At 37.0% G+C, this 72,089-nt stretch overlaps 2 protein-coding genes and 1 pseudogene across 6 annotated transcripts; 2 read left to right on the forward strand and 1 right to left on the reverse strand.

Moving 5' to 3' along the window:
- Positions 4,480–31,115, forward strand: LOC107614061 (dihydroorotate dehydrogenase (quinone), mitochondrial-like). Of its 5 annotated transcripts, XM_021109478.1 has the most exons (11): positions 4,480–4,887; positions 5,239–5,319; positions 5,410–5,517; positions 5,700–5,837; positions 6,137–6,174; positions 6,321–6,420; positions 6,489–6,635; positions 8,022–8,164; positions 8,237–8,632; positions 8,738–8,831; positions 14,616–14,680. In XM_021109478.1, exons 1-7 carry the CDS (start codon positions 4,786–4,788, stop codon positions 6,579–6,581), a joined length of 660 nt encoding a protein of 219 aa, XP_020965137.1. In that variant the 5' UTR covers positions 4,480–4,785; the 3' UTR covers positions 6,582–6,635; positions 8,022–8,164; positions 8,237–8,632; positions 8,738–8,831; positions 14,616–14,680. The 5 variants fall into 5 exon arrangements, with proteins under 5 accessions (XP_020965137.1, XP_016171773.1, XP_020965138.1 ...); XM_016316287.2 differs by lacking the exon at positions 14,616–14,680 and having other exon boundaries at positions 8,738–9,092; XM_021109479.1 differs by lacking the exon at positions 14,616–14,680 and having other exon boundaries at positions 8,022–8,103; positions 8,738–9,092.
- LOC107611069 (uncharacterized mitochondrial protein AtMg01250-like) lies at positions 37,524–37,844 on the reverse strand. The gene has a single exon (XM_016313032.1). The coding sequence runs from the start codon at positions 37,842–37,844 to the stop codon at positions 37,524–37,526; it is 321 nt and encodes a 106-aa protein (XP_016168518.1).
- Positions 42,931–46,165, forward strand: LOC107611068 (annotated as a pseudogene).

Genomic DNA, 72,089 nt, shown 5'->3' on the forward strand with positions numbered 1-72,089 from the left:
GGTTGGAAACATCATTATAAGCCCATGACGGTTGCAAGCTCAAAATTCAAGAGCAATGGTTGGTGTGAAACCAAATTGCATGGGTCTAGGAAGTTGTTTGGAAGCTTCTTTGAGAATTCTAAAGTCATGCCACCCGGATGGACTAATAATGATCAACTTCAAATATTTCTTTTTTTTCTTTTCTTTTTTGTACATATTGGTTAAAATAGTTTAATTTCATGTTTTGATTGATTTGTTGAGTTTTTTTGGTAGTTTAGTATGTTAAATAAGATTTTATGGTGTTTTGGTAGTTGTTTGGAGGTTTAGAAAAAAAAAACAGAGCATCATCCGCGCGTACGTGCACTGCGCGCGTACGCGTGCATCAAGCATTTTTGCCTACCCACGCGCACGCGCCATGTACGCGTACGCGTGGATTGAGAAATTCCACCCCCAAGCCAAAAACCCGAGAGTTGTGCGAACGCTGCGCGCGCATTGTGCCTTTGGCACAAAACCACTCGTGCGTACGCGTACATGACGTGTACACGTCAATCTCAAAAAAAAAAATTTAATCCACGCGTAAGCACGCATGGCGCTTACGCGTGGATTTGCGCCCTTCTTTTTTTTTCTCCTTTCTCCCTTCTCCTTTCTTCTTCTTTCTTCTTTTCTTCTTCTTTCTTTCTACCTTTCTTCTTCCTCTCTTGAAAAAAAAATTTTTTTAAAATTATAAAATAAATAAATAAATAAATAAAATACTAAAAAAAATTTTTTTTCTTTTCTTCCATTTTCTTTTATTGCGTTTGCTTACTTTCGTTCATTGCATTTTAATTTTGATTTTATAGCTTGTTGTAATTTTCCTTTTTTTAGTTTCTTATTTTATTAATGGTTTTGAATTTTTCTATTTAATCATTGAGAATTTCTTGCATTATTTTGGTGTCTCTTGACTTGTTTGATATTGTTAGGTGATGGAACTTTTAAATCAATGCTTAATCTTGTATGACTCTTGTGTCTTTGTGCATTGATATGACCTAATATTATTTTTCATGACCCACTCTTTCTTATTTGAACTTGATGCTCAATATGGTCTTCGTGCTTTGACTTTACTCTTGCATCAAGCTTAATAATATGCCTTAGCCCATATTGTTTTCTCACTCACATGCTTGGCTACCATGTAGTAGAGAACCATACTCTTATTTGGCATTAGCCCCCACTTATATTCTCTTTGCTTTGCTATCTTTATTTAGGCTTAATTTTCTTTCTCTTTCTTTCCTTTTAGGTTGGCCACCAAGAAGGAAGAAAAGGAAGAGCTTTTAAAAGGGGCAACAAACAAGTCATCCGCACAACCCTTTGAAGAAACTCATCAATTGTAACTACCCGTCCACCTTGCTCTTCTTTGCGTGCACCGAAGACGGTGCAAATTTTTAAGTGTGGGGAGGTCATCCGACCGATCTACATGGGTAACAATTTCCTCTTTCAACACCAATGTTAGCTAGTTGTTGCATTGCATGATAGGTTGCATGTTAGTTAGAATTTGTACATATTTTTACCAATTCTTTCCTATTAGGACTACTTGATTAGGGTGATGATTTCTTTTCCAAGAAATTATTTTTAGGGCAACCTACTAATTTGAAAACTTTTTGTTGAACTTGCTTGAAAGAATTTATTTTGGAACATGGTTTTTGAGCTAAGAACACAAGCTTGTGAGATTTGAGCCTAATGGTGTGGTTACATCTTATGACCACTTATTTTCCTTCTTGTGTGTAATTGTTCTCTTTCTATGATTGTAATCTTTGATTTGTTTGATTCTTTATGTCCATTATTTTGTGTAGACATGCATTTATATGATTGAGGCCATTATTTCATTTAGCTCACTTACCCAAATAGTCTTACCTTTTATCTTCCATTGTTAACTAATTTTGAGCCTATGCTTAACCCAATTGTTCTTTATTTTAGCACATTACAAGCCTAAAGCGAAAAACAATAAAAATTCCTTGTTTGGATCTTTGATTAGCTTAGGCTAGTGAGAGTGCTTATTATTCAAGTTTGGGGAGATTTGGGAACATTGGTTGGGATAAAATGGTGTTTTGTATTTCTATATTTGGGAATTGAATGCATACTCATGTATTGATTAAAGGTATAAACCTTATGCATTGATGTTCTTGTATATTGTTTGAAAGAAAAAAAAGAGAAGAAAGCAAAAGAAAAAGAAAAAGAAAAGAAAAAAAATAGAAAAAAAAAAAGAAAAAGAAAAAGCAACTAAAAGGGGACAAAATGCCCCAAAGTGAAGCTCAATAAAATCAATGCATATGTGTTGTGAAATGTAAGGAAAATGCATGAGTATGTGAAAAGTGAGAAAAATGGGTAGTTAGATTAGAACTTAATTGTATAGGTTATATAGGTTAGGTGGAAAAGTCTAGGTTAATCAAAGATTTAATTCTAGTCCACTTAATCATATATGACCCTACCTTGACCCTAGCCCCATTACAACCTAAAAAAAAGACCTCATGATACTTGTATGCATGCATGAAATAAATGTTGATTGTTAGATGAAAAATAAATCTTGAAAAGCATGATTAGGGGAGAATTGAGAGAATCGACCCTAAACACTTGAGCGAATGGAGCGCAAACACTTCCGGTGAGGGTTCGATGCTCAATTCCTTGATTCCCGGCTTTCATGAGCGTTCTTCTTGTAAGTCTACTTGAACTTCATTTTGATATTTAAATTGGTAGGATTCATGAGTCGTCATGGGACCTCAGCCCTACTTGTGCATGTATGTCTTGGAGATTGATTTATTCTTAACCAAGTAGGTAGAATCATTTTGCATTTAGTTGCATATAGGTAGGGTGCATTTAGTTAGATCTCATTGAATAAATGTTGATATCCTTTGCTTTCTCTTGGTTTAAGCATGAGGACATGCTTGGTTTAAGTGTGGGGAGGTTGATAAACCCCATATTTAGGGTTTATCTTGTGTTGAATTTAGAGGGTTTTGTCAACCTTTCTCCCATTTATCCAATGAAATAGCATGGTTTTGGAAATTCTCCTTTAATTGTGCTTAAGAGTGAAAACATGCTTTTTAGGTCCTTAATTGTTTGATCTTGATTTACCTTTTATTCCATTAGATTCCTTGATATATTTGTTAAGTGATTTCAGATTTAGGAGGCAAAGATCGGATCAAGAGAATGAAGGAAAAGCATGTAAAAATGGAGAACTCATGAAGAAATGAAGGAATCACAAAAGCTGTCAAGCCGACCTCTTCACACTTAATCGATCATAACTTGAGCTACAGAGGTCCAAATGACGCGGTTTCAGTTGCGTTGGAAAGCTAACATCCAGGGCTTTGAAATGATATAATATTTTCTATAGTTGCTACACGTATGATAATGCGTATGCGCACTATATGTGCACGCATCGTTGCTGCCATATGATCCACTTAAAGCAATACATGGCCAGCGAATTCTAAAGCCTTGTGGGCCCAATCCAACTCATTTCTGATGCTATTTAAGCCAAGGATTGAAGGGGAATTGATATACTTTACATAATTTCACACATTAGTTTAGTTTAGTTTAATTTTTGGAGGAAAAGTTAGTTTTAGAGAGAGAAGCTCTCATTTCTCTCTAGGATTAGAATTAGGATTAAGTTTAGATCTAGATCTACTTCTTCTCTCTTAATTTTCCTCTTTCATCCTTAATTGTTCTCTTATAATTATAGCATTAGGAATTCTTAGATCTAGGTTAATTTCATGCTTTGATTTGCTTTTCCTTTACAATTTCTTCTTCTTCTACATCTCCTCTCTCTAGTCTAGCATTTAATTCTTGTAATTCTCTACTTTTATGTTCATGCACTTTTGTTTCTTCTATTTCTCTTTAATGCAATTTATGATTCATGTTCTTTTATTATTCAATTGAATTGTTTTTGTTTAATTCCTTGCAATAGAGTAGTGTAGATTTACTTTCCTTACAATTTTACTATGCTTTCCTTTTATGTCTTCCAAGTGTTTGATAAAATGCTTGGTTGGATTTTAGAGTAGAATTTTATGCTCTTGGCTTGGGAAGGTAACTTAGGAACTCTTGAGTTACTAATGTCCAAGTAATTGATGATTGGGAGCCATTAACTCTAGATCTCACTAATTGATTTGGTGGAGAACTAGGACTTATGGACTTGGATTGACATAGCTCATTTGACTTTCCTTTACTAGTTAGAGGATGACTTAATGGGGTTGATCCTTGCCAATTCTCATGCTGTGGTTAGTGATTAGGATAGAGATCCTTGACCACTAACCCTTGCCAAGGCCTTTTTTTATTTGAATTTTCTTGCCATTTACTTTTCATGTTTCTCATCAAAAACCCCAAAATATAACTCATAACCAATAACAAGACACTTTATTGCAATTCCTAGGGAGAACGACCCGAGGTTCAATACTTCGGTTTATAAATATAGGGGTTTGTTTTAGTGACAAACAAATTTTTGTATGAAAGGATTATTGATTGGTTTAGAAACTATACATGCAACGAGAATTCATTTGTGAATTCTAAACCGTCAAAAGTCCTTCTCATCAAGCAGCTACAAGAGCAAGTGATGATTCTAGAAACTGAAAGAAAAAGGAAAAGTGCGGAGTCTGTTGTGTATGTTGAGAAATCTGAGGTGTGCGGAGAGGAAGATGTGTCAGAAACTTAGTCAAATTCAGGGATGGAAACTCGTACGGAGTCTCAAAAGCACTGAGTAGGTTGGTGCTACCTGAAGTGGAGGCAAGAGTGTCTGAGAAGAACATCCTCATTCAGATCCACTGTGAAAAACACAAAGGAGTGTTGATGTACATCCTCAAGTTCATTGACAAACTCCATCTCTCTGTTCTTAACACCACTTCCTTGCCTTTTGGAACCTCCATTGTCGACATAACCATCACTGCCAAGGTACATTAACTAAATTAAACTCATCACATTTACATTATTGAATAATTTATTATGGTTATTGCATCGCAACAAAAAATTATGGTATAATGAGTGGATATGATTTGACCCAAAACCTGGTGCTACATGTCCCACCAAAGTTCATATGTTAGTTTTTTGTGTCTTCTATGTGTTTGTGTTTATGTTTATGAGAGAGAAAAGAAGCAAGTTTTAGGATGGAAAAAAGAAAGGTGCTATGGAGAGTTCCCTAGAGAGTTGCTTGTACATATGAATATGCATCCAAATGGTATATTGCAAACTGTTGAGACGAAAGCCTTGTAACGTCTACTGTTTAATGATTTAATCCTTTCCTAGGTGATTAATATTTCGTCACCCAATACTCCTGGCTTGCGCATGCTTCAAGGAAGAAAGCAATTGAAGGATCTTGTGAAGAAGGTAGAAACTAAAATGTGATGGTTTCTTGTTCTGTTTCTTATCTTGCATAATTGTGAGATTGATTCTGGCCAATTTTCTTTTCTTGTGAAGGTACAAGCTGCTCGTGATGAAATGCAATGGGGTGACGAGGGTCCACCTCCGTTGCTGGTAAAAATTACTCCAGATTTGTCAAAAGACGACCTTGAAGACATTGCTGCAGTAAGTCTGAATATTAGTTTATTCTCCTATCTTCATCATATGCTGTATTAATAGCTAATACTTTGGTTACAGGTTGCTGTGGCCCTTAATATTAGTCTATACACTTTGGTACTCTCAATTGTCAAACTTGAGAACGATGCAATCTTAAGTTGTGCTTAGTTTCATTTGTTTATTGTGTCAAGATTTTATCAAATACAACCATTTCCAGACCAGATACTGTTAGTAGCAATCCATTAGCTTCAGAAGCTGGTGGGTTGAGTGGGAAGCCTCTTCTTGATCTCTCTACCAATATCTTAAAGCAGATGTATATCTTGACACGGGTATGTTTTTTGTTTTTTCGTTGTGATTTGTAAACAGAACTATTGTAATAGTTGGTTTAGAGCACCAAGTCCTATATCTTCAGTTCATTCTAGCATCCCTAAGGATGGTTCCTCTAATATAAAAATCTCACATCACTTGTTATGCATTGATTTTGACTAATTTATTAAGTTGGTGGAGCTAATTATATAGGATTCAGGAGCATCTAATCAGTTGTTGTGATCTGTCATTTTTACATGACAAGATCCATTCTCTTGGCATCAGTTGTCATTAATAATTGTCCATTTTTAATGTAAATCAGGGCAAGATTCCTTTGATTGGCTGTGGGGGCATTAGCAGGTAAAACTGCACGTTTCTCCTCTACTGCATGTGTATAGTTTGGTTTCTAGCTAGCTACCTACCTACCTATTATAAGTATTCTTTTTATGATTTAAAATTAGAAATAAATTATACAATAATTTCTCATAAGTTTTGGTATCAATTAGTGGTGAGGATGCATACAAGAAAATAAGATCTGGAGCAACTCTTGTTCAACTATATACTGCTTTTGCTTATGGGGGACCTGCACTTATTCCACAAATGAAGGTATTAAAAGTTGCACATGTTCAAGATTGGGGTATATGTCTACTAAATTTTTGTCTTTATATTCACAGGTGGCTGCTCTTGTTCCTAAAGGGGAGCTTGATGGTGAAATGGGGGATGCACACATGGCAATGCAGGCTAGGTTGATGAGCCAGGCCCTTTGAAAATTAAGCCACTCCTTGTCAGTTTCTCAATGTATATTGATTTTTATAAACCAGGTATGAGTTAAAAATCAGTAATTGCACTGTTGTCAGTCTTGTGTGAATATTTTTAATATTTTAACCTTTAGCAACTTAGCCAATACAGAACTTAGCCAATATAGTAATAAAGGAAAACGCTTAAAAAGAACATGGATTTGGATGAATCGTTTCCTTCAGAATCTTTTTAACTGTAAGTATATCAATTTTTAAAAAAGGAAGGGCAATGCTTCCAAGATTAATGGGGCCATAGTACTATATGAATTTTGCTACCATTTGGCTTAGATAAGTTTTTTATCACCAGGGAGAGTATTGAACTTATGTGGCATTTCTGAAAATCTTATATATCTTCTAGTCAAGTGTTCATCATGTATCTTTTGTACTGTGTTCTTTCTCTCTAAATACTTTTTACTGCTGCATCTAACTTTCAAATTTCAATACATATCATTATATCAATTGCAAATTATGTATTAATTCTTTCTCATTAAAATCTTCTTTTAAACTCAAAAAAAGAAAAAGTAATAATTAAGCTATTATATTTTTAAACCCCACTTATTGCCAGCTTATTATATTTCTAGTAATAAGGCATAAACGTGACATAAGAGTGTTTATTCAATATTAGTCACTACCGAAATACGATTCTTTATTATTGATAGTGTTGACATTAATAAAACCATTAATTTAATAATTCAATGTGTTTAAAAAAATTCTAATTCTTTCTATGTGGCTATTTATCATTCTCTAGTAGTGAAGACTCTTTCTTCGTGCAACAATCGATTTCAATAAGCCTAGCTACTTGGAGAAATTAAATTAAATTCATAATAATTCATAATAGAATAATGTACACATAATTAATAATGCATCTATTCTATAACTATAATACTAAACTAATAGAATATCAAATGATATCATTTCTTATTAGTGATTGATTCAGTCTTATTACATGCCATCCAATCACTTTTCATAATCTTGGTATAACCTCATAACTAAACAAATCAATTAGAATGAAGATCAATGCTTTCTTGTCAAGGTTTCGAAATAAAAAAAACAAGTAATACTAAAGAATTAAACCTATAACAAGTAATTTCAATTCAGTCAATATTATAACAAGTAGTTGGACATAGATTTCAGACATTTCTTAGTTGAATTTTGAATTTTTTTTTAATTTTGAATTTTTTTTATATTAAAGATTAGCTACAATATTAATTGTGTAATGTTGGCTTCAATGTTATGCAATAATAAAGATAAATTATATTTGCATGAAGACATTGGCTTGCCCTTGCCAAAGGTTGCTAGTTCTAGCCACAAACGTAACATGAGATTGTGCTTTTGACTCATTTTTTTCTCTTTTGGGTATGTCACAATGTTGTGGTGTTCTAATACTTGTTATGTTATCTGCTTTTGCAGTGAATCAACAACAACTGCGAGCACTCTTGTGGCTTAGAGCGAGTTGTTCAATTCGATGATAGTGTCAAGTTCTATTCTCAGTGTACTTTTTGATAAGCAGACCTCTCTCTCTCTCTCGGAGTCTTATCCCAAGCCCCACAAAGGTATAAAACACTTATAAACTTGTTTACTAATTTTTACAAATTAAACTAATAGGTTGAATCTGCTATTAACAGATGGATAGAGCCTCTGTGGTGGGTGATGTCATTGAATATATAAGGGAGCTGCTTAGAACGGTTAATGAGCTCAAATTACTGGTGGAGAAGAAAAGATATTAAAGGGAGAGATGCAAAAGGCAGAAAGCGAAAGATGATGCTGCAGAGAGTTGTAACATAAAGTCTTTCAGCAATCCAGATGGATGCATAAGGACCTCATGGCTTCAAAGGAAATCAAAAGATAGCGAGGTTGATGTGCGGATTGTTGATAATGATGTTACAATCAAACTCTTCTAGAGGAAGAAGATTAACTGTCTGCTTTCAGTCGCCAAATTTCTGGATGAACTTCAGTTGGAACTTCACCATGTTGCAGGTGGACATGTTGGCAAATATTACAGTTTCTTGTTCAATAACAAGGTTGGTATTTCTTTTTGACATGAAACTAACAAGGGCAATCATAAATCTTTTGAATCACATTGTTATGCTTCTGTATTTTAACTATGGCCTATTTCACTGAGGCAGATAATAGAAGGTTCTTCAGTCTATGCCAGTGCTATAGCCAACAGTGTGATCGATGTTATGGACACTCAGTATTCAGCAGCAGTTCCACATACAGGTACCTATTAGGTTAAGGGGATAATAGTTTCAAGTTTAGGCACTGCAACAAAGTTCAAGTAACTAGTTACATGTGCGAAAATAAGAAAAGATAACTGTCTGTATTGCAAATTATGATCCGTCGAGGTTATTGAGTAACCTAAGCAGTCTCTATGCTAATACTTTTCAAAGTAATAATTAGTGGATATAATTTGCTTAATTATTTGTATAGGAATTATTACTTTTAATTTTTAATACTAAAAATTATATATTATGTTTGATATTTTATTTGAGTTATGTAATATTTTGTTTATGGGTTATAATTTTTTGTTATTATGAAACAAAAAATTGTTTGCTTAACATGGTAAAAATAATAGTTAAAAATGCATTTTTAAACGATAAAAATATCTTTTTTATTCAGTAAAAATAGCAGGTCATAAATGCCATTTTAAACAACATGAAATGCTATTTTAACTTGGTAAAAATGTTGGTTTCAAACGTCGCTTTAACCAATTAAAAAATGCCATTTTATCCAAAAATAATGGCGGTTTGAACCGTCATTTTAACCAACAAAAAAATGTCATTTTTTCCTGAAATAATGACGAGTTGAACCACCATTTTAACCAACATAAAAATGTCATTTTAACCGGAAATAACGGCGGTTTGAACTGCCATTTTAACCAATGAAAATACCGCCGTTTTATTCGAAAATAATGGCGGTTTAAACCGCTGTTTTAACCAACATAAAGTGCCGTTTTAACCGAAAATAACGGCGGTCTAAACCGCCGTTTTAACCAACTAAAAAACTGTCGTTTTATCCAGAAATAACGGTAGTTCAAACCGCCGTTTTAACATGTTAAAAACCGCTATTTTAATCATGGAAATTGTGGCGGTTTTTTAAAAACCGCCATAATAACCAAATGGCGCTTTGAATTCTGGCGGTTTTTGTTATCCGCCATTCAAGGTAATAGCGGCGGTTCAAACTGCCATAATAACCTTAAAAAACTGCCGTAATAACTAAAAGTTTTTGTAGTGATATGGCCATACACTTATATTTACCTTTGTAACCCACTTTTGAGCCTTTTAATCCCCCTTATATTCTAATTTTAAGCACATTATTCTCCCTAAGCAAAAAACCACTAATGTCCATATATTCTATCTTTGATTAGCTTGGGTTGAGGAGTGTGTGTTACTCAAGTGTGGGAGAAATTTGTGGAAAAATATTGGTAGAAAGTTTACTTTGGGTATTCATGGTAAAATTTTGAAAAAATAGGTAAACACTCATGCATTCATTACTTAAAACATGTGCATTTCTTTTTGGTGATAAAAGAAAAAGAGAAATTTTGGTGTACATCCTTTATTTATAAAAAAAAGAAGAAGAAAGAAATAGAAAAAGAAAAGAAAAGAAAGAAATGATAATAAGAATGTAAATAAAGAATGCATATGTAGGTGAATTAGAAAGAAGATACATGAGTGAATGTGAGAAAAGAAATGAATGGGAAGTTATGTTGTTTTCTTATGTGCAAATAGGTTAATATAGGATTAAGTGGGATACTTGAGCTAATCAAAGATACAATCTACTAGTACACTTAACCATATTAATCCTACCCTTTCCATAGCCCCATTACAACCCTCCAAAGACCTCATGATATTTGCATTCATGTATCAAGTATTTCTTGATTGTTAGATAACTAGCAAATCCTAGAAAACATGACTAAAGGATGAATTGAGTGATTAAGCCCTAAACACTGAGCGACTAGCGTGTATACACAACCGATGAGGGGTTCGATCGCTCAATTCTATGATTCCATCTCTTATCTTGTATTTTCTGGCAAGTTGTTGAAATTAATTTTGAAAACTTCAAATCACATCTTTGGACATTGGTCATATTGCTATATATTCTTACCTTAGCCCTAAGGTTTTATTTTGGCTTGATTGAGATTCCATTGTTTGTTTTTGCCAAACTCAATAGAGACCATAGTATAGATATAGATAGATAGCATTTTGCATAGTTGCATGCATATAAGTATTTGCATTGAATAAGTTGCTTGCCTTTTACCCTTCTCCTTTGATTATGATTAGCATAAGACATGCTATTGTTTAAGTGTGGGAAAATTGGTGAATCCATATTTGATGATAAATTTTAGTTTGATTTGAGTTGATTTCATCATATAAACCCACATTTATTCACCTAAATAGCATGCTTTTGTGTTTTCTCTCTAAATTATGTCAAATTGTGAAAACATGCTATTTTGTGCTTAATTTAATCAATTTTATTCAACTTTCATTCTATTCGATGCCTTGACGGTTTTGATGAGTGATTTCAGGTGTAATAGGTTGGAATGGCTTGATAAGAGTGGAAGAAAATCATGGAATTGGGAGAAAACATGAAAAAATCAAAGAAGAGAAGCATTTCAAATTGTGCCTACATACACTTTCTGTGCCTACTCAGAAGGGTCAAAATCAGCAAGTGTGCCTACGCAAAACTTCTGTGTGTACGCACATAATGGAAATCAGCAAGTGTGCCCATGCACAACTTTTGTGCATACACACAGGAAAAAAAATTAGCAAGTGTGCGTACGCACACGTCTGTGCGTACGCACAGGTACCGGCACGTGACTTCATTAAAAAGTCACGTCGCTCACGATTTGGAGGGATTTTTGGCCCATTTCTGAAGGTGCTGAAACATATATGAAGGGGCAAGCAACATAATATCAGAAAATACTTCATACAATACACTTAGGATAGTTTTAGGGTAGTTTTAGGTTAGATTTCCTCTCAATTTTCCGTAGGGTTTTAGTTAGGTTTTGAAGCATTTTATACTTCAAGTTTTGATCTTTGATTCTAGCCATTTCCATTGTAAGTATTTCCTTAATTTTCTCTTTTATTACACTACTTTTTCTACACTTTTTTATATTTCAATTTCCTTTATCAATACATACAGTTTTGAAATTTTGAATTCTAGTTGGTTGATTTGATGATTGTTGGCTATTTTATGTTTGTTTGAATTGCCTTTGTTGATTTTGATCATTTGTGGTTCATAGCTTTTATCATTTTCTCAATTTTGCTATGTTTTATGATTATGCCCACCATGTGTTTGATGAAATGCCAATTTTGATTATGGGGTTAATTTCCACCCCTTGGCTTGGGAAAATGAATTTATGGAACACTACAGTCATAATGTCCGACATCTAGTGATAATTCTTGGGTTGTTAGTTGTTATTGTTTCCACTAACGTTAGCTTCTTACTAAGGTAATTAGTAAGATAGTTAGGATTTGTGGATTAATAACAATTATGCTCACTTGACTTACTCTTCGATGTTAAGGGTTGACTTAGTGAGATGAATCCATCATAGTTATCATAGTTGTGGTTATGGCAAGGAAGGAATTTCATAACTCATCCCAAGTCAAGGTTTCATTTATGTTTTGAACCACATTTCCATCAATTCTGAGTCTTACTTGTTTATATTACATACATAGTTCTTTTATTCCTTTATTAGTTTATTAATTGCAATTTTGAATCGTTCTTTAATTCCTTTAATCGTTTGCTTCTTTCTTGAAAACACCCCTTGTTTTTCCACAACCAAAATTGTGCACTCGTGGTCACTAGTTCCTAGGGAAGACGACCAGAGGTTTAATTACTCTCGGTTATATTTGTATTGGAAAAATTAAACTTTGATGGTGGGAATTGGTTGCCGGTTTAGTCTATACTTACAATGGAAGTTATCTTAAGTGGAAAAACCCAAACCGGTGCAAACTCTAATCATCAATCAGTAAAGCTCCTAACCTTAACCTAGGAGGTTTAGTTGCTCATGCTTTACAGAAATAATGTGTAAGGTTCGAATATGGTGGAGAAGATCCTAAGCATGGGTGATCTCCTCATCTATATACTAATCTAATAATTAAAAATTACAAAAATGAGATAGACTAAGCTAAAGGTGAGAAAAATCCACTTCTTGGTCCACTTTGGTTGAGTGTTTGGGCTGAGCTTAGCGTCCAACTTGAGGAATGGGCATTGAACGCCCATTAAGGGGGTGTCTATGCGTTTCCTTGCTCCCTTGGTGGCATTGAATGCTAGGTTTGGGTGTTCAACGCTGGCCTTGGTCCTCCTTGGGCGTTGAACGCCAGAAAGGAGGTAGTTTGGACGTTCAACGCCCATTTTGGGCAGTCTTCTCCAAAGCAAAGTATAGACCATTATATATTGCTGGAAAGCGCTGGAAGTTAACTTTCGAACGCCATTGAGAACTTGTCAATTGGACCTTAGTAGCTCAAGATATGCTCGTTAGAATTCAAGGAGGTCAAGATTTGACAGCATATGTTGTCCTTTCTTTTCCTCTAAATCAGACTTTTCCAAAACTTGTCAATTTCACCCAAAAATCACCTAAAATCATAGTAAAAATACAAAAACTCAAAGTAGCATCCAAAAGGTGAATTTTTCACTAAAACCTACTAAAACATAATAAAACTTAATAAAATCTAATAAAAAACATTAGGAAAACAGTACCAAAAAGGATATAAAATATCCACTCATCAGATACTCGCATAGTTAATATAAAAGGTCTCAGAAAAATCAGACTTCCGCCACTCACCCACCGCCAACCTTTTCCCCAAATATACACACACGCACAGGGAAAAAAGAAAGAAACGTGAAGGGGAAAGGGGGAAAGAGAAAGAATCGGGAAGAGAAGTAGAGGAGAAGAGCTGCCGCTGCGCCGTCGTGTCGCCGTCTAGAAGGGGGAGAGGTGAGCGAGAGGAAGAGATTCGCGAGGAAGGAGTGCCAATGTGCCTCCATCACCACTGTTTGTGCCTCCTATCGACGTTAGTTTCACGAAGAGCAACCGAGGCCATTGAGGATCCATCCACGCTATCACTGTCGTTGGAGCCACGTCATCGTCGAACTTGCCGCTGTTGCCGAGAGGAAGCCCATCGCCATTCATGCCTCCATCACCAGATCTGTTTGATGCCTCTGATGGCGAAGAAAAAGATAGAGACGCACGAGTTGAGGTGGGAGGAAGAGTGTCTCCGCCGTTTGTTCTTCACGGTTGCCGCCACTGCTGTTGGAAGCTGCACCGCCGCGGCTGTTGTCGGAAACTGCCATTGAAGCCTCTGTCTTCTTGCTAAGCATTTTTATTTCTGGAACCTTTGAATTTGGTATTCTGTTATAAGTTATTAAGGATTTCGTGATGTTAATATCTTAGGGTTGAGCTACGGTTCTTCCGTGCTGTGTCTAGAGGCTATAGCTGCTGCGGAGATGGTCGGAGTTGGCACTGCCACTGCAAAATTAGAGTATTAACGGTGTTGTCGCATAATTGAGTCACGAATGAGGTAGGGGCCTTTTCTTTAACTTCTTTTACTCTTAAAAATTGTTATAAGTTGATAATAATATGAGAAATGGATTTTATGATTATGTGAGTTTTATGGTTAAATTGGTAATCATAACTCATCATCATCATCATAACTCATAATCATTCTAAGTTATCACCAACATCAATAATCATCATATTTTCATAATAACTTAACACTTTCACATTATATACATACACCACACATACTCGATCAAACCAACCAATTCATTTAACAATTTCTAACAAAATCTCTAATCCTCGATCATTCATATAATTTAAACTTAATCTACAGTTAACTAGCCTAAGTTTTCACATGACATTAAACATTAACTATAAGAAACCAAAACCGTACTCATTTTCATATAGATTTTAGTATGTTTTATTTAGTTTTTATAGGTTTTAGTGTCAAAATCACATTTTCGGATTCTACTTTGAGTTTGTGTATTTTTGTGCAATTTCAGGTATTTTCTGGCTAAAATTCAGGAGCTAGAGCAAAAGTCTGATTCAGAGAGAGAAAAAGCACTGCAGATGCTGTCCGGATCTGACCTCCTTGTATTTGGAAGAGCTTTTCTGGAGCTACAGAAGTCCAAATAGAGCGTTCTCAACCGTTATGGAAAGCTAACTTCCATGTATAATAGTTTATACTTTGTTTCAGATTAGAAGGCTCAAAACTGGCGTCCAATGCCAGCCTCCGACCCCCTTCCAAGCGTCCAGCGCCCAAGCAGAAGAGACCAGCATCCAAACGCCCAAAGAGGACCCCCTAGCCGGCGTTCAATGCCCTAGAGGCCTCATAGCACGTGGATCTCATCAAAGCTCAGCCCAAACACTCACCAAGTGGGCCCCAGAAGTGGATTTTAGCACTAAAAAGACTATTTTACCCTTACAAGTCATTAGTTTAGTATTTAAAGTAGAAGATCACTCTTTGTTAAGGATCTTCGCCTATCATTTACCATAATTTTGTTTTTCACATTGTATTTTCTATCAGTATGAGTTTCTAAACCTCCTAGGTTAAGGGAAGGAGCCCTGTTGAGTTTTATGGATTAATAAAAGTATTACTGTTTCTCTTTAATATGTGTTTGATTCTCTATTCTAAGATGTATATTCATTCTTCATCAATATGAATGCGTTGAACTGGCATAAGGTTATCACATTCTACATGGGTTCAGAGTGCGTCTTTCATCGGACAATGATGAACCACCAGTTTGATTATACATCTCTCAGACGTTTAATGCACGACTTCGTTGGGGACTTCTCGAGACATCAGTTCAGCCGATTTACGGGAAAATTAGGGTCTTTGTGGTAGAGGCTATAACCCAAAGGTGCAGCATCCTCCGATCCAGAAGATTCGACTTTGTCTGTGGCGTTTTAAGTAGGATCATCAAGAAGAATGAGCTGCAGGAGCTTCACCCTCAATCAGAATGGATCCGCACAAACACTGGGGTTCAGATTTGGAGGAGTATTAGCGGCTGCTCAAACCAGCGTCAATCACATACAGCCTACTATAGAAGGAATCTTTCACACTTGAAGAAGACAATAATACCAGAGTTATTCCAGAAGGACAAATCATCTCCAAACCTTAACCAATTCCTTATCTTTGTTTACATTCATCTATGTTTTAAGATTATCATTATAATTCCATCTTCCAAATTAAAATCAACAACTCTTCTATCTGCCTGACTAAGACCTGCAAGATAACCATAGCTTGCTTCAAACCACAATCCTCGTGGGATTGACCCTAACTCACTTAGGTATGACTTGGACGTCCCAGTGCACTTGCTGGTTCAGTTATACGAAGCGTGGGGATTTGTGCACCACGTACCTTGGCCAATTCTTCCATAGCCAAAAATACCTTAAATTGCCTCTCCTCCACGAGCTCCAAGTCACAATTTCCAATTCTGCAAGCCCAATCATTCAAACTTCATTCCAAACTGCCAAATTGAACTCCAAAATAAAAAGAGGCACAATCTAACTCACACAATATCACAATAATCAATATAGAGCTCACTAAATCACCAATTCATAAGGGTTAGGTTTTTTTACCATTTTCCATGGGTCAAGTGGATAGAACCCAGTGATTATCTACTGCTAAAATATCCCTAATCGTCAAAATTACAAAATCTCTCAAATTCCAAAACTTAAATTACGAAATGAAAGGGGAAGAACTAGGCATGAAATCTCAAATTTCTTACGAAATTGTTAGATGGATCTTGTAGAAAATTCTAAGACGAATGTGTGGCCGCTGACGGCTCATCAATCGGAACTCTAGATTGAAAGTTATGGAGGATTGAAGTTTTAAAGTGAAAGGAATTTAGGGTTTCTTCAAATGCCTATTCTTATTCGTGAATGGAAGAATGAAAGGGAGGGAAGGCTGAAGTAAGCCTTATATATATTGACCATTGGGCTCAATGTGGGCCCAGTTCAACCGGTTGGGCCAGTTTTACCTAATTTTGGGTCAATACCTTTAAAATTAGTGCCAAAGTTCATATTTTAATTAGTTTTACTCTTCTAACTTATCAAATTTAATTTTCTAATTTTTTTAAATAATAATTTATTTGTTAACTATTTATTAATTACATGGAGTTTACAACTTGAAAACCCGACCTACATCCATTTCATCCATTTCTTTGTTGGAACGACCAATAAGACCCAACTTGTGAAGCTGGCACCTACAGAACCTAGAACAATGAAATGTCGTTCCAATTCACGCTACCAACTCCGCTTGGCTGACCATCCCATGCATGCCTGCAACTTGCTGACAACTTGCTCCATTCTGCAAAAAGCAGACAACAAGCATCAACAGGAGATACATAGAGAAGGAATATCTATAAATCTATATAAACTTACATCTGTAGATTAGTGCGACCCTTTATTAAATTGAACTTGTGTTTCCTTCCTTTATGCGAAGAAATTGGATAAAGGTATTAGTCCCACTGTAAGAATTTCTCTTTGAAGTCAAACTTTAATTACTAAATTTGGGTACGGGTATTAAGAAAAAAGCAAAATTAGTTTTAGCTTTTTCCAACACAGTAGCCTTCTTTTTGTACCTACTTGGTTTTATCCTTTGTTCCCTTTTTATCTCTTACATGTCTTATTATTAATTATATTAAGTTTTATCCTTTGTTCCTCTTTTTCTCTCTTACATATCTTGTTATTTTTGCGGATATTGATCCGATCCGTACACTAATAGGATTGGATTGCGGATTTTATGCAAGTGTATGTATATCTACAGATTTGCAAAAATAAATAAATAAGTAAATATTTTTTTATATTTTATTTTAACTAATAATTATCATATATGTTGTATTATTTTATTTTTATTATTAAAAATTATGTTTAATAATATTTTAGGAGTAAACATATTTAAAAGAATGAAAAAAATGAAATTTATTGATATTTTTTAATAAAAATAAGCTTTTTAAAGTATTTTTATATTTTGCGGATATATCCAATATCCGATCCAATGCGATCGGCAAATGTGTGATCGGATCGGATCCAAACTTAAAAAACGCGAATATTGGATCCAATACGATCCGATGATTTTAGTGCGGATCGGTTCGAGATTTTGGTCATATCTAATCCGATCTGATTTGCATTGACCCCTAATTTCCGTTTGTATCCTAGAAATTAAATTAGATTTTTATGCTCATTGAGGCTTCTCTTTTGCATATACCTAAAACATAGGAATAGTCAAATATAACTTTGCTTATATTGGACCAAGTGATTGTGATTAGTCAAACTTAATTATATGTATTTTGTGGAGAAGATTTGTACTAAGTTAATGTGATGTAATTATTTTTATGAGATAATGGACTGATCAAAAAGAATTAAGAGATGTGTTGCTTTTTATCAAATGATGTGGTTGAGGCATGATAATATAAGGTTTTATGTTCTTACATTATTTGTATACTTTAGGAATATAAGTGGTGGTCAATTATCTTTAGGTGGAAGAACAAATACTAGAATTAGATGTGATACATCATATTATTGGCGAGGGTGATAGAAAATATATTTGGGAGTTGAGAATGAACACAAATGATTTTGCTAACTTGTGTGAGTTGCTTCAAGTTCATGAAGGGCTAAAAGAGGATGGTCATGTAAGCTTGGCAGAGCACGTTGCTACTTTTTTAATTATCTTAGCCCATCACAAAAAAAAATTGTAGTCTTCAAGTTAGATTTTGTAGGTCTGAAAAAACCATAAGTAGGTATTTTAATAAGGTTCTGAAGTCCATTATACGTATTCAAAGCATATTGTTTGCCAAGGACTTACCAGTTGAAAAAGATTGCATGGACCCTACATATAGTTTATGGTTTCTGTGTGTAGTTTGTTTTGGGATAACACGACTCTCTATAATAATGTCTAAATTTTGTATTCATTATAGGGTTGTTTGGGAGTATTAGATGGAACTTACATAGAAGTGACCGTTCCCAAGTGTAATAAGTCAAGATATATAACAAGAAAGGTAAGTTTGTACCAACATTCTAGGAGTGTATAACTGTTCCGAGGGTTACCTGAAACTGTAGGTCGATCTCGGATGAGATCTTCTGTACTGGTCAGAGACGACGTGTCCGGCTGGCTTGTTGCGGCCGGAGCTGTTGTGTCCGACTTGTTGGACTGACTGCACCTCTGATCCTTGGTCACCGGAGGGTGGGGGGTACCTGCAAGAGACTCCGATGCTTAAGTTAGCATGGGTATTAAACAGGTTTTTAGTAGAATCAGAGTATGAGTTATACCTGGGTGTTCCAGTGTATTTATAATGGTTGTAGAGTGACCTTTCTAGATAAGATAAGTTAGTTATCTTATCCTATCTTATCTTATCTTTGGGTGAGGTCAGCTTATCTTCAACAGAACCGCCCTTCTTTCTGTAGGCTTGGGCTGCCTTTGGATTGGGCTATGTTCCTTTGTTTGGGCCTTCTTGGGCCTTCCTATCGATTTGGCCGACCTCTTTTGTAAAGAGGTCGGATAGTTTGACCTGAAGAGGTCGGTCGCTTTGTCTCCAATCTTTCCAGGTCGGATAGCTCGACCTAGGGTATAAACAGTGCCCCTGCTTGAGCTCGGTCTTTTTGTTGAGGTCGAGTCTTTGACTTCGGTCCTTCTAGTGAAGCCAAACTCAAGCATTTTGTCGATTCCTTTCTTTGTAGAGCCTTTTTTGAATGTGGAACATTTTCCTTTAAAAGCGCGCGCTTTTATATCAGCGCTTTGGGAACGTGCGAGGGTTTAATGCCCTCATTAATTGACTTTAAATGCCCCATTTCCTTTGGTTTGAATTTTATCATCAGAAACGGTTTCTCTTTTTCATTCTTCTTCGTAACTTCTCCCTTTACTCTCTTGCTTTTTGTTTCTTGCCTAGAGTTCATAGTTCTTTCCTGTGACGCCTGCTCTACCACTGCTTTTGTGGAAGAAGGGTGATTTTGGATTTCTCTTTCCGTTCTTCGAATTTTTCTGTTTCGCAGGGTAGCTCTGTTGTTTCTGCTCTTCAGCTTTCTTTCGAGGTTTTCTTCAAATTTCCAGGTTCAATTTTTCTTTCTCTGTCACTTTTTATGTCTGATTTTGAGAAATTTTGGATCTTTTCTGCTTTTTTACCGTGCCTGATTGTTGCGTGTTCTGGAATTTCTTCGCCGTTTGTGTGAGTTTTTTCGCCTTCCCTGCTGCTCGATGCTTTTTAGGGTTTTTTGCATGTTGCCGTCATTTCTGTTTGTGCTTCTGATGATGGTTTTGGAATGATGATTTTGTTTGATTCTGAAAAAAGGTTTGTGTCTTTGACGATTTCCGCTTGGCCTGTCTGATGTTGGTGATGCTTTTTGCTGATATACTGTAGAAAGATAGTGGCTTGGATGACTTTTGTGTTTTTACTTCCTTTGTTTCATTTGAAACCTTTCTTTTCTTGTTTGATGAATGCTGGGATGTAGGCTGTAGGAATTTCTTGAAACCTTGCTTTGTTTCTGCCTCCAAAGGATGCCCCAGGACTTTGGTTTGAGTCTTGGGGTTTTCCTTTTTCTGCTTGTTCGCCTGTGTCATTTTAGTCGAGTTGTTTTGCCCCTTGTCCGAGATGTTTTTTTAGTAATCCAATCTTCTTTTCTTATTTGTAGGATTAGCCGGCGTCATGTCTTCTCGCAATAACATTGTAGAGGTGTCTTCCAAAGTTTCCGAGGGGATGTCCGATTGGCTGGACTCCCTTGTCTTAATGTGTGTCTCTATCGTGGATGCTGAATTTTGTGTAAAGCTGAGGAAACGTCATAGGATTTGTGGTAGCAGTGCTCGGGAGAGGGATTATGAGCTTGTAGCTCCTGACTCTGATGAGAGGGCTTGTTTTCCTACTTTCGTCGAGGGGGAACGTCCCTTCTTCTACGCCTATGAATATTTCTTCAGCCAGTTGGACGTTACTTTTCCTTTTACTGCTTTCGAGACCGACTTGTTGTGGTCATGTAATATTGCTCCATCCCAACTTCATCCGAATTCCTGGGGTTTTATCAAAATATTTCAATTGCTTTGCCAAGAGTTAGGCGTAACACCTTCTGAAACTCTTTTCCTCTATCTTTTTGTCTCGGCCAAGCCAGGAGGTTCATCCAAAAAGAAAGCTTCCTGGGTTTCTTTCAGATCGGCCCAGGGGCATAAAGTTTTTGCCATGTATGATGAGTCCTTTAAAGATTTTAAGAATTATTTCTTCCGAGTCCGTTCTGTTGAGGGGATCCGCCCCTTTTTTCTTGATGAGAATGACGAGCCTGCTTTTCCTCTAGAGTGGAAAAAGAATGTGAGAGTGCCATGTTATACATGGGAGATGCTTAATGAGGTTGAGCGGGCTTTTGTAGTTGTTCTTGAAGATTTGTGGGGGGAACCACCCCATCTGGATACAAAAAGATTCTTGAGTGATCCATCTTTGGTTCGAACTGCTTTGGATACTGTCTGACTTATTTTTATACTTGTTTCTGAGCTTTTCTTCTCCTATGTTGTAACTTGTCATTTATGGTTGATTCTGTATTTTCAGAGATGTCGAAAAAAAATGATTCCATGAAGGCCTACAAGAAGGCGAAGAAGGCTGCTGCTGCTCAAAACATCTCGGCCAAGGCGGCCGGAGAGGGATCTTCTCAAGTTCCTGTGAAGCCGCCCGTGCCAAGTTCTCCTGGACCAAGGAAGGTGATCTCCACTCCTCGAGTTCGCCTGACTGATCCTCCACAGACTTCTGCCATTGCTTCTGGTGCTCCTCCCAACAAGAAACAGAAAACAATTGAGGCCTTTAACCTTGACGCCCCTGATTTTAATGCAATCAAATTTGTAGATCAGCAAATCGGTCCCTACGGTACCCTCCCCATGGATGATGTGTCGATCCTTCGCCATCTGGATTTTATGACCCGAAACAGTGTTAAAATGGCATATATGGGGGCTTCCCTGTACCGAACTGCTCAGAATTTTCCTCTCCATGCTACCAAGGAGTTTATGGAGGAGGCTAAACAGGAGTTCGACCGAATCAAGGGCCTGAAGGAAGAGCTTGAGGTAAAAGTAGCCAAGTTGGAGAAGGATCTGGAGAACGAAAAGGCAAGTTCCCTTGCTTGGCAGCTTCTGTGCGGTTGGCCGAGGACACGGCATTGAGGCATAAGGACAGTTATGTGACATCTTATCGGGAGGTGGTGGGCCTGAAGGAAGAGCTTGAGGTAAAAGTAGCCAAGTTGGAGAAGGATCTGGAGAACGAAAAGGCAAGTTCCCTTGCTTGGCAGCTTCTGTGCGGTTGGCCGAGGACACGGCATTGAGGCATAAGGACAGTTATGTGACATCTTATCGGGAGGTGGTGGGCCTGAGGGAGGAGTTGGAGAATGTGCGAGCTGATTACTCCGAGCTCCAAGGTCATCTTGTTGGCAGCGTAACTGCTGCCTATGAGAGCTTGAGGGAGAAGGTTCGGATTATTGCTCCCGAGGCCGACCTTACTCTTTTCAGCCTGGATAATGTTGTGAGGGATGGTAAGATTATCCCTGACGACCAGGATGATGATGATGTTGAACCTCCCCTGTGTCTTCTGCCAAAGTGTCAGCCTCTTCAGTTCCTCCAGTTGTGTCTGATCCGGATTGCCAGATTCTGAACCGGGATGATGGAACCGTGGATGCTGTCCCCATTCTGACTCGGCCTCCTTCTCCTCGTACTGATGCTGCCGGGAAGGCTCCTGATCTTTGCTGATTTCTCTTTGGATATTTGTGTAGTTGGCCCGGCTTGTGGGCTTTGAAACTCTTTATTTGTAGTTTGAATATTTTGCTGACTGTTGATATTCCTTTTGGTTGCTTGTTTAGCAACTTCTATCTTGAAAAAACAACAAGTAGCTTTTATGCTTTTGATCTTGACCCCGAAGCTTTATAATATTGTATTTCATATCATGCTTCTTTGTCTTAGCATTTTTGAAAATGTCGGAGCCTCTTTGAATTGGGCTGGATCCTTTGTGGTCGTGAAGGGGTGGTTCCAACTTGTTTCTTGGTTTTCTTGCTTCTTGCTTGTATCTCTATCGATCCATAGCCGATTTCTTTGCGTTGGTCCTCTTTCCAGTTACTTTTGTAGTCCTCTGTCTTGGACCTTTGTTAGGTCTTTTTCAGAGACTACTTTATAACTCTTTTTGTAGGAGGTCGACTTCTTTATGTCGTCCTTTTCCAAGTTATTTTTGTAATCCTTTTTCTTGGACCTTTGTCAGGTCTCTTTCAGGGATTACTTTTATAACTTGTTTGTAGGGGACCGACTTCGTTAGGTCAATCTCTTCTAAGTTATTTTTGTAATCCTCTTTCTTGGACCTTTGTCAGGTCTCTTTCAGGGATTACTTTTATAACTTGTCTGTAGGGGACCGACTTCGCTAGGTCGATCTCTTCTAAGTTATTTTTGTAATCCTCTTTCTTGGACCTTTGTCAGGTCTCTTTCAGGGATTACTTTTATAACTTGTTTGTAGGGGACTGACTTCGTTAGGTCGATCTCTTTATTTTTGTAATCCTCTTTCTTGGACCTTTGTCAGGTCTCTTTCAGGGATTACTTTTATAACTTGTTTGTAGGAGACCGACTTCGTTAGGTCGATCTCTTCTAAGTTATAGCAATTCCTCTTTTATAGGGTTGGCCAGACCTCTTTCCAGGGATTTGCTGATAACTTGGGTTGACTTGGTCCGACTTCCTAACGTCGGCCAGTCTTTAAGTTATTATTTAGCAATCCTTAAGACCTCGTCAGGTTCTTTTTTGGATCACTTTCGATAACTTCTTACATTATTCTGTGTTCATCTTTGCTGATTTGTAGAAGGTGGTTTCTGTCTTTGTTTGGTCGACCTTTAGATGAATCGCATTTTCATCTTTATTGGTCTTCCATCGTGATCGTGCAGTGAATCTGTTTTTCACTTTCTGCCGATCTGTTGCTTTATAATCGGGCGATGAATGCTTCAGATTAATGCGTCTTGAGAATTTGTAGAATATCTAAAATATATTTTATTCAAAAGGAAATGCAAATATATACATGTGGGAGTTTTTCATCCCTTTCAGTCGAATAATTTCTGGATCTCAACTTGGTGCCTCATTAAAAAACCTTTTCAGAAAAAAGAGTGCACCCTATGACGAGATCTTCTAGCTATAGTACCTTCTTAGGTTGCATGCGTGCCATGATCTGGGAAGTTCTCATCCATCGAGTTTGGACAGTCTGTAGTAGCCCTTTCCAAGTACTTCTGTAACTCGGTAGGGTCCTTTCCAGTTTGCTGCCAGCTTTCCTTCTCCAGGTCGAGTTGTTCCAATATCATTTTGGATTAGGATGAGATCATTCTCAGCAAAACTTCTTGGCACTACCCTTTGATTATATCTTGAAGCCATTCAGCGTTTTAGCGCTTCTTCCCTGATCCGAGCTCTTTCTTGGACTTCTGGAAGTAAGTCGAGCTCTTCTCTTTGAAGTTGAGAGTTGGCTTGTTCATTGTAGTAGACCACTCTAGGGGACCCTTCCTCGACCTCTACTGGGATCATTTCCTCTACTCCGTATGCTAATCGAAATGGTGATTCTTTTGTGGTAGAATGTCGTGTTGTTCGATATGCCAATAGGACTTGTGGGAGCTCTTCGGCCCAAGCTCCCTTTGCTTCTTGCAGTCTCCGCTTCAGTCCAGCCAATATGACTTTGTTGGCAGCTTCGGCCTGTCCATTGGCTTGAGGATGTTCGACGGAGGTGAACTAGTGTTTTATGTTCAAGTCGGCAGCTAGTTTTCTGAAACCTGCATCTGTGAATTGAGTGCCATTGTCTGTGGTGATGGAATGCGGGACTCCGAACCTTGTGACAATATTTCTATATAAGAATTTCCGGCTTCTTTGAGCAGTGGCGTTGGCTAGGGGCTCTGCCTCGATCCACTTTGTAAAATAGTCTATCCCAACTATGAGGAATTTGACTTGTCCCGATCCCTGAGGAAAGGGTCCGAGAAGGTCGAGTCCCTGTTTTGCGAATGGCCAAGGTGAAGTTACGCTGATGAGTTCTTCTGGCGAGGCAATGTGGAAGTTGGCATGTTTCTGGCATGGGGGACATGTCTTTACAAACTCTGTAGCTTCTTTTTGTAGAGTTGGCCAGTAAAATCCCGCCCGGAGTACCTTTTTAGTGAGAGCTTGTGCTCCGAGATAATTACCACAAATGTCGCTGTGTACTTTCTCTAAAACTTCCCTTGTGTTAGAGGTCGGCACACATTTTAACAACGGTATTGAGATCCCTCTCTTATATAGGGTGTTGTTTATGATAGTGTAATACTGAGCCTCCCACTTTAACCTCTTTGCCTCCTTTTCATCTGTGGGGAGTGTTTCTGCTTTGAGGTAGTTAATTATGGGGGTCATCCATCCTTGGTCCTGACTTGTTATGGCTAGGTCTTTTTTCTCTTCTGAGATTGACGGGTTCTCTAGCATTTCTTGGATGAGGCTTCTATTGTTGCCTCCTGGTTTGGTGCTAGCTAGTTTCGAGAGTGCGTCAGCTCGGGCATTTTGTTCGCGGGGTATGTGACAGATCTTATATTCCCCGAGTTGTCCGAGCTGTTCATTGGTTTTATCCAAATACTTTTTCATGGTGGGATCTTTGGCTTGGTAGCTCCCTGTTATTTGTGAGGTGATTACTTGTGAATCGCTGAAGATGTTGAGTTTTTGAGCTCTAACCTCCTTAGCCAGCTTCAAACCAGCTAGTAACGCCTCAGATTCCGCCTGGTTGTTTGAGGCCGGGAACCCAAATTTGAGGAAAAGCTCAACTTGGGTTCCTTGGTTGCTTTCTATTATCACACCTGCGCCGCTTCCGGTGTTATTCGAGGAACCGTCCACGTAGAGATTCCATTCTATGGGGGTTTCCAGGGTATCTGTGAATTCCGCAATGAAGTCGGCCAAGTACTGTGATTTGATGGCTGTCCGAGCTTCATATTGGAGGTCGAACTCAGACAACTCAACTGCCCATTGTAAAATTCTGCCTGCTAGATCTGTTTTCTGCAATATCCCTTTTATAGGCTGGTCGGTTCGAACCTTAATGGTGTGAGCCTGGAAGTACGGGCGAAGTCGTCGAGATGTCAGTATGAGAGTGCAGGCAAACTTTTCTATTTTTTGGTAGTTTAGCTCGGATCCCTGCAGCGCATTACTAATGAAGTATACAGGTTGTTGCCCTTTGTCGTCCTCCCGAACCAGTGCTGAGGCTACTGCCTGGCTTCCTACCGCAAGGTACAATGTGAGTGGTTCTTCCTTTCATGGTCGAGTTAGAATAGGTGGTTGTCCTAGGAAGTTTTTGAAATCCTGGAAGGCTTGCTCGCATTCCTTTGTCCATTCGAAATTTTTTCCTTTCCTTAAAGTGGCGTAGAAGGGGAGAGATCTTATCGCTGATCCCGCTAAGAATTTGGATAAGGCTGCCAATCTCCCGTTGAGTTGTTGTACCTCTCTGACACAAGTTGGGCTCTTCATGTTGAGTATGGCCTGGCATTTGTCTGGATTCGCTTCAATTCCTCTTTGTGTGAGCATGAAACCTAAGAATTTGCCCGCTTCTACTGCAAAGGTGCATTTTGTGGGATTGAGTCGCATGTCGTGCTTCCTTATAGTGTCGAACACTTGAGCCAGGTCGAACAATAATGTCTCTTCGCTTTGTGTCTTTATCAACATGTCATCCACATAGATTTCCATGATTTTTCCGATGTGATCTGAGAAGACTTTATTCATTAGCCTTTGATAAGTAGCTCCCGCATTCTTGAGACCGAAAGGCATCACAATGTAGCAGTAATTTGCTTTTGGCGTCAAAAACGAGGTCTTTTCTTGATCTGGTGGATACATGGGGATTTGGTTGTATCCGGAATATGCATCCATAAACGAGAGGTATCTATATCCCGAGGAAGCATCTACCAGAGCGTCGATACTTGGGAGTGGGTAAGGATCTTTTGGGCAGGATTTGTTGAGGTCGGTGTAGTCGGTGAACATTCACCACTTTCCATTTGATTTTTTCACCAAGACGACATTAGCTAGCCATAGTGGGTACTTGACTTCTCTTATGAATCCTGCCTTCAGTAGTGCTTGTACCTGTTCTTTCACAGCTGGGGATCACTCTGGCCCAAGTTTTCTTCGTCTCTGCTGTACTGGCCGAGATCCTGGATAGACCGCCAATTTGTGACACATTAGCTTGGGGTCTATGCCTGGCATGTCTGCAGCTTTCCATGCAAAGAGATCGACATTATCTCGCAAGAACTGTACTAGTAATTCCTTTCCATCTCCTTTCAAGATCGTGCCAATATTAGTCATTTTGTCCGAGGTGTCTCCGATCTGAACTTTCTCTATTTCACCTTCGGGCTGTGGACAGAGTTCTTCTCGTCTCTGGACTCCACCAAGCTCAATTGTATGGAACTTTTCTCCTCTGCCTCTGAGGTTTAGACTTTCATTATAACAGCGGTGTGCCATCTTTTGATCTGCTTTTATTGTGGCTATCCCCTCTGTAGTTGGGAATTTCATGCATAGATGTGGAGTTGAGACTATTGCGCCGAGTTGATTTAGTGTTGTCCGACCTATTAGGGCATTGTAGGCTGAACTCACGTCGACCACAATGTAGTCTATCTTGAGTGTTCTGGATCGGTTCCCTTTTCCAAAGGTTGTATGTAGTGACACGTATCCCAGTGGTTGTACTGGGGTATCTCCCAGTCCGAACAGGCTGTTCGGGTATGCTCTAAGCTCCTTTTCATCTAAGCCGATTTTGTCGAAGGCTGTTTTGAATAAGATGTCAGCAGAACTCCCTTGGTCTATTAATGTGCGGTGGAGATTGGCGTTTGCTAGTATGATGGTGATGACCATGAGATCGTCGTGTCCTGAGATGATACCGGATGCGTCTTCTTTGGTGAACGTGATCGCAGGGATGTCGGGTGCTTCCTCCTTTCCTTTGACATGATATACTTCTTTGAGGTATCTTTTGCAGGATGATTTGGAGATTCCACCTCCTACGAATCCTCCATGTATCATATGGACATGTCTTTCTGGCGTACGAGGTGATCGCTCAGCTCGTCCGACATCTTCATCTCTTTGTCTTTTTCTTTTCTCATCATCTCGAGTGGCCAGATACCGATTTAGTTTTCCTTCTCTTACTAATTCTTCTATGATGTTTTTTAAGTCGAAGCATTCGTTGGTGGAATGCCCTCGGACCCGATGATATTCACAGTATTTGTTCCGATTTCCTCCTCCTCTTTTGTCTTTGAGTGGTCGAGCTGGGGGTATCTTTTCTGTGTTACAGACTTCTTTGTAAATATCCATAAGGGACACACGAAGAGGGGTGTAATTATGATACTTTTTGATTTTTTCGCCCGTTCGATCTTCCTTCTTCTTGGATTCTTTATCTCGGTAGGTGAAACCAGATTTTGAGGCTTCTCCAAGTCGAGAATTTTCTTCCATTTTAATGTACTTCTCTGCCCGATCTTGCACCTCGTCTAGAGATGTGGGGTATTTCTTTGATATAGATTAGCTGAAAGGTCCCTCTCGTAGGCCGTTGATGAGGCCCATGACGGCAGCCTCTGTTGGCAAGCTTTGTATGTCTAGGCATATTTTGTTGAATCTTTCCATGTAGTTGCGAAGACTTTCCCGATCTCCTTGCTTGATACCCAGTAGACTGGGAGCGTGCTTAGCCTTGTCTTTTTGGATGGAGAATCTGGCCAGGAACTTTTTGGCCAGGTCGTCGAAGTTTGAGACGGACTTTGGAGGTAGGTTGTCGAACCATCTAATTGCTGTCTTTGTGAGAGTCGTTGGAAAAGCTTTGCAGCGAATGGCATCTGAAGCGTCGGTGAGGTACATTCTGCTTCTGAAGTTGCTGAGATGATGGTTGGAATCTGTGGTTCCATCATACAAAGTCATATCCGGAAGTTTGAAGTCTTTAGGGATTTTAGTCTTCATGATTTCCCTAGTGAATGGATCTTGATCCTTGCGAGAGTTGTCCTCAGGGGTGGTCCGGATAGCCTTTGCTTTGAGATCGGCTTCAAGTTGTAGGAGTTTATCTTCGAATTCTCAACGTCGCCTTACCTCTCTTTGTAGATCCTTGCCAACTTCTTGCTGGTACTGGCTTTCTTTTTCGAGTTGCTTTAGGCGATCTTGAAGTGCTTCTATTACTCCCGGATGTGATGAGTTTTTGTCTTCGTTAGATTCTGGAGTATCCTTTGGTGTGGCATCCGTATTTTTGTGCGGCGTTCTGTCCTCTAGATCTGAGTTGTGGTCGTTGTCATGGTCGTCCGCCATGGTGATGGGATGACTTCCTGGTTCCCCGACAACGGCGCCAATGTTCCGAGGGTTACTTGAAACTGTAGGTCGATCTCAGATGAGATCTTCTGTACTGGTCAGAGATGACGTGTCCGGCTGGCTGGTTGCGGCCGGAGCTGTTGTGTCCGACTTGTTGGACTGACTGCACCTCTGATCCTTGGTCACCGGAGGGTGGGGGGTACCTGCAAGAGACTCCGATGCTTAAGTTAGCATGGGTATTTTACAGGTTTTTAGTAGAATCAGAGTATGAGTTATACCTAGGTGCTCCAGTGTATTTATAATGGTTGTAGAGTGACCTTTCTAGATAAGATAAGTTAGTTATCTTATCCTATCTTATCTTATCTTTGGGTGAGGTCAGCTTATCTTCAACGGAACTACCCTTCTTTCTGTAGGCTTGGGCTGCCTTTGGATTGGGCTGTGTTCCTTTGTTTGGGCCTTCTTGGGCCTTCCTGTCAATTTGGCCGACCTCTTTTGTAAAGAGGTTGGATAGTCTGACCTGAAGAGGTTGGTTGCTTTGTCTCCAATCTTCCCAGGTCAGATAGCTCGACCCAGGGTATGAACAATAACCAAGACATGAACTTTGTTTATGTGCTTGGTGGTTGAGAAGGATCGACATCTGATTCAAGAGTACGGCGAAATGCAATCACGCGTCGCAGTATTCTCAAAATATCACATGGTAAAGTTATATTATAATGAGCCTTAGTTAGTTTTCATGCATCGTGTTGATAGTTGTTACTTTTGACGATGTTTATATTTGGTGTTTATAGGTAATTACTATTTAGTTGACGCTAGTTACACAAATGTTCCTAGGTTCTTAGAACTGTATAGAGGTACTCGTTATCATGTAAGAGAGTGGGCGCAAGGAATACATGTACCTTGCAACTATATAGAGTATTTCAATAAGAAACACTCTTCTACTATGAATGTAATTGAGCGAAGCTTTGGACTACTTAAGTAGAGATTGTCAATTTTGAGATGTCCTTGCTTTTATCCCATTAAAACTCAACGTCAGATAATAATTGCTTGTTATTATTGCAAAATGTTATTCGATTGAAGATGAATACGGATCCTAAAGAGCTATACAACCTCTTAAATGATTATTTGCCTATTGGCGATGATGCCCTAGAAAAGATCAATAATGTAGTGGAAAATATAAATGAGTGGACACAACGATGTACCAACATGACAATTGAGATGTATGAAGAGTGGCAAGCTAATCATGTTGAATAAGTGTTGAATAAGGTTAATGTGTAAGTTCAATTTTAATGTTATTCAATAAAATTTGTAATATTTGTACTTTATTAGATGTTTATTAAGACTTATTTTTTAATTGGATGTTATTGTAAGACTTGTGTTTTTAATAGTATATGATTGTAAATCTGATTTTTAATATTACTCCCAGTCTCTATTTTTATGTTTTTTAATGGCATGTTTCATGTCAACATATATTATGTTGTGGATATAATTTTATAATAGCCTTATTAATTAGTAAGCATAGATAAGCGCATGTGGTGTGATAAGGAAACCGAAGCCCAGTGAAGCATGTCCAAATACTAGCTCATGTGATTTCAGGTGTCAACGATAAGTTCAAGATTGGTGAGAAACTAGAGTAGCTTGGTTTTAGTGATCTTGAAGTTATTCATGTTGTCATGAATTTTTCTAATAATCCTCATTTGGAGAAGAGTATCTGGAGCTTGACAGATTCTCATATGAGTGCACTAGGATGATCCATCCTTGGATCGAACTAGTCTTAGATGAGATACTGATGATATCTTGTAATAGTTAGCATCTGATATTTTGAAAAAAATTTCACCTATGGAAAGATAATTATTTTGTGATGTAAGATCTATGAAAAACTTGTCAAGCTTACTGGATTTAGGTTCTTGAAGCTTTTGTTGGCTTCCACGTTATATGTAATTTGAAAAACTTATCACATTAAATAGATTGATGCGAAAATTGTTTATGTGCTCTCATACTTATATTATTTAAATTAGGTTTCTCATAATTTAGAATTGCAGATTTAGGTTTTATATAAACTCATTCTTGAAATGTAGTAGTTATGAGCGGATATTATTTATACGCTTTTTGCCATCATTTTCATATAGTTTTTAGTATGTTTTGTTTACGTTTTATTAAGTTTTCATAGGTTTTAGTGCAAAATTCATATTTTTGGATTCTACTTTGAGTTTGTGTGTTTTTATGAAATTTCAGGTATTTTCTGGCTGAAACTGAGGAGCTGGAGCAAAAGTTTGATTTAGAGATAGAGCAAGCACTGTAGATGTTGTCAATATCTGACCTCTTTGCATTCAAAAAAGATTTTCTGGAGCTATAGAAGTTCAAATGGAGCGTTCTCAATGGCTATGGAAAGCTAACACACAGAGATTTCCAACAATATATAATAGTCTATACTTTGCTTCGGAATTAGAGGATCAAAACTGGCGTTCAACGCCAGCCTCCTAATGTAATCCTTAGTCATTAGTTTAGTATTTAAAGACTTTTATACCTCTCATCAAGGGAGGACCTGTCATATTTTGTTTATTATTGTATTTTCTATCAGTATGAGTTTCTAAACCTCCTAGGTTGAAGGGAGGAGCTCTGCTGAGTTTTATGGATTAATAAAGTACTACTATTCTATTTCAATTCGTGTTTGATTCTCTATTCTAAGGTATATTTTCGTTCTTCATCAATACGAATGCGTTGAACCGGCACAAGGTTATCTCATTCTACATGGGTTCAGAGTGAGTCTTTTATCGGATAACAATGAACCACTAGCTTGATTATACATCTCTTAGACGGTTAATCCACGACTTCGTTGGGGACTTCTCAAAACACTAGTTCAGCCGAAGTATAGGGAGATTAGAGTTTTTTTGGTAGAGGCTAGAACCAAAGGCATAGCATCCTCTGATCCGGAGGATTCGACCTTGTCTGTGGAGTTTTGAGTAGGATCACCAAGGAGAATGAACTGCAGGAGCTTCACCTTCAATCAGACTGGATCCACACTAATCCTAGGGTTCAGATCTGGAGGAGTATTAGTGATCTCTTAAAAAAGACATTAATCACATATAGCCTGCCATAGAAGAAATCATTTACAGTTGAAGAAGACAGTAAGACCGGATTAATCCAGAAGAACAAAGCATCTCCAAGCCTTAACCATCTTCTTATCATTGCAAACATATCAACCTAGTAACATTTTATTTATTTTCTTTTCATGCGAATTAAACAAACAAACAACTCTTCTATCCGCCTGACTAAAATCTACAAGATAACCATAGCTTACTTCAAATCACAATCCTCGTGGGATTGACCCTGACTCACTCAGGTATTACTTGGACGACCCAGTGCACTTGCTGGTTCAGTTGTACGAAGTATGAGAATTCGGGCACCAAGTTTTTCGCGCCGTTGCCGGGGATTGTTCGAGTTTGGAGAACTGACGGATTATCTTGTTGTTTACATTAGGTAATTTCCTTTTCTTTATAGGTTTAGTTTTATTTTATCTGAGTCTTTTATTTTCTTTTCAAAAAGTTTTAAAAAATCTTTTCTTTTTTTTCTCAATCTTTATTTTTGGTTTGAGTCTTTTGTTCTTGTTCTTATTTTTGTTCGAATTTCTTTGAATCTTTTTTCTAAAAATTTTCAAAAATAGTGTCTTTTGTTTGAGTCTTGTATCAATTTTTAAGATTGGCGTCTTCTTGTGTCTTTTCTTTAAAAATTTCAAAAATTGTGTCTTTGGTTTTCAAAAATTTTAAGTTTGGTGTCTTTTCATGTTCTTGTTTTCTTTGAATTCTTTGAGTTTTGTTCTTGGTGTTCTTCTTGATCTTCAAAGTGTTATTGTTTTTCTTCTTTTTTTTTTGTTCTTAAAAGTTTTAAGTTTGGTGTCTTTTGGAGTTTTTCCTTTCAATTTTTGAAAATTTAGTGTCTTAGATCTGAAAATTTTAAGTTTGGTGTCTTTTGGTTGTTTTTCTCCTTCTTCATTAATTCAAAAAAATAAAAAATATCTTTTCTATCTTTATTTCAAATAATTTTCGAAAATTTCAAATAAAATTTCAGATTTTAATTTCAAATTATTATCTTATCTTATCTTAAATTTGAATTTCAAAATAAAATCTTTTCGAAAATCATATCTTTTTCAAATCTTTATCTTATTTTGTTTCAAATTCAAAATTAAAAAATTTAAAATTCAAAATTCAAACATTTTATCTTATCATAATTCAAATTTCAAATTTCAAAATCAAATCTTTTTCAAAAATCAAATTTCAAATCTTATCTTCATCAACTTCTTTTCAAATCTTTTCTTTTAAAATTTGATTCTTTTTTATCTTATCTTTCTTTTAAAATTCAAATTTCAAATCTTTTTAAATTTGAAACTAACTTTTTTGATTTTGATTTCAAATCTTTTTAATTTAAAACTTATCTTTTCATAACTTTCTTATCTTATCTTTCTTACCTAACTTTTCTTCTTTTTAATTCAAAACATTTTCTATCTTATCTTCTTTTAAATTTTAATTTTAAAATTTTTTCAAATCTTTTCAGTTCTTATCTTATCTTGTTGACTTTTTCAAATATTTTCAAAATCAAATCTTTTCTAATCTTCTATATTATCTTGTTTTCAACTCTTTCTTAATTAGTTAGTTGTTTTCTCTTTCTTCATTTTCAAAACTTCCTAACTAATTCTTCTCTCTTCTATTTTCAAAAATTCTCCACTTATTTCTCTCTCTTCTTTTTTGAATTTCATACTTTAATTCTCAAAACTTTTTTAATTCAATTAATAAATAAAAATAAAAATATTTTAATTCTAGTTTCTAATTTTGCTTCTAAACTTTCGAATTCTTCCTTTCTTCTATTCGAATTCTTCTTCTCTTCTCTCCATCTTCATTCTTTTTCTTCACATCTCACAGGGAGTTCTCTATACTCTAACATAGAGACTCCCATTTTTCTTTGTCTCTTAATTATGTATGCAAAGACACTGGAGTCACCATGGATCCAAAGGGGAATGCACGAATTGGGAGACCTCTGGGCTCCTATACATTTGACACTTCTATTGACTCAGATGACTTTAAGGTCAACCTAGACCAAGTCCTGTTATTACAGCAAAAATGCCAGTTTCATGGACACCCACAGGAAGACCCTAGTAAGTTCATCTCCGACTTCCTACAGTTCTGTGACACTGTAGAGGCCAATGGAGTGAACCCTGAAGTCCCCAGGCTAAAACTCTTCCCATTTGCTCTGAGTGATCAAGTAAATAAATGGTGGCATATGGAACTTAGAGGAATTGTGAACACCTGGGATAAGGTTGTTAACAAAATCCTGAACAGGTTCTCTCCCTCACAGAGATTAACTAAGCTGGTGACAGATGTTCAGACCTTCAGGCAGAAGGAGAGCAAGTCTCTTCATGATGCTTGGGAGAGGTACAAGCTAATGTTTAGGAATTGCCCTCCCCATATGTTCTCAGGATGGGGCAAGACAATGATCTTCAATGAAGCAATCTCTGAGATAGCTAGGAAGACAATAGATCACTTTGCAAATGGTCTTCTGTACTTTATAGAGACACATGAAGAGGCAGATGAGCTCATTGAGATAGCTGCCAATAACCAGCACTTATACTCCTGTGAGGAGACCCTAGCTAGGACAGAAGTTCTAGACATGGAGACCTTAAAAAAGGTAGGACAGTAGTCTTCACCAAAAAAACTGAACTTTAGGAGTATGCTACTGAGGGACTGAAGACAATCAAGATCCAGGAGGATCCTGAGAATGCTAGTGAGCACACCCCTACAAAGGAGAAGGGACCTCAAGTTGATTCTTCTCTGGGCATGCAAGAGGAGCCTGTGACTCCCACAGAGCACACCCTTGCAGAGGTGAAAGAGTCTCAAGAGCTACCTTTCCTAGGCGTGCAAACAGAACCAGAAGATGAGCAAATGGCTCATTTCCAAGCAGCCCTTTACGGAGCTGCAAGTCAATATCTTTGTTGCAAAGGTATTGGGAAAAAAGACCCCTATACAGCCTGTTCAAAAGAAGTTCTTTTTGAAAAGAAGGACCCAGGGGGAGATGAAATAGAGGTACTTACTGAGAAATACAGTATCCTAATTCAGAAAGAGTTGCCTAGGAAGATGCCAGAACCAGGGAGCTACATACGTCCAAATGGAGCGTTCTCAACGGCTATGGAAAGATAACATCCAGAGCTTTCCAGCAATATATAATAGTTTATACTTTGGTTCATAATTGAAGACCCAAAACTGGCGTTCAATGCCAGCCTCCTGTCCTATTCTGGCGTCCAACGCCCACAAGGAGGAGACCAGCATCCAAACGCCCAAAAAGGACCCCCTAGCTAGTGTTCAATGACCTAGAGGCCTCCTAGCACGTGGATCTCAATCAAGCTCAGCCCAAACACTCACCAAGTGGGCCCCAAAAGTGGATTTTAGTACTAAAAGACTATTTTATCCTTCTTAATGTAATCCTTAGTCATTAGTTTAGTATTTAAAGACTTTTACACCTCTCATCAAGGGAGGACCTGTCATATTTCGTTTAACTTTGTATTTTCTATCAGTATGAGTTTCTAAACCTCCTAAGTTGAGGGGAAGAGCTCTGATGAGTTTTATGGATAAATAAAGTACTACTATTCTATTTCAATTCGTGTTTGATTCTCTATTCTAAGATGTATCTTCGCTCTTCATCAATACGAATGCGTTGAACCGGCAAAAGGTTATCTCATTCTACATGAATTCAGAGTGACTCTTTCATCGGACAATGATGAACCACTAGCTTGATTATACATCTCTTAGACGACTAATTCACGACTTCGTTGGGGACTTCTTAAAACACCAGTTCAGCCGAAGTATGGGGAGATTATAGTTTTTGTGGTAGAGGCTAGAACCAAAGGTGCAACATCCTCTGATCTGGAAGATTCGACCTTGTTTGTGGCATTTTGAGTAGGATCACCAAGGAGAATGAACTGCAGGAGTTTCACCTTCAATCAGACTGGATCCGCACTAAGCCTGGAGTTCAGATCTAGAAGAGTATTAGCGATCTCTTAAAGGTCGAAAAGATTTGTGTAAGACAAGATTCGACGATCGAAGTAATAGAAGGACTAGTAATTGGGACAATTAAAGACAGTTTTTTTTTTGAAAGAGAGAAGCTCAACACAACAAGTGGAGTGAAACAACATAAAGAACTAGTGAATATCATAAAGCAATCTAGGTAACTCCTAACAACACTAATGCTTATCCCCTTGTCATCTCCGGCATTGCCATCAACAACAAAAACGATCCACACCTAACCACTCCTTATAGTTCATGAAAGACATATGAATGATCTCGTCAACCCCTTTGCCTTTATTCTGAAAAATTCTTCGGTTCCTCTCTAGCCAGATGTTCCATGTAATCGCACAAAATCCCATCAACCACCTTTTGCACTCCACCTTGCTAGCTGATATCTCAGTCCAACTTATGAAATGTTCCTTCAACGTCCCCGAGAAAGACCATAGCCTCCCAACAAAAGATAACCAAGCACACCAAACCTGCTAAGAGAAATCACAACCAAGGAACAAGTGGTGACCATATTCAATACTCTTGTTACAAAACACACATACAACATCTTCGTGGTGGATAACTCCCAACCGACTCAGCCTCTCCTTCATATTGACCCTACCAGTCAACACAAACCAGACAAATAGTTCAACTCTTGGTGGAACTAAACCTTTCCATATTATCTTTGTAAAGTTATAGCTTGTTATATCCTCCGGAATGATGTCCTCCTGTATTACCTGCATAAAAGAGTTAGTAGAAAAGACCCCTTGTTTATCAAATTTCCATACAACTCTATCCTCACTGCCATAATCCAATTTGACCAGCCTTAATACATCATGCAACTGGTTCACTAGATTCAACTTCCATTGGAACAGCTCTCGCCTCCATTGGAAGTTCCATATCCACTCAGCCCCATCCCAAAACCCGTAATCCCCTATAACAGATCCTCTTTGGTTTGAGACTGAGAAAAGTCTCAGAAACTGATCTTTCAGAGCACCACCACGTAACCAGACATCCTCCCAGAATCGAGTCCCTCTTCCATCACCCACCTCCATAGCTAACCCAGTAATCATCTTTTGTCTTACTTGCTGATTCTTGAACTGTATCTGGCAGATATCCTTCCAAGGACCCCCCTTGATAGGTAAAACCTGAGAGGACAACAGCACACTTGGGTCCAGGTTATTACAAGCACAAACCACCTTCTTCCACAGCGGACAATCCTCTTTTGAAAAGCGCCACCACCACTTAAAAAGAAGGGCTGTGTTTCGCAGCATGGCATCCCCAACACCTAATCCACCAAGCTTTTTAGGCGCCTGCACCACCTCCCACTTGACCAGAGCCATACCATTCGTACCATCCTCCTTACTCCATAGAAATCTTCTCTGTAAGGAAATAAGCTTCTCCGCAACAGCCTTTGGCATCTTATACTGGCTTAAATAATATACAGGGAGGCTATTTAGTACAGATTTAATGAGCACCAACTTACCGGCTTTGTTAAGAACTTTGGCTTTCCAAAGGCTGAGTTTTTCCTCCACTTTGTCAATAATTGGCTTCCAAGTCTTCACCAACCTTGGATTAACTCCTAGCGAGATCCCCAAGTATTTTACTGGAAGGGAGGCTTCCTTGCAACCCAGCACGCATCACATACGTTGAACCCACTGAGCATCACAGTTAATAGGAATCAAGCTAGATTTATCAAAGTTGATGCTTAACCCCGACATCAGCTCAAAACAGCGAAGAATCTTCCTGTAGTTCTTAACTGTCTCTTCCTCTAGAGGACAGAACAGAATGGTATCATCCGCGAACTGGAGATACGACAGCTCAACCTGATCTCTACCTATCAGTAGTGGAGATATGCGTCTGTTTCTAACCGCCTCCCCAAGCATCCTATCTAACACATCAACGACAAGGACAAACAGAAAAGGAGACAGCGGGTCACCTTGTCGTAGACCTCTTTCCATCTTAAACGGCTTAGAGGGTGAACTGTTTATCAAGACTGACATAGAGCAAGTACTGACGCACTCCATAACCCACCCCCTCCACCTTCTTCCAAACCCCATTTTCTACAAAATAAGATCCACGAAACTCCACTTGACTCTATCGTATTCCTTCCGGAAGTCTAACTTTATTATCACCGCTTCCTTTTTTCTCAGTTTAAGCCATTGAACAGTTTCGCAAGCAATAAGAGCCCCGTCATGGATTTTCCGGCCCTTAACAAAAGCACTCTGTGTCTCATCTACAAGCCGTGGTATTATTGTTCGCATTCTCCTAACCAGCATCTTAGAAATGACTTTGTATACACATCCGACCATACTGATAGGCCTAAGGTCTTTGATTTCTTTTGCTCCAGTAAACTTAGGAGCCAAAGCAACCCAAGTGAGATTAGTATCCGTCGGTAAACTGGAGGACTGGAAAAAGCCCAACACCGCTCCCGTGAACTCAGAACCAATTTCATCCCAACACTTCTTTATGAAGTTCATGTTGTAACCGTCACAACCAGGAGCCTTTGATGATTCACAATCCCACACTGCTTCTCTAACCTCCTCAGGGGTCAGCTGTATCTCCAAAGCCAAAGCATCAGCCTCACTGATCTTCTCCACTAGACCGTCTCTAAACCCCACCAACGGCGACTTCTCCTGGTGATACAAGTCTTTGTAGAAGTCCCTAATTGCAATCTTGATTCTAGCTTGATTCCTTATCAATCTTCCATTAATAACCAATGCATCAACCCTGTTGTTTCTCCTTCTCGCCGAAGCTATGTTGTGGAAGTACCTTGTGTTTTTATCTATGTCCCTGGCATGTCTTGAGCGCGACATCTGCTTCCAATGTAGCTCTTTCCTAACATACCACTTCGAACAACATGTCACAAGCGCTTTCCTTCTTGCCTCCACCGTTTCATCATAAGCCCCATCACCCACCATGTCATCAATCTTCTTGATCTCTTCCTCCAACATCAAAATTTTGTTGTCCATGTCTCCAAAATTGTCTTTATGCCATCTTCTCAAAGGACCTGCCAAAGCCTTCAGCTTATCCGTGAAATGCCTCTCTTGTAACCCTCTCCATTCCTCCTTTACCATTCTTAAGAAACCTTCATGTGTAAACCACGAGTCAAGGCTTCTGAACGGTCTAGGGCCATCTCTCAATCTCTTATCTTCCACTATAAGAGGACAATGGTCTGACAGTCCCCTTGGACCACCTCGTAATCGAGTCTCCAGGAACTTTTCTAACCACTCCAAACTAACCAGGGTCCTGTCAATACGGCTACAAGAACGTCCTCTGAACCAGGTGAACTTACGGTCAGTAATCGGCAAATCCACTAAACCCATGTCTTGTATCCAGTTCTTGAAATCCTCCGCCGACAAGGATAAGCTATCGGTACCTCTCCTTTCTTCAACATGTAAAATCTCATTAAAGTCTCCTATGAAACAACAGGGAACCTGGCATAGACCAGCTATGTAGCTCAGCTCCTCCCACACAACAAGCTTCTCATCTCTAGCGTGTGCACCATAAACCAATATAAAAGCACAATTAAAATTATTCTGCAACAGAGTTCCTTCAACACACAACCATCTCTCACTTTTATAGCAATTTCTAACATCAAAAAAGCCCTCATCCCATATTAGCAACAACCCGCCAAACGCACCAGTAGCCTCAACATATTCCCAACCAACACAACTATCTCCCCATATTCTTGAAATATCAAATCTAGTCACTGATGGTCTTTTAGTCTCTACCAAACCTAGCATGTTTAATCTATATTTTCTTTTCAGGTCCTTCACCATTCTCAGCTTCCCGTCACCCCTCAACCCCCTAACATTCCAAGAACTAATAATCATTTTAAATAAATATTGCACACCTTTTTTTGTGTTTTGGGTCTGCTTCGTCTAGCTTTTACCTTCTGTTTTGCCAGTCTTTTTTTCCGAGCTATTTCTTCATTCTGTTGTTGAAGTACTGCCATAAGATCCTCTTTTTCATCATATAGTTCGGCTCCTGACTCCTTTGCCAATTCCAAACCCTTTTGTTTTCTATCAACTGCTCCTTCAATCTTGAACTCTCATTATCACTGACTTCATTATCGTTTGCAAGCATTCTGTCCTCCTTACTATCCTTATCATCACTAAGTTCATTTTGGTCCTGAGGCTCTGGTGAAAATCGGAGGCAAGTCGCTTCAATTTCAGGTGCTTTACAGTCATTTCGTTGCACTCCGTCACTGTTCTCATAAGAAGCATCATTACAGTGTCCATTATTCTGTCCGTCATCTCTATCCTTAGACCCTCGGGCCCGTTCAGACATCCCAAAAACTATTAGTTTACTGCATCCTTCCTCCATTACCAGTTCTCCTCTGCTACCAACCTTTCTTCGCCTATCATTAGTAGCCAATTCGGAGTCCCCAGCAGATTCGCATGGTTCGGCTTCTATGGGGAGCGTCGGTCTCGTCATCAACCCATTACCGCCGCCTTCCATCCTGGTTCCTCGCCGCTGCTTCGGACCTCCCCTTCCCGCCGACCCGTCGCAGCCTCCAACTCCAGGACGTGGTCGTAGCCTGGGCCCCATGCCTCCCACAATAGGAAGCACCTTGTGCGCGGCTGCAGCAGGGAGTAACGCGTCCACCCTGCCAAACAACCCCAAGCTGACCCGTTCCCATGTAACCCGGCCCAGTAGCAGTTCCCGTGCCTCCAGCATGTTGCGATGCATTGGAGTTTGGTTCGTGGCCCAACAAGGGCTTGCTGCTGTTTGTTTCTTCGATGGGCCTATGGCTAGATTTTTGGCTAGCAGGCCTTGTATATTCCTTTGCTAGCCCAATATGCTTGCAACAATAATTCCAGGATACCGTTACTTCTGAATCCCCTTTAGTACTCCCCTCATATCCCACTAAATCAGCTGAACCATGAAAGCCAGAATTATGAGGATAAAATGTTACTAATTTCATTTGATCGGGACTTAAAAATTCATAATTCCATTCGTTCAAAATTGTTTCTGAAATTACTAATCTGTCCTTGTCTTCAACCTCCTCACGCTGTCTCCCCATTATCACTTCTGCAGCCTGATCTGTACAGTTCGTCAAATTTATTGAGTTTTCCGACCACCTAATTGCGTCATCACAAGCTCTTGCACATATATTCTCCTGTTGTTCACAATTGACTGCTTCGCTTCCACAATTCCTGCCTGACAATTCATCCCAAAAGTTTCAAGTCCCACTTCTTTTACCAACACGTCAAAGCCACTGGTGCCAATCGTGATATGGACCCATTCATTGATCACGTCTAACACATAGGTGTCAATTTGGATTCGGCCACCACTAAAGGACTGGCACGATTCTGTTACTTCATCGCATCCAACCACCTCACCCCATTGGTTTCCTATTATACTAAAAGTATTCACGGACCACGCATGCAACGGAACCCCGAAGCATTCCAACCAAACTCTTCGAGTTTCACTCTTCTCCGACTCATCCCATCTCCATACCCTATGAAACAACTGTAGCAGACTATTCATTTTGAATGTGTAAGCCTCCTCCGCATTTAGCAAACTGTCAAAGGTCAACAGCACTTTATATGATCCCATTTCTCGCACCTGGATAACTTGAGAAAAGTTCTTCGCAACTGATTCCTTTAAAGATCTATAGTCAATGGCTTTCGTCGTTCCACCTACTAGGCTTCTCTGCAACCAGACCAAGTTTTCTGTTGCCACCCCCACTTCCACCTTTTTTGTCAACCCATTCTTGTGCGGATCTTGGAGTGTTTTCTCCTTAGTTAGATCTGTAGCAACGGCTGCTGAAACTTTCTGCTTCTCTTCTCCTTCTGGTGGTTGCTGGCCTCGTGGCTGCACACTGTTCATTTCCTTCACAGCAGACATTCTCCGATATTTAGCTTCCCCCACGAATACTACCTTCCCTCTCAACCGCAGCCGATTCATGTCTGCTATAGCTTTCAAGGCTCCTCCTTTCGTAGTATATCGTATGAACGCAAAAATGTATAAGCCACCATGTTTTTGTTTCCTTGATAAGTATATGTCGTTTATGCGACCAGTCCAATTGAACAGTTCGAACAGCTACCTCTTGGAAATGTCTTCTGGAAGATTATCCACAAATATTGAGTATGAATCGTGCTCTAAACGTCGATACTCTTCTCGGTTCCAAACTCGAGGATCTTTAACCTGACCTATCCTTCTACCCCCCAAGTGTTTCCCACCCTCGCTCGCTCGCAGTCTCTCTTTCGCTCTCTCTCACTCTCTATATCATTTATGTGGCAGGAACAGTTATATTTGGTTCTTTATCTACAGATCACGTGATTGAATTTGATTGGTTGAAGGTGGCTATAGATAGACAAAATTTGAAAGGAATAGGGTTGAAATTCATTTTCAGAAAAAAAGCTCTTCCAATATTATATTCCCAAAGATTTTTTTATCTTGTTTAGAGTTCATTTTTTTATATAAAATTCCTTCCATTGTCTTTACTTTCATTTTGGTCGTGCAAATTTATTTTTTCCACAGAATTTATCTTTCTTTTTGTTACAGTTTCGCATTTATATTTGAATTCAATGTCCTTTGACCACCTTAAATACATTTTATCGCTTTCCTTTGAATTTAAAGTCATTTACTTTACTATCTGTAATTTCAATTTCAAAAAATTTAAATTCCATTTACATTTTAAATTTTTTCTTTTCTTTTTTATTCATTCAAAATTGGAATTTTTTGGTGCATTTTTTAAAACTGACCCTCTCAAATCGTTAGATATCAAATCAACCATATTTACTAAAAATCTACGTAGCAAAAACTAAACTGAATTACTAAATTAATTTTCAAAAACTATTTAAATAAATTAAAATTTGAAAAACCAAATTAAATTACACGTAAAATTTGAGATACTGGATCAAATTTTTTCTTCTGAAATGCATACTCATCTACTACTTGTATAATAGCCGTGGCTTCAGAAGCCACGCGTCAGCCTCACATTCATTTGAGTTAAAAAAACAATAAAACGTAGTAATCCTTCACGCGTTTCTCTATCATCTCAGCTTTCCCCTTTCTCTTCTCTCTTCTTTAGTTGACGCGCCCCTCTTCCGTCCACTACATCTCAAAAAAACCCCACACTCCTTTCTTCCCTTGGTTCTCTCTCGATGGGGTTTGCTATCCATCTGAGTCGGATCTCCTCTCTGGTGGTGGTTGATGTATCTCTCTGGATTACGATGTATATGTGGTCGGGTGCGTTCTGTTTGTCTCTGCGCTTTGGGTAGTTGGAGTTCAAAGCGCTGGGGTGGTGGTAGGTAAGGGTTTACAGAGATGAGATCCCATTTTTGGGAGTGGATTCTGAGAGAAGAGAATAGATGTCTTGATCTCTGAGCGTGGTCATCTCTGGCGCTGTGTCTCTGAAACCCTAGGTCTTCAAATTCGATCTCCACAATCTGGTTTGTATGTTGTTTTCAGTGGTTGCTACTTCTTCTTCATTTTTGTTGTTTCATTCAATTTAAGACCAAGGAAACTAACCTAATTTCGTTGGTTGCAGCTCAAGTAGTCAAAGTTGGAAATTGAAAAGGCGAGTTGAACATAGCCGATTAGCCGATTCGGGTAAGTAGCGTGGGTTGTTGTTCTGTTGTAGCTTATACGTACTTATTGTGTTACTTGAGTCATGTATTAGGGCAAAGAGCTTAATTTGTATTCGTGCTTATTCTGTTTCTCTGATTCTTTGGTTTTTTATCCTTTGCAAGTGCTTTCGTTTTATTTAATTTAAGCTTTTTTGGACTGGTTGTGTCTGAGTGTCATATTGCATTTTTGATCCCGGAAGGAAGGATCTTTGGTTTTTTGGCTCAGATTTTGTGTTGGTGACCAAAGATAGTTGACTTTCTGATTTTTACAACTGCAGATGTTGGTGGAAAATGGTTGAAATGGCAAAGTCTAAATTTGAGTGGTTTAAACATGCCATGGATTGGACTCCTAAATTTCCAACAAAGGTACAAAACTCTGGTTTTTTATGAAAGTTTGCAGGTTGATAGGTTTATTTATGGCCTTTATTACAAGTCGTCTTGACTTATTTATTTCTTTTTTCCTTGCCTGAATCTTTTTTTTCCTTCTGTTTTCTTGGGTATTGAACTAAAACCCGTGTCTATTTAAGTGGTGAAGAATTTAGTGGTTGGTGTTCATATCCATTGTTTTCTTTTGCATTGTTAGTGTCTAGAGAAAATGAGTTATTTGGGTGTAGGTGTTAGTCCGGGAACAGTTCGAGTGTACCATAGCACAAACCTGAAATTGTTGGATAAGAGGATCAAGTAGCTGAGTTGGTGTTAAGGTTTATGATTCTTGGTCTTGGAGTTGTTGCAGCTGTTCTTATTGGAACTGATTCACAAGTGAAGGTGGTTTTCTCCTTTGAGAAGGAAGCTAAATTCACTGATGTTAAGGCTTTGGTGTAAGTATCTATTAATCTATGTTCTATGTTAATTTCTAGCAATAAAAGTGTTGCATGTTTTGTTGTCCTAATTCATTAGTTTTTTATGGATTAAAAAACTTTGCAGATTCTTGGTAGTTGCTAATGGTTTGGCTGCTGGATACTCTTTGATTCAAGAACTTCGTTGTGTTGTGAGTTTGGTTAGGGGAAGTGTTCTCTTCAACAAGCCCTTAGCTTGGGCCATTTTCTATGCTGATCAGGTACCCTTTTATATTTGAAAGATCACATAATAAGAGCTATATACACTCCATATGAAAACACTTCAATTGCTCTCCGAATATCCTAGAAATTGTAGGCATCATATTGAATTTGGTTTTCTAATATGTAATCCATAGTAGCCTTGAATAATTTTGATTCTTTTTCTGAACTCTGTCTTCATGAAGAGAGATTCTTTTTCGATTTTCTATTAGGTTTATTTTCAGTATGCAGGAATTTTATTAGGGTTTGCAATTGTGTTTCTGATTTTCCATTGGGGTTTTCATGTTTCCATGGCGATTTCAAACTTATTCGGAGCATTTTTGTGTAGTTAAATCTGAGTTTTGTAATTTTTCGTTGATTTTAATCCTAAATTTTCTATAATGTACACTGAACTATTGAGCTATTAATACTTATACACACTTTCTAAAACTTTATTGATTTAATTTTTTTTTCACTTTCAGAATGACCCAAACAAAACTCCAGCACTATCACGCCACAAGAGAGGATGTAACTATAAGAAATCATTCTACCAAAAGAAATACTGTAAATGCTTTCAGGTATTCATCCATCCTTACTAGGTATCATGAATGCTTCAATTTTAGTTATAATATCAGTTACTAATGGTAGTATGTTTTGTTTTTCAAAGGCTGGTGTTGGATGTTTCATAAACTGTAGATGTGACACGTGTAAGAACACGTTTGGTAGAAAGGATGGTGAGTTGTCCCTTCTTTTGCAAATTAAATACGTGTCAGAATTTAACTGTTTTATTGTTTCAGGTTCTAAATTCTGTAGGAGTAGAAACCCAACCAGAAGTAGAAATAGAGGCCTGTGGTAAAGAGTTTATTGAAAATGCATCACGGAAAATTGAAATTCAGAACTCCCACGGGATGTCTAGGTTGGAAATGTTGTTTTTTGGTTAGTTTTGAAATGATAAAATTGATGATTTTGCTTATTAATTCTGATTTGATTTATTTTTTGATTCTTTTTTTTTATGTGACAGTTCATTGAATTTTCCGTTAGAGTAAGATGTTTGGGACTCTTTGCTCTCAGCCACTTGAACATTCTCAAACTGTTTCACACCACGAAACGATTGGAGGTAGAGGCAGAAGTGGATAGGTCTCCGATGACTTGGACCAAAACTACTTCTCCAAATGGGAAGAAATTTTTAATTGATAGTCAATAGTTATTAGTTAGGCCTTTTTCCTTTTCAGTCAGGTTAGTAGTTTGTACCTTTAGGCATATAGATGTCCTGGTTTAGTTTTAAGTATATTTTAGTTTTAGTGCGATCTTTAGATGTGTTTGAAAAAATTATATTATTTGAGCTGTAATTAGTTGGCTTAGTTTTATTTTATTTGAGTTATTTCAGAAGAAATTTTTTCGCTTTCATAATGGCAATTGTGAGGTGATCCAATAGTTTTGACAGGTTAGTAGGCATTAGATTGATTTAAGTTTTCTAATGATGTATTCATTGGGACACTTGCTCTATTGGGTCTTCATTTGTTTTCTTCAATTTGTTGTTGAAAAAAGCTATAGCAATAATAGAAGTATAATGTCTAAAATTAATTCTAACTATATGAATTTACTGTTATTTTAGTTGCAATCATTTTTGTATGTTTATCTTTATTGGTCCATTTTGTTTTCTTGAGATTTTGTTCGATTTGTTTTGAGTACATACACATGAACTAATTGTTCTATGTTTTTTTTCCCTTTATATCGAGGTCCAACTATGTTTTTTTTTTCCACACATATGCAAGGTGCTTCTGTTTTCTCTAATGACGATGAGTTGATATCCGGTTAGTTGTTTATATGATTAAGTTTATACTATTAATGGCCATTTCCATATATTATATGAGGTCAATCCTTACCTTATCTTTTCTATGAAAAATCCTTTCTTTTTGGTATTTGTTTTCAAAATAAAATCGATATAATGCTGGTACAGGTACTCATCTTAATCTCAAGTGAGCTGAGAAAGCTTGTGCCTTGGTTGCCGAAATTCTAGGTATTTATATTTTATCCATATTTATTTTTGTTACATTACCTTTACCAGTTTACGGCCATCTTGACTTGATGATATTTTTCTATTTCGGTGTCTCATTGTTTGTTGTTTTAGATAGGGATGAAATTTTCATTTTCTTTTCACCATTATTTTTTGTTGATTTTAATTGGTTATTTTCTGTTTTGGTTCCTTTTATTTTTTCATGGTTGTTCCTTCCTATTTTATGTGTTGCTCTGTGTACTCTTATTTTCTTTTCAGTTCCTGGTTAAATGAACTCATATATGTATCTCCAAGCTTTTCTTAAGGTTACGTACAATTTTTTTTCTTTTGCACAGTGGATCCTCAAAAGTTAATGCTATACTAGAGTTTGTTGTAAATATTCTTCACTAATTTCTTTCTTTCATATTAATTTGTTTATTTGATAATTTATTGGATAAATCTTGCTCTCTTATATGATTTTCTTCGTTCAGCTGGAGTTGCAAATTTGTGGAGGAGACTTTGTATCTTAGATGCACAATGGATTTACGGGCACTATTCTAAAAGGTATGGTCTTTTTTACCTATTATCTTTGGATTCTACATTATAGATTGTGCCTTCTTATTTATTGTTCACCAATTTTCTTGCACATATCTCAAAATTTTCAGTTGTGTTTAGATAATGATTCTTTGTTTATGGTCATTGTTTTTGGCTCTGATAACGTCAACTATCTTTTGTAACTGCCATTATGTCATGCTCATAATTCTACTGTTAATAACCGTCCTTTGTCTTTGGGTTAAATCTTTTGTTTATTGCTAATATAATTAAAGTTACTAAAGTTTATTATGATGTCAAAAGATAATCTGAGCCTCTCATTATTTAGGTGTTAAACGATTAATTCAAAGTTGCTAGAGAACTTCATTAATATTTCAATCAGGATATTAATCTGCTTTTAGAAATTGAATATTACTTTAGAGACTTCTAAATTTTTAGATAGTTAATTTCTTTCTACTGGTGAAGACATTGATAATTGCCTATGTTATCAAGCTTTGAATGGGTTAAGAAAAATGTTTATTTAAGGATCAATTTTATAAGCTGATCAAATATGCAAATTTTGTTGGATTTCTCTTGGTTTCATAATAAAGAGAAGAAAAAATACACGAGATTTTGAGTTTGGGTTCTTCTTTTATACCATAACTTTATTTTTATCACCGATATGGTGATGTATAAGTTTTGCATTGTAACCAATATTTTGGAAAACATATCTCTTTTTTGCGATAAATGATCTAATTCAGGGATCACTGCTATGCAAAAAAAAAGTGTATAAATACATCTACTATAGCATGAACTGTGGAAAATTGTTTCTACTTTATTGGTTTGTCTTATTCTTTAAAGTTCGAGTCATGTATTCATATTTACTTAGCTACCTTTTTGTATCTAGAAATGTGATATCGATATGTGTTCTTTAATCTTATTAAAGAGCATGGGACAACTGTATTAAAAATCTGTTGAGAAGATGGAAACTTTGACTATTTTAGAAAGAAGTTTTTTGTATTTCTATATGGTTTTTCTCACAATAGGCAGAATTTTTTGCTTCCAAGGACTATTAAATTTTGATTCTTTATGTATTACTTATTTCTATTCATTTGAAGTTTACTAATCAACATAATTTGGATTTAGTTACTGGTCTGAATAATTGGTGTTTAATTAATTTTCTACATCTTATCTAATCCTTACTTTTGTTTAACATGTGGTCCGTGATGGGATTCTTGAACATTTTACGGGTGTGGTTTTATTGGCAGCCACTGAAAGAAGCCATTAGATAAGGTGCAAAAACTTGTGTGGAACCTTCTATTCATTGCTACAATGACAATGATGGTCTTCCTAAACTTCAAGCAGCCTTAATGAAAAAGGTAAGCAACAACATTCTAGACTCTATCTTCTTTTTACAACATATAAATGTGTGTTAATTTATGTGTGATATCCATGTATGAGGTATTCTTCTCTTCTTTCTGTTGGTAAAAAAATTTGAAATTTTCTTTTAAGTGTTAATTTTTTTATTGATATAACTGCATGCTTGTGTAATTTAAAAATATATTGTTAGATTAAAGATCTCGAATTAGATATCAGACGTTAGTAGGTGTAATCTATATACTATTTTGATGATAATTGAAAACAAATAACGTTTTGGCTTGGCTTTCCATGATTTTGTTACTGTTGCTTCAATTCCTTTTAAAAGAACTAAGTAACAATGCATACCTAATTATTTTCTTATTCTTTTTAGTTTTATTTTGTTTTGTTTTGTTTTTGTTTTTTTTTTTATTTCTTTCTTTTACTAATCTTAAGTGAATAATTGTTTATAATGTGCTAATAAGGATAAGAAGAGAATTGTTGATAAATCAGTCTCTATTAAGGTAATAATATTCTAAATAAATTGTCTATATCTATTTTTTTTTAGAAGAGATCACCTTGACATATTTTTCATCGGGAATATGCTCTATCTTTCGTTAAATATTAAAAATATGATGTACGCCTATTAAAATTATAATATTTGAACTAATATTAGATGTGCTCATTGTATGCCCTTCCTCTTCCTTCCTTTTGGTCTTCTATTTCTCTTTCTTTCTTTTCTATTCCTCTTCTCTCTCTTTTTTGCTCTTCCTCTGTTGTCTTGGAAATTGCAATTTTTTCTTATCTTTCTTCATCTTCTCTCCCTGTTATCTCATGTGGAATTTTTGCTACATCTATCTGAGGTATATATCTGACACTATTAGGTTAGAGTTTAGAAGGGGGCTGTCTTGATTTACGTGCTATTTTTCACATCTCTCTGCTATATTTCTCTCTTCCTATTAGGTTAGGTTATAGGGTTCCAAGTCTATCCTTCTGATTTTTCGATCTGATAGTGGCGGTCATGAAGATCTTGGATTAGATATTGGATGTTAGTAGGTGTAACATATATATTATTTTGACGATAATTGAAAACATAATTTTTTGACCTTCCATGATTTTGTTACTGTTGCTTCAATTCCTTTTAAAGAAACTAAGTAACGATGCATACCTAATTATTTTCTTATTCTTTTTAGCTTTATTTTGTTTTGTTTTCTTTATTTCTTTCTTTATTTTTTATACTAATCTTAAGTGAATAATTGTTTATAATGTGCTAATGAGGGTTAGAAGAGAATAGTTGACAAATCGATTTCTATTAGGGTAATAATATTCTAAATAAATTATCTATATCTAATTTTTCTAAAAGAGATCACCTTGACATATTTTTCATTGGGAATATGCTCTATCTTGCATTAAATATTAAAAATATGTTGTACGCCTATTAAAATTAAAATATTTAAACTAATACTAAATGTGCTCATTATATGTCCTTCCTCTTCCTTTCTTTTGGTCTTCTATTTCTCTTTCTTCTTTTTTTATTTCTCTTCTGTTTCTTTGTTTGATCTTCCTCTGTTGTCTTGGAAATTACGATTTTTTTTATCTTTCTTCATCTTCTCTCTCTGTTATCTCGTGGAATTTTTGCTACATCTCTCTGATATATATCCGACACTATTAGGTTAGAGTTTAGAGGGAGCTGTCTTGATTTACGTGCTATTTTTTACACCTCTGCTATATTTCTCTCCTGGTATTAGGTTAGTGTATAGGGTTCCAAGTCTGTCCTTCTGATTCATCGATCTGATAGTGGCGGCCATGAAGATCTTGGATTAGATATCGGACGGTAGTAGGTGGAGACTAATCTAAGGTTTATATTGTGTTCATTCCTGTGTTTTGAATGTTCAGTTTCAAATATCTATTGGTTGTTTTTTTTCTTTCCTCCCAAATTAAAAAGTTGATCTATTTTAAAATTCAAATTTCTCAGCTGTATATTGCTAGATATACTCCTCCTTCTCCATTTTTTTTATCGTGTTAATTGAAGTTATTATATTGTATGTGCTATAAAAGTGCCCTTTTAAAAAAAAAATTTGCTGATGCTGTGAGAGAGATGTGAAATGAAAGTGATCACTCGGATAATTCGTGTGATCAAGTTGATGAAAGTGAGGAGGTGTTGATGTGTTTATTTGCTTATACAATGTATTAATTTTTATTATTTGGTTTTCTATACCTATTTGTATTAATTTGCCTTAATTTCGTTTAAATTTTAATGAATTTTTTGAAAGTAGTTATACCTATTTGTATTAATTTGCCTTAATTTCGTTTAAATTTTAATGAATTTTTTGAAATTAGAAATATGTTGTGCTCAGGATTAGTAAAAGGAAAAGCCTCCCTTGAAAAGGTTGGGAAGAGGTTGAGAAGGTCATTGAAGTTCGAATTTGATGAATTTGATGATGCTGATCTTTTTAAGGATGAATCTGCATCTGGTCATGGGGTCAAGTGACATGATTTTCTCTGTCATTTAACTAGAGTTACTGATCAAGACTTATATAAGGCATTAGATATGGGTAGTGCAAATAGGGAAATGGATCCTCTCAATTTTTTTTAATAATTGAGGGAGTAAAGTATGATCTCTCACCATTAATTGTTATAAGTGGGACCACGAGAAAACATGAGAGAGTGTGTATTGAAGGGTTATAGATCATACTTTACTCCCTCAATTTTTTTCAACAATTGAGAGGATCCATTCCCGTGTAAATAGTGTCCACCCTTCTTTGATGTGTAATGTGAAATTTTTTGGTTGTGTTCATGTAATAGGAATTGGTATTTAATATTTGGTATGTAATGTGGTGTGTGACTGTGTGTCTTAGGATGTTTGATGTTTTGTATGTCCATATTTTGTACTTTATTGGGCTTATTGATCATGTAATACATCAATTGTTAGGACGTGGACATAGCATTATTAGGTAATGGACAAATTTAATTATGTAGCCTTTTATTTTTGTAATTCAATTGTAGAAAGATTAATAAAATGCAGTAGCTTTTTAGTGTTGTATGTTAAAGTTTTGGCAAATGATTTATATTTGAGAAGTTATATATATACTGGGTTGCTAATTTTATTTAAGAGAGTTGAGAATTTAGTTACAAATGATAATTGTTGGGTGAAGTCTACCATACTCTCTTCAAAATAAAGGGTAAATTACCTCTCGTGACATATACCATGATTATCATAAATTATCCTTCCACCAGAGCTTCAAGATTTAGTTTTTTTTTTTAATTGATGCTATGTTTCTCTTAAATTTGATAACAATATTATTACATTTTTAAAAATCTTTACACATAGTACCAAAAACATTGCCTCACAAGACAGATTTTTCTACTGTAGTAGAATTGAGGGATGAAGTAGCGTTTATAAGATTATTACTATTTGGACCATTTTCGCTACCACCTTGAGTGAGTCTACTTGGAGGACTCAGAACTGTTTGATAAATGGTGGTCATGGTGAGAATAGCAACTACCATGACAGTGTGCGTTGATGTTCTCTTATTTGCATTCTACCGCGATCCATTAGTATGAAAATAAGTGACCAAAATGACTTAAATTTTAGTTTGTTGCTTTAACTTTCAATAATGTTTCTGTAATCATTGGCAAAGCATGAGCTTTAGCTAAGTTTAATTACTGTATATGTCATAAGGGATAATTTATCTTTTATTTTAAAGAGGATAGGATAGAATTTACCTAATTGTTTAGAATTTACATGACATGTGCTGAAGGTTTTATTACAATATAAAAATTAATTATAGAGACAGAGATATTTAAATAATGTTATTTTACGGAATTAACTTTTTTGCATTGTTAATTTGAATAGAAGTTCCACTATTATTGTTTTATGTCATGAACAGAAATTTTCGACCCGTGCACTGCACGGGTCTTCTGCTAGTTTCAAAACTTCTTATCGACTTGTGTGGTCTATTTAACGCGTCAGAACATCGACTTCAGAAATACATTAATATAGAAAAGTTGCACATGGGTTATACGGGATCAGTGGATCACATGGGTATGTCCCCATTTATTCCACATTTACAATGTTTAAACTCTTAGGAACGATCAATAGTTGAATACCACAACCACCAATTAATTTTTATATATCCAAAATTAAAAATATATTAATTAAATTTTAATAATTTAATTAACACATTATTGTTTAATTTTTTTCTACAAAACTAATTATTATATGCCAGATCAAAACGAAGTTAAATGAAGAAATACAAATTAAATAAATAAATGATATATTTTCTTATTTCAAACATTTTTTAAAAACATTACTAATAATCTTAGGTATGTCTAAAACGAGCTCAACAATTATGTACTTATTGAATGAGCCACATTTATATAGGCCATTAAATTCTATTAGATGAAAATCAAAGGCTAATATAAAAAAAGAGTATTAATGAACAGAATAAATATAAAATATCCTAGTACATAAATACTTTGAATGGAAATATTTTAATACACAATACTTTAAACGGCAACAAAATCTTTTATTCCTAAATAATTAAATATAAAATATATGAGTATTTTTTATTTATTAAAATTAATTATTGCAAAAAAATTTTATAATATTAAAAAATTATATTAAAATAATATTTTAAACTTATTTATTAAAGTCCATCAATACTCTTCTTTTATATTAGCCTTTAATTTTTATTTAATAAAATCTAATAGCCTATATAAATGTGGCTCATTCAATAAACACATAATTGTTAAGCTCGTTTTAGACATATCCAATAATCTTTATATTCGAGAGGCTAGAGTTGACTTTAGGTAATTAACTAATGGACAAATATAAAAAAAAAAAACCATTATTATTATTTATGTATTTGTTTTCTCTTTAATTGGGTTGATTTCATTTTTTTTCTTCTCATTGTTAGATAAATTACATGCAATTTATTTTTTATTCTATTTTTGTGTTAGACAGTAGTCAATATACTTTTTTAGTTATGCCCCAAATTAATCACGTGATCATCATTCAATGATTCAATCCTTTGTCATCCTCCTTTATCTCCAATCACAGCAAGTAGTTCTCCATTTTTCTATTTCAATAGTCAACGTCATCATCCACTATTCCACTACTCATCCCATCCAGGGACAGATCTATTTAAAAACTTGTGGGGGCATTTGCTAAAGTATATTTATAACTTTATTATATTAACATTTATTTTTATTAATAGTTGAAAAATAAACTGTTATAAACTTATTCGGATCGGATTAAAAAACCAACGTCACAAGAGTTGTTCGGATGAGATGTCTGATCGGAGAATGCAACAAACCGATAAGACTCGGTTTGAACCAGTCAATTTTGATTAAAATTAGTGAATTGATAGGTTTAAAAAGGGTTAACTACCAAAAACGTAGTCGAATTATTCAAACGTTGAATATCGACATGATTTTGCATTTCAAAAACTCGTTAATTAGAAGTAAGAAATTATAGCGTTTGCGTTTACTCAACGTACGTTTAGGTTTGTTGCTAATCATTATTGGTATTTTCCATAATTTTTTTAAATAAAAAATATTGAGAGTATTAAAACAATTATTCTAATTTTTGTGCACTATTTATTATTCTAATTTTTTATAATATGTATTATTATTTCTGATCCGGCCGTTACAAATCCAACATCATAAATCGGCATTATCATTCATAATTCGGCATTATTCACGTTATTATTAAGAAGGCTGGCGTTATAGTTCGGCATTACAGTTATTAATCGACAATCATCGTCATTAATCGGCCACTTACGTTACAACTCAGCTTAACGGACTACTTTCCAAATGTGAAACATCCAACCTAATATCTCACCCTTATTATTGCTCTTTAATACAGGCAATAAAGCAGAAGCATAACCGACTTGCACATAGCCATCCATAAAAGGTATGATCTTCTATCCAGAAAAGGGACATTGAATTCTCAATACTGACTTAAGCTTCAGAGTGTCTTTGCAGGTACACTCTCCCCTTGTTCCTTGCTCACGCCTAGCGCAATTGGACATCCACTCGGAGAAAAGCTCGGATCTATACAAATGCTCAAAGGTCATCCCCGAAGGCAATAACTCGGCGTCGGCTCCCAGGGGCCGAGCTCTCCCTCCAGGTATCCATACAAGAACAATTGGCGCCCACCGTGGGGCCAAGAATATAAATATATCGTCGGCCTCGAGGTTCTCGTTTGAAGTCATGGCTGAACAACTTCCACCCACACCATCCGAGCTCCTTCAGATGGTGACAGAGTTGCGGCAAGCCAACCAGCGCATGGCCGAAGAGAACCAAAGAATGGCAAATCAATTTGCCAACTTGAATAACACCCGGATCGAAAACAACAACGATCGGCAGGAACCGACAGGAGAAACCGAGCATCAGTTAGGACTGATGAGTGGAAATTAGATTTCCACACAAATTCACCGGCAAGTGTACCGGGTCGCATCAAGTAGTAATAACTCACAAGAGTAAGGTCGATCCCACAGGGATTGATGGATTGAGCAATTTTAGTTAGGTGATGAATTTAGTTAAGCGAATATTTGGTGATTTGAGTGATTTTTGATTAACAGAAGCTAAATTGCAAGTAAATAAAAGTGCAGAAGGCAAATTGTGCAGAAAAGTAAAGTGCAGAAGAGGTAAATTGCAGAAACTTAAAGTGCAAGAAAGTAAAAGAGCTGAAACTTAAATTGCAAGAAAAGTAAATTGCAGAAACTTAAAGTGCAAGAAATGTAAATTGCTGAATCTAAATTGTTGAGAAATGTAAATTGCTTGAAGCATAAAAGGATTTGGGTGCTGGGATTCAGAATTGAATAAGAAAATACAAGTTAAAGTAAATCAGATAGCTCTGAGATGAAGAGATTCAGCTCAGTAGCCAAACAGAAATGGAAAATTACTTGAAGAAACAAACAGCAAGAAAACTTAGCTCAATTATGAAATTCTAAAAGAGAAATTGAAGATCAAAGAAGAGCAATGAGATCAGAAAACAGATCTAGATCTCAATTACTCCCTTGATCAATCAGAAAAGAAATTACAGAAGAAATGAAAATGAAAACAGCAAAGAAGATTTAGATCCAATTCTCCAATTCTCAAAACTCTATAAAAGAAAAAAGCACAGATGATTCTCAGATCAAGAAATTCAATGGAGTTCTTCAATCTCAATCCGAAAATCCAAAACAGAAAGTAGAAGTTGCAGAAGAAAGAAAATGAAAACAGAAAATAAACTAGATCTAATCCCAATTCCCAAATTCAAAATGAAAATTTAAAAGTGAAAACTAAAAAATGAGCTAAAGGTCCTTTCTAAATCAAATCTACTTCTATTTATACACTTTCTATTTTGATCTTCAAAACTTGGAGTGGGCTTTTGGCTTTGGACTTTGAAGGAAAGTGGATCCGGGTGGCTTTGGTTGAAATTTGGGTTGGAGGCATGCTCCAGTAGAGCGCTCCGTTGAGTTTAGTGAACTTGGCATTCACTTTTGTCTTGCTCCAATTGGTGCCCCTTGTGTGCGCTTGGCCTCCCCTAGCGTTCAATAAGTGAACGCTACGTTCACTCTTTGAACGTGACGGGTGCATGCTTGGCTTCTTTGAGCGCTTTATTCCCTCCTTTGAACGCTACCTAGCTGAGCCTTGCTCCCTTGCTAGCAATCCACGAAAAAGGTGGAGATGGTGAACGTGGCGTTCACTTCTTTGAACGCTACCCCTTGTTTTGCTTTGAGCCCATCTTCCCTTGGTTTAAAGGTCATGAAAACGTTGCCAAAAGGGAACGCTACGCTCTGATTTTTGAATGCTACCCTTCCTTGGTTTGATGCGCCTTGATCCCTAGCCCAATGTGCCTGAAAACGTTAGCTATAGTGAACGTAGCGTTCACTTTGCTGAACGTGGCTTCTTGGCACGCTGCACCATGTGGTGCGTCTTGGTCGCGATAAAGTTCACTAAAGTGAACGCTGCGTTTGAATTCTTGAGCGCTACCCTTTTGAACGCAACGCCTTTACTGTCATGGGCCACGCTTTTAAAAGCGTGGCCTAAGGTCCAAAGCGTGCTCCAAAATTCTTCTTTCCTCTGTTTGGGCTTAATTTGTGCTTTTTGCTTCTTTTCCTTTATCTTTTTACCTATCATCAACCAAACAAATACATCAAAGCCTCACCAAAATCACAAGATCTTTGCATCATTTATAAAATCAATTAATTCTAGCATAAAACCTATGATTTTGTGTAAAATACATGATGTTTGATTGATTCAAGATAATCATGAAAATCCACTCCAGTTACTTACTTATTGTGCAAGAAAGTGCATAAAATCTAATGAAACTAATGAAAAATTCTTGTAAAACTAGCATAAGATGACTTGTCATCACAACACCAAACTTAAACCTTGCTTGTCCCCAAGCAAGTACTAAACATGAGAAGAAATGAAGTGAAACAGAGAAGTATATATAAGTCCTTATTTAGCAGATAATAGAATTTGAACTATGGGGTTTTATGCAGACAAAAATGAAGCTCACTTATTCTTTGCTGATAGATAAGAAATGTTTCTTTGAGGAATCACTAGAGTTGCTGTCATAATGCCTTGCTTTTTGATTGATCCCTTTTTGGTTTTTCCTTCTTTTTTTTGCTTAGAAGGCTTATTTCTCAATGATAACTCAGTGTCAATTTTGCAGCAGCCTTTTGGCTCAATTTTGCTCAACACTTCTTCACTACAGGCACTTGGCTTACAATTCTTCTTAGAAACATTGATGCCCAGCACCTCTTTGGGTCACTAAATGCTTTGTAACTAAGTTGCTCTTGATAGTGGACTTTCGGTTGGTAATCCCGGATTAGTTAATCGAAGTTACCAAGTTTTAAAAGACTCCTCAGAACCTAATTGTCCAAGCATATCCTAGTACAAAAGCACCACAGACATATGTCCTAAGGTCCAAGCTATTGGTATCTAGTCTTATTGTTTGTTTCTTTGCCAATTCTTGGCTTTTCTTTTCTTTTTCTTTCTTACTTTGCTTCATTTTCCAGGGATGTTCATTAATAACAGGTTTTATGTCAGCAACTAAGTTCACACTACATAGAACATTCTATTATGCAGCTTTTATTATTGAGCTTATCATCTTAATCAAGCAATTACCACCACAAATCTTTATTCTAATTCCTACAACATTGGACAATCACTTTCTATTTCAAACATTTTCTCTTATTGATGCAAAAGGGAAACAAGACATGATTTAGCAGATGAACTGCATGCCATAAAAAGTGGATTGAGACTAGGAAAATTCCAGGAAACTATTGCTATAGCCAAACCTAAGACTGTGGCCGAGTTCCGTGAAAAGGCTAAAGGTCTGATCGACATCGAGGAACTCCAACAAGCTCGAAAAACAGAAAAGCCTTACTACAGAGACGACGACAAAACGCGAGACAACAAGAAGAATTTCAAACCAACTCCACGATATGAGTCCTATACTAAATTCAACACCAAGCGCGACGACATCATCAAGGAGATCTTGAATTCAAAATTAATTAAGCCACCAAGAAAAGCCGGCAGTTACCCAGATTCAAAAGGCGTGGACCGATCAAAATACTGCTCTTTCCACCAAAAGCACGGATACACTACCGACGACTGTGTCATCACCAAAGACCTTCTGGAGCGATTAATAATAATAATAATAATAATCAAACTTTAATAAACACAAAAGATCATCTTTTACCGTTATACTTTTATACATTTATTTGTATTTTGATTATAAAGCTCGATGTAAATCTCATTTAATTATATTATTTGTAAATTTTGTTTACAAATGTGAATTAAATTTGATTATATTACTTATAAATTTTGATTATACATGTAAATATATATAATCAATTGCTAATTAAATTTTTTGTATTCATATCATAAAAAGTAGGATAAATTACATGGATAAAATGACTGAAGATCAATATTACACATATGTTTTAAATTGAATTGTGTTACATCCTTATCTCTTCTGCAACTTTATGCAAATCAAATCAAATAAGCCTGATTTAAGCTCTTTCAATGTAAATCAAATCAAATGAATTCGATTTAACAAAAATAGTAGTAAATTGAAACAGGTAAATTCGATTTACTCGCTAGTAGTTATTGACACACGCAGCTTGTGGTAAATCAAAACAAACAAATTCGATTTGAATCATAGAAAAGTTAGTAGTAAATCAATACAAATTGTTTCAATTTACTGAGGATATAGCTCCAAGGTAAATCAATTCTAATTGATTTAAATTACTAAGTAAAGAAGCACAACATAATTCGAATTTACTTAATTCGATTTAGCTACGAGTAGGTGCTACAAATACAACAAATGTAACTTTTCACCAAAGTGGCACTCGCAATGGCTAGTGATGATAGTTGTAACACCCTACCACACAGAGCTTTATGCTTAAGTCGTAAAACAGAGGTGGTATGGTATTACGACCACTAAGGGGTGCTTGTGGTCGAACTGTGTCAAAGAGAGAGGCTTGAGCAAGTAAATCCTAAGGGGTGCTTCAACACCTAATACCTTAAAACCAACTGGTTTAGGAGTATTGATTGAAAGCTTATCTAAAGAGCCGCTTTGAGACATGACACTTAGAGTCAAGGCCAAAGCACAGAAACGATAAGCTGCTTCAAGGTGATTACCTATGGATAGATCTCCATGATATTATTTGGATGAAAGTTCTAAGACCTAAGACTCCCAAGATGTAGGGACTAGTAAGCACTGAAGCCCTTGCATGAGCACATAATTTAGAGTTCACCCCACTGTCACTTAATCACTTCACTCACAGGATAGTACATGTAATTCTTCAAATCTATTCTAATTGAAAGGACCTTTGAGCATAATTCTTTTCTTGCTTGGGGACAAGCAAGTTTTAAGTTTGGTGTTGTGATGACAAGTCATCTTAGCCTAGTTTCACTAGTCTTTTTCCTTTGTTTTCATTTAGTTTTATGCACTTTCTTAAGCCATAAGTAAGCCAATTAGGTTGAATTTCATGTTTCCTTTGATTCAATCAACCATGGATAAATTGATGCATTTTTATAAGTTTTTGTGCCATAATTGCTCATATGACAAGAAGAAGAACAACTCTCATGATTATGGCATAGCTTTGATACAATTGTTGATTGATGATAGGTGAAATAAAGCTTGGAAGAAGGTTGCAAGAATGGGCTTGAAAAGAGGGATTCACGTTTGAGATAACGTTTGCCTCAAATGTTAACTCAAACGTGAGAAGCAGATGAAGAACACCCGGGAGAAGAGCCAATGTTTGCGCCAGCGTTTGCCTCAAACGTTGAGGCAAACGTTGGCTGAAGAAGAAGCACGGGAAGGCAACGTTTGCACCAACGTTTGCCTCAAACGTGAGGTCAAACGTTGGCGCCAAAAAGAAAAGAAAAAGCACCCCTGGAGCAAACCAATGTTTTTGCCAACGTTTGCCTCAAACGTGAGGTCAAACGTTGTTGCCAATTTAGCATAAAGAAGAGTCCCTGATTGATGAGTTAATTGAGCCACGTTTGCGCCAACGTTTGCCTCAAACGTTGGGCCAAATGTTGGCCAAAGGAGTAGCATGGGGGAACCACGTTTGAGCTCACGTTTGACCTCAAACGTTGAGCCAAACATGGATGACAGCAAGTGGCCGAGCTGCATAATTGGTTTCACGAAGACGTTTGAGTCAACGTTTGCCTCAAACGTTGACTCAAACGTGAATGGTTCATGGCCCGGTTCACAAATGGATTTCTTTCCAACACCAAGAGCAATCAATGGAGGCTACTATCAACCCAATTCCATCAAGACTAAAGGCCCAATTCAAGGCTTAATGATCATTTGAAGAAAGTGTATAAATAGCTTAGGATTTGAAGTTTTAGAGGAGCTTTTCCTTTTTAGTTTTGCTGAGTAGTTTTTGGAGAGCTTTTGGGTTTTGAGCTATTTGGAGATTTTGAGTCTTGGGTGTTGAAGAATTGAGAAAATTCTGTCTCAATCTCACCTTGAGATCTCTCTATTTTCTTTACTACACTTTTTGAGAAATCAATATTTGAATTCCTTTCTTCTACTGCTTGATCTTTACTTTTCTTGCAATTGAATTCTAAATTTGGATCTAGGAAGGCATTGAGATCTAGACTTGGTTATCTAGTCTCTTGGGTGCTGAGATCTACATCTTTCAATTTCAATTTCCTTGTTTCGTTGCTACACCAAGCTTATTGCTATTGTCATTTGAGATCTGGTTTAATTGAATCCATCTTTTATATTTCTGTTTGTTGAATTTTACTTTTCCTTGTTTAATTTCTGCAATCCCAATTCCCAACTCCTTTTATAATTCAAGTAATTTACATTTCTTGCACTTTAAGATTCTGCAATTTACATTTCTTGCGTTCTAAGTTTCTGCCATTTAATTTCTTGTTCTTTAAGATTCAGCTCTTTTTCTTTTTTTGTTCCCTTTAATTTCCTACAAATCACCCACTCCCCTTTACATTCTATGCAATTTAATTCCTGTCAACACAATTTCACACAATCAACACTTGTTTGCTTGACTAATTCAACCACTAAACTAAAGTTGCTCAATCCTTCAATCCTTGTGGGATCGACCTCACTCCCGTGAGTTTTATTACTTGATGCGACCCGGTACACTTGCCGGTGAGTTTTGTGTCGGATCGTTTTTCGCACATCACATACATAAGATATAAGGTCTCGAGAATGCCAGAGGTAATCCTAGAACTCCGACACTTAGATTATAAAACTTAAAGACCTAAAATAGAAACCATAAGTTAAGGTGGTTCTCTAAGTCTTCCTACACTTAACCAAAACTGTAACCTAAAACCTCAATCCTCCCCCTTTCCTCCAATCTTCCAACATCGGTGAAACCACACACACAAACAAGCAGACAATGGAAAACACAGGTAGAATACAAGTATAGCTGATAGCAAATATAACAATTAACATAAGTGCATAAGTCTCATTTCATTCATATTCATTAATAATCAGTTCATAATCATTCATTATAGCCATAACATCACTTATACATCATATATTTGCACTTTTATATATAACTCATCATGACCCAGAGCAAGTAGGGTGAACCACACCCTTGCATCTACCCAGAGAGCCTCTATACTAACCAACCTAGAGCAGGTGGGTGAAACTACAACTCTTACGTCTAACCAGGAAGTACGCTCTCATATGCCCAGGAGGAATAAAAGAGGGGATCCTAACCTCCCACCATCTCGCTGGGGGTGATTTTACAATACCAGGAGGAACAAGGAAGAGGATCCTCAAATTTCACCATCTCCTGGGGTCGCACTTTCGAGGAGAGGACTCAAGATAAAATAATCATTTATAACTACTCATAATCATTCATAATCGTTTGCCATGGCGATATTCATCACATGTATACCACACCTTTGCACTCTTCATACATAATTCATCACTTCTCAAGCTTCCTTCACCCCCAAGTTACTTCACCTTCCTAGTTTAAACCCTTTCACTACCACTATATCTCATTTCTAAGGTCCTAGAGGGTAAAAATAGAGGTTTAGAAGTTCGAAACCATGTTTAAATCATAAAAATGTATGAGCTGGGAAACAGAGTGTGTGTGTACGCACACATCTACGCACGCGCGCACCTGTACAATTGTTCATAGAGGTGCGGACGCAATCAACAGCAAGCATGTCCTTACGTGTGCATGCGCACCCTGGTGTGCATATGCACGTCTACAAAAACACACAGGGTGTGCATGTGCTCCAGAGTGGATGAACACTCTCAGCAGAAGGCATCTCTCTGTGTGTGCGTGCACACCATAGTGTGCATACCCACGTTTTCTGAGAATCACAGGGTATGCATGCACACACGAGTGTGCGTACGCACAAGAGAAAATGCTGCCCCTGCTAGGCGCGTGTGCACATTGGTGTGCGTATGCACACAAACCAGAAATTTTAGTTTTGCTGCAACTTGGAGAAATTAGCTTTTTGGACAAAATTTACGACATCCATAACTTCCTCAACAAAATTCTATTTCCAAAAAATTTATATCGTTTTAAAGCTTGTAAAACCATCTTTGATTTGAAATAATTTTCATTTTCATCCAAAATTTGAGGCTCCAGTTATAGACCGCCAAAGTTCGTTAAAAATCAAGTTCTTGTCCAAAACCTCAAACCTCCATTTTTACCACAACAAGCTCAATACCAACATTCTTGTGCATACAACCAACACCACAACATACCATATCACAACAACACAACCCCACCTCCTACCACAACCAGTCATACCTCAATCTTAAATAATCTCATACTTAAGTTTCTTAATTAACCAACAAAATCGTCAATAATTCATCACATATACTTATTCATTCCTAACACCTATCAATCATCATTAAATCATCATATAGTATTCTATTTTCATCACCAACATTAATCACTAAACCAATGCTCACCCTATTGCAACAATTACTATCAAGGCACTAAGCAATTAACATATTTATGCATTCCCACTTATCCTATGGTTATCTAGCCTAAGTTTTCACAAGATATTATATATTAAATACGAAAAACATAAACCATACCTTGGCTGATTTCTTCCCTAAGTCAAAAACACCCAAAGCGACGAGATCACAAGCCTCCAACTCCGAACCCTCAACACCCAAGTCTCAAACAAGCTTCCAATCTCTTCAAAAGAGTTCCAATTTCACATATACATATCACGTATGTATACCAAACTTTAATAACAAAGCTACAATTAACTAAGGAATTCACTAGGGTTGAGGATCCTTACCTTGTATGTGCCTCAATTAAGCCAAGACCTACTAATTTCTCAAGTTAATTTTGTCCTAAAACATCAAATTAACCACAAATCTTAACACCTAAGATCATACCATTTTTGGATTTTAGAAGATGAAATTAAAACTGGGAATGTGGTTTTCTTACCTTACAATGTACTGGGCTTTGTAGAGCTTGCCATTGTAGATGTGTGGCTGCAAACAGTGCGATGATCGGAGCTCGGAGCGAGAAGTAATGAGGATTTGAATGAAATCCAAAGGTTTGGTGCTTCGGAGTGTTCTTCCCCCTCTCTTGCTGAACTTCAGCATTTTGCATGAAGAAGAGAGAGGATGAGCTGAAGCTCATTTAATTTGATGGGTTGGTTGAGCCCACGAGCCCGGTTTGGGCCCGATTGGACCGATTCGTTCTGTTTGTCCCAATCTTGGGCCAAATTCTTTAAAATTAGTATCAAAAATATTATTTTCATTAGCTCCATCTCATAAAAGTCTAAAATTCATCTTTCTAATTTATTTTATTAAAAATTAATTTATTGACTAATTATTCCCTAATTTTACAGGGTTTATAATTGTTTTAGTTTTTCTGCACTACAGATGGACGATTAAGAAAAAAGTTGTGAGCAAGAATAAAATTTACTGATAAGGATCCATTGAGTGTTTTTATCAACCATTCTATGACTTTTGCTCATTTTTAGAACACTATAATCCAGAAACTACAAGTACATGGCATGAAACGAGTGGAGAAATTATTTTATAGGATTTTGATTTCTGTTGTCCGAGATGGTGTCAAGTATATTTTTTTTGTAATAGATAATGATGAAGATTTGCAAGTTTTGCTTCACTATCATCGTTAGTTTCCTGAGGTGAGAACTCATGAACAATTGGCTAAGTTTGCAGATGTGGCCTCTAGTCCAGGATAATATAATCAGATTCCTCAATCTGTAGCAATTTGAGGAGCCTCCAGTTCAATGTTTGTTGTTGTCTCTTCGTCTGTGCCTCTTATTGCACCCGAAGTAGTTTTGGTGGCATCTTCGTCCTTCGCAATTGATCTAAATTGCGTTAATAATGGAAAAATTGGTGATAATCAATCTTTTAGTGAGCTTGTGATTATGATTGTGGATACTCTTGTTAAGATCTCGGTTTTAGGAGATGGTGGAGAACCAAATCCCACGGAGGATGTACTACGGGCCATAATAGATGAGGATAACGATAACTATCTAGGAACGAGTATTCCAGTTCAGAATCTCAGCAATATCTCCCATACTTTTCGACTTTAGATTTAGAGATCATGACATAGCAGAGTTTCCTGACGAGAGGGCAGAAGTCGGCTAATTAAGAAATCAATATAGGGAATACGTTGTGAGTATAGTTCTTAACCAGCTAAGATCCACCTCATCAATTTAGAAAAGTTGTCACAAAAGTTTAGAATAAAATACTGGGAGTATGAGTCCCAGGTCGTCTCCCAACGAGTTGCTAGAAAGGGTGCTAATTTATTAACAAGAAAATTTTGAGAGATTTTTGAGAGTTGAATGACAGAAAAATAAATAATTGTAATTAAAAGAAAATTATATATCTTAATTAAAAAGCCTTGACTAGGAGAATGATTAATTGGAAGTTCTATCCTAGTTGGAACCTTCTCAATTGTAGTATAAAAAGGTTGTTATTTTCACTTAGTTAACCCTTACTAAATAAAGGAAAGTCAAGTGATTGAGCTAACTCTTATTCGCAAATCCTAGTCCTCTCCCTTGGGAAGGTCTAGCGTTAGTAAATACAGAATTAGCCAACAACTTCCAGTTTAACTAAGCACTTGAGCATTCCAACTCAAGTGTCTCCTCTTAATCAACTTCCATGTCAAGTTTGGGAATCTACTCCATTGACATGAATATAATACTCAGAAAAATATAAGAAGAAGACATAATAAATTAAATAAAATAGAGATTAAAAATTAATTAAAAGTAAAAGTAATCCTCTGCATCAACAATCCATGAAAATAATCCAATTGTAACTCTAAACAAAGTAAATAAGGATATGGAAGTGTAAGGGACAAAGCAAACAAACTAGAATAGTATCTTCAACGGAGGTGATGACTCTTCAATATCCAAAAGCAAAAGCATAAAAATAATAAACTATGGATGTAAAGAGAACCAAAAGGAAGAGTAGTTTCTCTCTAGATTCAGATCTAAAACTAAAAGCTATCCTAATGAGAATGTATGTGAATGTGTGTTGAGTCTCTGCATGTTCCCTAGCTTTATTCTGTGTTTCTGGGCCGAAAACTGGGTTAAAACGCGGCCCAAAATCGCCCCCAGCGTATTCTGTTAATTCTGCAGATCACGCATGTCATGCGTATGCGTCAGCCACGCGTATGCGTCATCTTGCAGAACTCCAATCCACGCGTTCGCGTCAGGCACGTGCACGCGTCACTGCAAATTTCTCCATTTCGTGCGCATGTGTGAGCCATGCGTTCTCGTCGATGCTCGCTGGTCATCTCCTTAGTTTCTTGTGTTCCTTCCATTTTTGCAAGCTTCCTCTCCATTCTCTAAGCCATTCCTGCCCTATGAAGCCTGAAACACTTAACACATGGATCACGGCATCGAATGGTATAAAGGAGAATTAAAATATACAATTTAAAGACTTTTAGGAAGCAAGTTTTCAACCATAGAACCAAACTAGGAAGAAATTGTAAAATCATGCAAATCATATGAATAAGTGGGTGGAAGACTTGATAAAAGCCACTCAATTAAACACAATAAAAACCATAAAATAGTGGTTTATCAACCTCCCCACACTTAAATATTAGCATGTCCTCATGCTTAGCTTAAGGAGATAAAATAAATGAGTAGGGAAGAGTAAGACTCATGCAATGCAATGCAACCTATGTATATGAATGCAACTATATGATTCTGTCTACTTGGTTAAAAGTAAATAAGTTATTTAAGACAAACATAAATCAAATTCCACTAATTCAAATTATATAGTAAAAACAGGTAAACTTGTAAGAAGACAACTTATGAAAGCAGGGAACATAGAATCAAGTATTGAACCCTCACTGATGGTGTATATGCACTCTAGTCACTCTAGTGTATGAGGTAATCACTCCACTCTTCTCTAATCATGCTTTCTAGACCTTGTTCTTCACCTAACCAATCAACAAGTATTTAATGTACCAATGCAAACATCATGAGGTCTTTTCAAGGTTGTAATGGGGCTAAGGTAAGGGTGAGGGTATATATATGGCTAAGTGAGCTATAATTTGAATCTTTGAATAACCTAAACTCTTACCTATACATACACTTTATTATCCTTTTAAATTCATGCCTAGCTACCCAAAATTCCCACTTTTGCATTACATACTCATGCATCAACTTTTCTTTTAACTTGTATCACATATGCATTGATCTTTTCCTTAACTTAACTTAGCATTGGGGTAAATTTTGTCCCCTTATTTATTTATTTATTGACTTAATTACTTGAATAAAATTTTTTTGGATTTTTTTTAGTAAGAATATAAAAGCAAAAATAACATATCAATGCACATGGAAGTTTTAATTATTTTCTGTTTCTCATGAGTAGGCACCCAAATTCCTAATATTTTATCATTTAAACATTGTATACTTTCATTAACCCAAGTTCCCACTATTTTCCCACACTTAATTGACACACAATCTCTAACTTAAGCTAACCAAAGATTCAATTGGGATAATTAATTATTTTTCCGCTTAAGGCTAGTGGTTTGGTAAAATATAGAACAAATGGGAATTAATAGGCTCAAAGTGCCTAACAAAGGTAATTGAAAGGGTAGGCTTATTTAGGATAAGTGAGCTAAACAAGTAATGGCCTCAATCATATGCATGCATATAACACATTAAACCTTGGACATATAGGATGGAACAAAATATAGATTACAATCATAGAGAAGTAAACACACAAGAATGAAATATTTATGGTTAAATAGAGTAACCATGTAATTAAGCTCAAATCTCATAGGTTGTGTGTTCTTAGCTTTTTAAACTATGTTCCAATTTACAATCTTCAAACAAATTTAACAGAAAAATTTTTATTTAAATTAGTGAAATTTTTCAAAAAATAAAGTCCTAAAAAGAAACTTATTATATTTCAACCAATTAGAACATGCATGCAAATAACATATTACTATGCAATCTATCCTATTCTAACAAAAGAAAAACTAAATAAATATCCTATTTTATTGGTATTAAGAAAGAGAAATTACCTCCGGAAGTCAGGTATTGACCGACCTCCCCACACTTAAGGTTTTGCACCGTCCTCGGTGCCATCAGTCAGGAACAAAGGGGGGCTGGTAGCAGTATCTCCACAATCGAAACCGTCATGGCTCCCTGTGCTGGTAAATGAAGTGGAGTCCGGGATGTCTGGGTTTTCTTCAGGTCTGTGGTTTCCCATAAGCAGCTCGTTGAGGTATGTGAATCGGCGCTTGTTACGGCGCTCCCTTAGCTTTGCTTTTTGTTCTTGCCGATCCAACCTTTCAAGTATTGACATGTCTGATTCCCCCAAGGGTGTATTGGTAAAGATTTTCTTCAAATAAATTACGTTGCAAGTATAGCTCTACCAACAACAATCCTCGGGCTTCAAATTTAGAAGAGGGATTTGGTTGTCATAAGTTCAACCCCAATAGAAATAACCGAAGTATTCAAACCTCGGGTCGTCTCACAAGGAATGGGCAAACATGTGCTTCAACATTAGTTAGAAATCCGGGGTTGTATGTTATGAGCATAAAAATAAATGGGAATCTTAACAAGAAAGTAATCTTAAATTGCAACAAACTAATTCAACTATCTAAGCAAAACATGAGCAATTCCAATGAACAAGTAACATTCCACTTAATTCTACTCTAAACCGAACAAGTAACTATAACTAAGGCAAATAGTTGAGAATTTTGGTTTTCAAATATGAATAATAAAAGCAACTCTTGGCTAGGCTTGGGAATTGGGGACACCATCCTTGTCTAACAACCATATCTTGACAATTGTGAAGAACCAAGCTCATTAAGTCTACCCTCAAAGTCTTAAGTACGTGATATCTACCCCTAGACTTGACGTACGTCAAATGGCTTTGATCACATCAACCCATAAGTCCCAACCTACCTACTAATTAGATTAGTAGTGGGTTGGTGTCAATGAGTATCAAATTGACCACCAAGGGCTCCCAAATCATCAAATCCATTGGACCCAATGACTCAAGTTTACCCAATTCCCTTGACCTAGGCCAAGAGTGAAGAAGACTACTCCATAATCAAAGTAAACAATTCATCAAACACTTGGTAAGCATTAACAAGAGACATGTTCAAAACAACAATTAAATTCAAATCTACAAGTACCCACTAACAATTATCAACATACAATCATCCAAACAACAAGATTAAACATAGAAATCATCAATGCAACATCAACAAGTTAAGATTCACAATATTCATGAAATGGGTATAAAATGACAATTAACAAGGATTCATAAAACTATCACTAGATATAAGCAAAATTGTAACAAGGAACTCAAATTGAACACCTAAAACTAGTAATTAACAAAATCCAATTCACAAACTAACAAGGGAAGATCAAATTAAAACTAGATCTAGAGAGGAACAAGTGTTTCCCTCTCTAGAATAACCAAAGAACCAAAAACTAGCTAAAATTATGTCTTAGTGTAAAATGATTGATCCCCCCTTTTCTCCTTAGCATCCTTGGGTCTTTTCCATGCAGAAACAGCTTGAAATTAGGCCTGATGAGCCTTAGAAATCGACAGGCATGATTTCCTTTAATGAGATCACGTGCAGCTTCTCACGCGTGCGCGCTATGCGTGCGTGCGCGCCGATTGCTTTTGCGATTCACTCGTGCACACCAAGTGTGCGTGCGCGTCGAGATGAATTTTCTGATCCACGCGGATGCGTCCATCCTTGCACGCCGCTTCCAGCCAACCTCATCCACGCGTGCGCGTGGAGTGCGCGGGCGCGCCGATGCTGCTTCTCCCAAGATTTCAATTCTTCATGTTCCTCCCTTTTTGTACATGCTTTCTTCCTCTCTTCTAAGTCATTCCTACCCTATAATTCCTGAAATTACTCAGCAAATACATCACGGCATCGACTGGCAATAGAAGAGGATTAAAATATGGCAATTTTAAGGCAAAATAAGCATGTTTTCCACTATAGAGCAATATTGGGAAGTGAACACAAAATTATGCATTTCTTGTGAATAAGTGTGAGAAATATTGACAAAATCCCCCAAAATAAGCACAAGATAAACCACAAAATCGGGGTTTATCAAATCTACCCACACTTAAACCAAGCATGTCCTCATGCTTAAAATAAAAAGACCAAAGATCATGGCGAGAAAAAGGGTTTATGAAATGCAAACTATCTAAGTGGATGCATGCAACTAATGTAAAATCATCTACCTACTTGATCAAGAGTAAATCTATCCTCCAAGAATACATGTGAGCATATAGGGTGAAAATAGTATGTGATTCATGAATCCTACGAATCCTACCAAATTGAACATCACCATGGAATGCATATGACTTGCTAAACGAATGCTTGTGAAAGTCGGGAACAAGCATTGAGCATCGAATCCTCACCGGAAGTGTATCCGCTCTATTCGCTCAAGTGTATAGGGTTCGTCACTCAATTTTCTCCTAATCATGCTTTCCAAGATTTGTCTTTCATCTAACAATCAACAATTACTTAATGCATGCTTACAATTATCATGCGGTCTTATTCATGGGTTGTAACGGGGCTAGGGTGAAGGTAAAGATGTATATGGCCAAGTGGGCTTAAAATTTGAGTCCTTGATCAACTTAGGATCCACTAGACACATAGGACAACCTATACGACTACAATATATTACCTAGCTACCCTTGAGTTTTATTCTTTTTTGCATACTCATGTATTCTTTTCAATTCACACCCATATGCATTGTTTTTATTACTTTATCTTGGGGCATCTTTGTCCCCTTTCATTACTTTTTCTCTTATATTTTCTTCTTCTCTCTCTCTTTTTTTTATTATTATCCCCTTTTTCTTGGGGTTTCTTTGTGAGCAAAAGTTTTACTGCATACAGTTTCGTCATTCAACACATGAGTATGTTCCCAAATCCTAGAATTTCCAATTATACTATAATTACACACCTATATATCTACCCTAATTCCCCAAATATACCCTCCTATTTGAATGATACACATCCTAACTTACCTAAGCTAATCAAGGATTCAAATTTAGGAACATTCATGGTTTTTCACTTAAGGTTGTTGATGTGCTCTATTTAAGAACAAAAGGGTTTATCATGGCTCAAAATTGGTTAGCAACGGTAGATAAAAGGGTTAAGGTCATTTGGAAAAAGTGACTATTGAAATGATGGCCTCAATCACGTGAATGCATTCATACACAAAGCAATGGACATATAGAATCAGACAAAGCAAGGATCACAGTCATAGAGAGAGAGATATGCACACAAGAATGGAAATAATTGTTAAAAGATGTAACCATGCAATAGGCTCAAAACTTTCATGCTTGTGTTCTTAGCTCAATCACTATGTTCCAAAATACATTCTTAAAGCAAGTTTACTGCAAAAAAAAAAATTCAGAATTTTGGCAGGTCACCCAGAACACAGTTTCTTGGAAAGGAAGTTATTGTTTTGACCAAGTAACTCTATAGAAACTAACTATCATGCAAGGGTATTTACAAGCAAAACTAACTACACATGCAATATACTAACTTCTAAGCAAAAGATAAATCCATGGGTATTGAGGGGAAGAGAATGTTACCCATGGAGATCGGTCGAACGACCTCCCCACACTTTAGAAATTAGCACGGTCCTCCGTGCTACGAATAATACGCAAGGGACGGTCGGGACCGAAACCTTCATTATTCCCTTTATTAGAGCTCCCATCACTTGGGTTTGAGATGGATGTGAATATTTTGGGTTCCTCCATGCTAGGGGTAACACAACGCAGAAGCTTCTTGATGTAAGTATATCGGCGGTGGTTGCGCTACTCATATCTATCAAGCTTCTGGTAAAGATCTTCTATCCTTTGATGAGTGGACCTCAGTGGTGGTGATGATGAGCTAGAAGGAAAAAGAAGTGGCGGGGTCATGTTGAGGCTTGGTTTGCTCATGGGAAGGTGTAGGTATTTTCTTCTTGGGACCACATCGCCCATAGCCGGAACTATAATCTTTTTGTCCTTGGCTTCCCAAGAAACACCCGCAGCAGCAACTAAATCAGATACCAATACTGGAAATGGAAAATTACCCCGGTCGTGAACTTGACTCATCGCTTGCTTGACAAGAAGTGGAATGTTCACTGGCTTCTCCGTGAGAACACACCAAACAAGCAAGGCGAGGTCTGCCGTGATGGATGACTTGTGGGTGCTAGGTAGCACATAGTGAGATAGGATCTGGGCCCAAGCTCTAGCTTCCACAGTGAGGGAGCGAGCGTCAATGCTCTTGGGCCTCATCCGCAGTCGACCATGGATCCAAAATGCCTCTGGTTCAGCAATGACTCATAGGATCGAGTCCCAATCGAATCCAAACTCCTCTCGCTGACGTAAGACTTCTTGGTAGCCATCCATGTCACTTGGTACCGGTAGAACATTAAGCACTTGCTGAATAGCCTCTTCTGAAACTGAAACTTGCTTCCAGCGCATGTATACCGATTGAAGAGAGGAAAGATGGTAGTTAGTTTAGAATTCTTCCACCCAAGAGAGGTTGATTTCCCTTGGTTTCCTCAAGAGAAACTCCCATCCTCGCTGTTCAATGCGGGGCAAAATATAAGGAGCAACTTTGTCCGGCGGAGCGAGTAGATGCTCAGGGTGATAGTTCCTTACAGCTATGGAGGGGAACATAAGTTCACAGAAGCGGTTGGGGAACCTTGAAGAATCTTTTGCCGGTTTGCCCTTGTCATTCTCATCAAAAGGAGCGGGTGTCT

The sequence above is a fragment of the Arachis ipaensis genome, chromosome B08 (genome assembly GCF_000816755.2).
Source record: "Arachis ipaensis cultivar K30076 chromosome B08, Araip1.1, whole genome shotgun sequence".
Lineage (NCBI taxonomy): Eukaryota > Viridiplantae > Streptophyta > Magnoliopsida > Fabales > Fabaceae > Arachis > Arachis ipaensis.

Excerpts from the sequence above, each read along its gene's own strand:
- LOC107614061 (XM_021109476.1), top strand. The coding sequence starts at position 4,786 with ATGTACATCCTCAAGTTCATTGACAAACTCCATCTCTCTGTTCTTAAC. Across the intron at positions 5,320-5,409 it reads TGAAGGATCTTGTGAAGAAG|GTACAAGCTGCTCGTGATGA; the intron begins GTAGAAACTAAA and ends TTTCTTGTGAAG. Across the intron at positions 5,518-5,699 it reads ACCTTGAAGACATTGCTGCA|ATTTTATCAAATACAACCAT; the intron begins GTAAGTCTGAAT and ends TATTGTGTCAAG.
- LOC107611069 (XM_016313032.1), bottom strand. The coding sequence starts at position 37,844 with ATGGAAAGAGGTCTACGACAAGGTGACCCGCTGTCTCCTTTTCTGTTT.